The sequence below is a fragment of the Polypterus senegalus genome, chromosome 2 (genome assembly GCF_016835505.1).
Source record: "Polypterus senegalus isolate Bchr_013 chromosome 2, ASM1683550v1, whole genome shotgun sequence".
NCBI lineage: Eukaryota > Metazoa > Chordata > Cladistia > Polypteriformes > Polypteridae > Polypterus > Polypterus senegalus.
In genome coordinates this window covers 12868032-12940120 of record NC_053155.1, presented here as the reverse complement: position 1 = coordinate 12940120, position 72089 = coordinate 12868032, and the positions used below count along the sequence as shown (strand labels likewise).

The following is a 72089-nucleotide window of genomic DNA, read 5'->3' as shown; positions in this document are numbered from 1 at the left end:
TTGGAATAGGGATTTGTTAATCTACTGCATAGGGATACTGTTTCAAAAAGGCACCTCTTTTTACAATATTAATTCTCCCAGCTAAACTGAAGAGATGACCACCTATTATCAACTAGTTTGATAATTTCTACCATTTTGCATTAAACAGATGTCAATAAACCTTTATATTTTCCAGTATGAATGAATCCTAGGTATCTTTGTATTATTTTTGTGATCAGTTTCTAAATGAATAACAAAAACATTAAACTTTTGCCAGGGTTTTGTCCATCTATGTCTTTCCTTCCTATGCCTGTCACTACTTTGTGCTCAACTCTCATCGTTCATCTTGCGGATGGTGAGCCCACAAGACGACTGCTCCACATTGCTGATTTGGGCAGAGCTCGGCCGGGTTATTGTTGTTGCTTGAAAATCAAGAACTTGGCAGAAAACGAGATCCCCAGGCTTGGATCCCGGTAACTCTATCCTGGGCAGGGTAGAGCTGTCACGAAGGTCATTGTGAACCATTCTTTGTCTGATTTTTCAGCCTAAACCTGTTCACCAGTTGAGACCCTACCAGGAGTAGAAAGCTCCAGTTGAGCTGCTTCACCACAAGAGAGCGAACTGGAATCTGTAGCTGAGGCCAGGGAGGTCTGGGCTGAACGTGCTTGGTCTGCTGTTAGCCGCGACTTTCAAAAGGAAAAGCAGTTGCCATGAATATGAAATGGATGAGAGACATCCATCCATCCATTATCCAACCTGTTATATCCTAACTACAGGGTCACATAGGTCTGCTGCAGACAATCCCAGCCAACACAGGGTGCAAAGCAGGAAACAAACATCGGGTAGGGCGCACACACACACACACACATCAAGCACACTCTAGGGACAATTTGTAACCTAACCTGCATGTCTTTGGACTGTGGGAGGAAACCCACGCAGACACGGGGAGAACATGCAAACGGATGAGAGACATTTAACTAAAAATCTAAAAGAAACTAAAACTAAAGAAGTGAACAAAAACAAAAAAACAAATGAAATATTTCAACGATAAAATATTTTATTGGTGACTTAACCCATGTAGTTTATAGTGATGGCCGAGAAAAAATTTTAATCTTATATTTTCACAGAGAACAAACAGACTTTCTGATGGAATGGAAATTAATGGAGACGAAAGCTAAAAAAACAACAAACACAAAATGAAAACATCCATGAAAGAATCTCACATTTCTTGTGTCCCAAAAGTTCAAGTGAAACAGTCGTATACTAACAGCACACAAAACACATGCATTTTGTTTTTGCCCGTTCCTAATCTTAAAAATCAGCGCAGTGCACACAAGGGAAACAACATGAACAAGGGATCAAGCTTTTGAATTGAAGAACCGCTTCACTGCTTCATTCGTTGATCAAGAGTCCTGCCTTCATTTTGAAAAGTGCAATCCCGTCTTGGTGGAAATTAGGGTTAGGGTTAATTCCAGCTGACATTCTTACCGGCCAGTTTCTGAATAACTAAGATTTTCTTCTAATTCTTGCCACCTACACCGACAGACTGTTTAAGCAGGTAATTCCACCAGTTGAAATTGTTCATGATCCATCCTATCTTCAAATTTAAAGAGTGTTAATACTGTAAGGGAACTTACAGCGGGGAAAATAAGTTTTGAATGTGTCAACGTTTTTTCTCAGTAAATATATTTCTAATAGAGCTTTTTAATGGGGCTATTGAGATGACATTTTCACCAGATGATGGTAACCACCAAAGGGATCCACACATACAAAGAAATCAAAACAAATAACTCCATAAACTAAGTTAAGTGGAATGACCCCGCTGTATTTAATCTCTTTTTCTAAAGGAAAAATTACCAACCCAATAATTGTAGGAAAGATAAAAGAACACAATGACATGGCACCATCCCACCCAGATGATCCCGTTAATAGCTGTCTGGAGTTGTTCTCTTCCCCGTCCACAGTCTATAAATGCTCCCCTTGATCTCCTTGTTCCTGAAGCTGTAGATGATAGGATTCATCATGGGGGGCACCATAATGGCTATGATGACCAGCACATTGTAAGCTTCTGCAGAGAGCTGCACTCCAACTCCTGGCAATATATAAGAGATCATGAGTGGCAGATAGAAAAGACAGACCACCAGAAGGTGGGTGAGAAGAGTGCTGAAAACTTTCTTCTTCCCATCTGCCGAGGAGATCTTCAGGGCAGCCACAACAATCCTACTGTAAGAAAACAAAATAATGACTAAACCTCCAACACCAGTGATTACTGTGGTGCTGGACAAAAGAGTGAGGTGCCTGGGGTCTTCGGTACAGGAAATATGAACCATTGTAACAAAATCACAGAAGCAGTACGGCAGGATGTTAGTGTGGCAAAATGAAAGCTCTGTAGCAAAAACCATGTAGGGGGTGAGGATGGCAGCTGCAATAACATTCACTAGGAAGATACTGAAGCAGACCGTCTTATTGGTGACAATAGAAGGATACCTTAGGGGGTACACGACAGCGACATAGCGGTCACATGCCATAACACATAAAAGAAGAGTTTCTGCTACCCCAAAATGATACACCACTGAGAGCTGAAGCAAGCAAGGCCCATAAGGGACAGTGTTGGCATTGAATGCGAGGACAGCCAGCATTCGAGGGATGAGGTTACTGTTGTTCACCACATCAATCGCTGCTAAGGTGCCGATGTAGAAAAACATGGGGCTCTGGAGATGAGGGTTTACTACGATGACCACAATTACCAGCAGATTACCACACAGCGTCACCAGATAGATGAGGGCAAGAGCCACGATGGTAAAAGTCATCTTGTCCTTTTCGATTGCACAATGCAGGACAAACTCAGACACGGTGACGGTGGCGTTGGGCATCTTCACGGGCTCTCCAGTTTAGCTAGAAAACAATAAAAGAAGATGAAGAAGTCAGTTTCTTTATGGTATCCAAGTGCTTTGTTATTTTAATGTTTGCTCATCCACATTCTTAAAATCACTTTTCTGGGGTAAACAGGTGTGCCTGTGCCATTGACTCTGAAGGTGTCATCACAATACATAGGCTACTTATCTGGAGAGCAAAGAGAGAATAGGATTTAATATTAGGGACATCTTTATTATTTCCCAATAGTTTTGCATGTTTGATTCTTTTTAATGTTTTTTTTATTAAGTTTATTAAAATATTTAATTGTATTTCTTGTATTTCACTTTTTCTCGGATGCTTTGGACAATTTCTCTAAACAGTCCTGAGGTTCCCTAATCCCGGGGTCGCCAAGTCCGGTGCTGGAGGACAAACCGTGGCTGCAGGTTTTCAATGTAACCCTTTCATTTTAATTGAGTGCCCTGTTTGTGCTGTTAATTAACTTCTTGTGAATTCATTTTAATCGAATTGCTTTTTTTTAAGATTTGTTCTCCTGAATTGTTTAATTTTTTTCCTTAAATGGCACCCAAACAGAAATGAAATATGAAGTGAGGGAGCCAACAGAAGACCAACTAAGTCAGGGCCTCAAACTCCAGCCAGTTGCTTAATGAGGTGCCGAGTCTTGTCGTTGATTAAACCCCGTTCTTTATTTCCGTGGCTTGTTGCTGCTCTTGTGTTGCAATGGCAGACATTTCTGAAATTGTTGATTTTCTCTTTTCTATAAGCTCTGTTAAAATGTTTTGTGGACCTGAGCAGATCAGCATTCCTGAGACCTTCACCTTTCTTTATTTTCAGATATGGTATGACGGACACCAGTTGTTTGGTGTCATTTTGTGTCTTGTTATTGTTTGGCTTCTAACTACGAATAATGAAACAATTCAGGGGTCTGTGTCTTCAAGAGCAAATCAATTAAAATTAGTTCAAAAGAAGTTAATTAGCAGAAAAATACAGGTCACTCATTAAGGGTTAAAATGAAAACCTGCAGCGACGGTGGTCCTCCAGGACTGGAGTTGGCAACCTCTACTCTAAACTGCACGTGAATTTCTCAAAACACTTCATACAGTGCAGCACAATAATCGGGATAGCCAGTGAAATCATAAGATGGAGAAACAATTGGCAAAAACAGAAGCATGGGTTCAGAAGAGGGAGGTTGTATTTTACCAACCTGCTGGAACCCTAACCCTAACCCTAACCCTAAGCAGCTGGAAGCTGAGCAGAATGGAGCAGATGATATTATTGATATGGAATTTCAGAAAGCATTTGATAAGGGGCCACATGAGAGGGTGGGCATGAAATTAAAAGAAGTGGGAGTTTAGGGTGATGTTTTTAGATGTGTGTAGAATTGGTTCAGACACAGGAAGCAAAGGGTGATGGTGTGAGGAACCAAATCAGAATTGGGTGTCGTTAAGAGTGGTGACCAGCAGGGGGCAGTGCTAGGGCCGCTGCTGTTTTTAATATAAACTGCTCAAATAATGAAGGAAACGCATTGAAAACACATCAGATCTCAATTGGGGGAAAAATAAAATCTCCAGCTGGCCATCTCTACTGCTATGGACTGATATGGTGATATGTTAGGAACGAAAGATGGAAACGAAAATTATCAACCTACAGAGAGAGGGCTGAATACACAGTGTTTATGGTGGATGTTACATTTCCTCATGCACGGACATTCACATCAACATTTCATCTGCATGATTTTTTTTATTGAAGAGTCCAAGAATAAAACTGGGAAAAAAAATCGTTAAAATGACCATGTGCGAGGAAAAGTAACATTCTTTATAAGTACCATAATTTTACACTGGATGTTACAGACTCACATCAAATGCATGTTTTTTTTTATATGATAATAATAATAAGCAGCTCACTACTCAAAGTGCTGAATGCAAAGCAGATGCAGGATTCAAACCTGTTAGCTCGCCATTGCTAAGCAGAAGCTTATCGACTGCAGGAGAAGCGTTGCCACTGTGACAACTGGTTGAAAATGAAACGCGTAAATACACACGTCTGCAAATGTCTTTTATTTTGTACCGAGTAATAGTCAGGCTTCAGCGACATGTTCAATTGAGCAAAATCTTTTTCTTTGGTTTAAGTCTTGAATAAAAGCATACTTGTGTTGTTACGACTTTTCCAAGAGTTTTTCTTGGCTATTTGGGCTTCACACATCCTACACTTCATGTCAAAATCATGCTATTATTACTATTAACATATGAAAACCATTTTCTGTTTTAGCCGCGTGTTCAGCATTTCTTGCCTCACATTTCCTCTGTCATTCTGTATTTACACAGATTGTTGTACTATAGACACGGAAAACACATGAAAGGTATGTATTTCAAATCACGGTATTTCATTACCTAAATAATTTCTTACAAACGCATCAAACACTTCAACACAGACTTCAACGGTAGGGTGATGCCTTCATCTGACTGAATGGGGTCGTGGCAGGCGGTGTTCTGCTGATCCACACATTTGCAAAACAAAAGCAGGCTAACAGCGCAGTGATAAGGAGCTACGAGCTGCTTGGTGTATGTCAGGGAAATTTAAGGAAAACATCAGAAGCTTCAGCGATTCTAGCGTTAATAAACTGTCAATTAGCGAAAGGTTTGATTGATTATTGGTCTGATATGAATAGAATTAATGCTGCAAAGATACAGCCATGTTCTCCTGACAATGGTCTGTTTTTATTTTATTTTATTTATAATGCGCACGCTAATTATATCATGCTTATCCTTTGAGGTTACCAATGCAAAAAGTGACAATGAGCCATAGTCATAATGTTATCTAAAGTATGCAGAACAACTGTGAGCATTGAAATTAAGTCAAGTAAAAACATAACTAATTCATCTTATGAGGCCAAAATTGGACTTTTAGAATGAAAGTAATAAATTGGTGTCAGATTGATGGTCGACACTTCAATTCAGTTATCACTATGGCGATGTGAAACTGTAATGAAGCTCAGTAGAGTGGAGAAAAGTAACATCTGTCTAAACTCCCAACCAGGTACACCACCAGAGTTGTGATTAGTGCTGGAGCGGTACTAAAACATTGACTTGCGTATCTGTATCAGCATTCAGACCAAAATAGCTCTGAAGCAAATAATGGATAACTCCCCCCAGTCCCAACCCATGCCCACTTCTCTCAACTGCTTCTCTCCCCCATGCCAGGAAACACGGGGTTCCTCCTTTCTCTGCCGCACCATCGCCTGTACCCCTGCTCCACCACATTTCATTAACAGGAGCGCAATCACTTGTTGGGCTGTCAACCACATTTACATAAAAATACTGTAAACATTCAAAGAGGCAGACGGTTCATCTAATAACCAATTATCAGCTAAATGTGTCTAATTAAGGATAAGCTAAGGGAGCTGACCATTAGGACACTGAAAGAATTGCTCTTGACACTGCTCTGTTGGTCCCCTAATGCTCAGCAGTGACTTGTGAGCGCTGTCCGCTTGCTCCTCGCTGAGAGAGACCCCCAACAGCTTGCCTCCTCACTATAATCGTATCACCAGGTCAGTCATGACCTGACTTTTGCCTTCTCCTTTCCTCCATTTACCTTCCTGACCCTCTTATCTACCTATTGTATAGTGCCTTTCATGTATGTTTCTATCTATCTCCCATCTATCCTGCTCAGGCTCCTTTTATATGTCACTGGCCACATGTGCTTTAATTATGAACCCCAGCTCACTCATGTGGAAAAACAGCTGCATCTGCAAGTGAATACGGGCTCCGTTAATTCCCTCATCAACACCCACTCATCCTTGCTACCACTTGCACCTACAGCCTCTTTTTTTTTTTTTAACATTTTTATTACCGTTTTGACTCGTGTACCACGCTCCCTCATTTTTACAAAGAAAATCGCGAAAATCATTTTGCCCCGTGTATGACGCACGTTGTGATTGTATAGGAAGCGTTTAGAGAGAGAGAGAGCGCAAGCCCAAGCAGAAGAAGTAAACATTACAGAATTACATTTCCTCGTGTATGACACATACCTGATTTTCTAATGCTAATTGTCGGGAAAAAATGTATGTAAATACGATATCTAAATTGTATCCAGTTTGCTTTGCCATGTATGCTCTTGTGATCGATCTGCCTCTTTTGTTTCTCTCCTGACCAGTTTCAGTTTCACTGGAGAGGAGCAGAATAGACTGTCACCCACATTTATAGAAAAATACATGATCAAAGAGGCGCAGTTTCTCTAATAACCAATTAGCACTTCAATATGACTAACTAAGAATAAGTATATGGGAGCAGGCTATTAAGACGCTGATGAAATGGCTGCTGAAATTGGGGTTTTGCAGTCTTATGTGAATAATAAATTCAAAATATGGCATAGCCATTAGCTACAGTAGTAATGCCTTGGCTGTATTTCTAAATTAAAGTAATGCAATCTTGATTTAAAAACAAAACGTTATCAATTTCTTTTGGAGTTGTGAAAATCTCTGGGTGTGTCAAGATGTTTGACTGGTAGTGATAAATAGATAGATGTGAAAGGCACTATATAATAGATAAATAATGTGTAAAAAGCACTATATAATAATAATAATATAGATAGATAGATAGATAGATAGATAGATAGATAGATAGATAGATAGATAGATAGATAGATAGATATGAAAGGCACTATATAATAGATAAATAGATAGATAGATAGATAGATAGATAGATAGATAGATAGATAGATAGATAGATAGATAGATAGATAGATATGAAAGGCACTATATAATAGATAGATAGATAGATAGATATGAAAGGCACTATATAATAGATAGATAGATAGATAGATAGATAGATGAAAGGCACTATATAATAGATAGATAGATAGATAGATAGATAGATAGATAGATAGATAGATACACACACACACACACTTGTGTCAGTGTGTGCACAAGAATTTTATTTGTAAAGCTAACGGTTATTTCCACTAGCCCTTATAGTTAACTAGTTTTCCGAAGATCCATTTTGGAAAACAAGTACAGTATATCACAGCAACACAAGAGCTCAATGTGACCTTTTTTATTTTAAGATTTCAATCACTATGAAAGTTCTTTTGAAATGATAACTTTAACGGCAGACGCTGTTTGACAGCTGGAACTTTATATTTGACCTTTTTTATAGCTTTTAATAAATTAAAGGCTTTACCTTGTTTAGTGTCGTTAGCTGTGCTCTTCTTTTTTAAAGTTCTTTCTCTAGTAAAAGTCTAATCTCAATCCTGTGACCACTCACGCTGATGTTCTGTGATTAAATGTCACTTATAGTGTTGCAGTTTAAAAACTTTCACCACTGGGCTTAATCTAATGGTCTCAGAAGAACTTGGACCCCTTGTGAGAGAGGAGGCCCAGATGGAGATCACTCAGTTTTCTCTGACATGCCTGCCAGATGCTCTCCTGTGACAAGTTACTCTCAAATCTAGAGAGACAATGACTAGCAAGATCTATTTTTGTTTTGATCATTTGTCACCTTTGTTGTTGCATGATGGGTTTGAGTGACAACCCGGAATGCTGCTGTCCTATTCATATGGATATGACATCCTGAAATGGGGGAGTGTGTTTAATTTATATTTATTTGTCGTTCATTTGAGATCCTGGAGCTCTTTTTTGTGCTGTCTAAAAGGCATTTTACATGAATAATGTGGATAAAGTTTGTTGAAAATACTTTCATCTGTTAATTATCTTCACCTCAGCCATTAGCAGGAGATATTTTTCATCATTTTTTGCAAAGCATGCAGTAATCAATTTTAATATTGTCATCACATCACAATTACACACACTTATCTTGACTAAGTTCATGTAAGCATTTCAGAGACAAATTGTGAAAGATGTCACCAAGCAGCTGCCTCACTCATTAAGTGCTTGGTACTCCTTTTTCAGACAGTGGTGCAAGTTAGATAATGTGTGCTTGTTTAATTTATTATTAACTTACCAAGAGACGGAGCATATATAAATCAAACAAGTGGCGCCGGTACAACTTTTAATTCCTTCATTATAAGTAATAAGCATAACAAGCAAGCACATTTTATTCATAAAGCACTGTGGTGTAGTGCATTAGGGGGACCGTGGTGGTACGTGTTTGTTTTAAATAAAAACAGTGCATCTCAGGCTCCATGAGGGTACTTGTGTTGTGCGTGGCTACAAAGCCATTCGGCCCAGGGTGTTAAATGAGGAAATTGGCTAATTGCGTTTGCACAGATTCATATTTTATGTCTATCTCAGGGGTTTCCAAACTTTTTCTATTCACAGTGAACTTAATGTTTCAAGATATTTCCATGGCACCCCAACTTAAACCATAGAATACTTTATAGTATAATACATTCCTGACAGTTGCATTGAGCAGTTGGCGGCTTGGTGCAATTAGTCATAAAAAGTTAAACGCGAATTATCACAAATGTTTAGAATAGTTTTAATCATTTCACTATGTGAACGCTGGCCCCGGCACAGACAGACGGACAACATTTTTGCACCCACACACTGTTTATTTACAATACACAACTATAAAAGTCTCATGCACTCACGAACCCCAGTGCTGCTGACACTGAATCCCCCAAAGTCCAGGGCCCACAGTTTCTGTGCCTTGCTTCCCCTTTTATGGGGAGCCGGATGGGCTCCAGCTGCTTCCCGGCACTTAACGGTGGCCACACCCCTGTGTGGCGGAAGTGCCGGCCGCGCACCCGGAAGCCGTCCGTGTCTCCGGTCGTCTTCCCCCCGGCACTTCCTGGTGTGGCGGAAGTGCCGGGCTCCCGGAATAATTAGGTCCTGGGGCGCCGCCTGGCGGTGGCCACCGGTCCCTACAGGGCTGGGCTTCCAAGCCCTGTACCCGAGGCCCCCTGCATAACCAGGACGGACGCCCCCACTCGGTCTGGAGGAGGCACTCGCCCTCCTCTGGTCCTCCAAAGCGTCCCAGCCGGGCTCCAGCCCCAGCCGAGGACCGCACGGGATAAACCGCATCGGCGCCGCCTGGCGGTGACCACGGGCCCCTACAGGGTAGGGTTTCCATGCCCTCGACCCGTGGCTTCCAACAGAACCAGGACGGACGCCCCCTCGCGGTCTGGAGGAGGCACAAGCCCTCCTCACGTCCTCCTGGGAGCCCGGCCGGGGACCACAACTATATGGTGCACCATATGGTTGAAAAATTGGGAGTGGTCTCCCCTCGACTTTCTCGTATACTCTGTGGACACTTTTTCTATAGTATCGTTTCTTGTGACTGAAGACAGAGAGATATAATTAAAGTTAGTAAAAAATCTTTTATTAATACACACCAGGCAAAGGTAAGATGACAGAGAAGCACAGTCCTAGGACACCTGCCCTTCATCTGCCCCGAGGGGTCGGTGTCCCAAATCTTTTATAGAGCCTTTGTCTTATGACTTTAGTTTCACAAGAATTTCAAACCGTTACATCTTAAAACATTTTGCTTAGATCAGCATTTACCACATCCTTTAAGTTCAGCAGTTGGTCACTTGTGGTTTTTTTTTGTTCGTTAGGAGAAACAAGAAGTTGCACTTGCACTATAGACAAAACAAGGCCTGCGTGGCTTTTGTTTCATACTCCAGATTGATCAATACTGATCAACTTTTTATTATTTTTCCACAACTCAGATATGGGATTGATATTTGAGGAGTAAACCACAAGACCATGATTATATATTTATATACTAGCCGTCCTCCACGGCTTCGCCAGTGTAGCAGTGAAACAGAACAATGAGGAAGGCCCTGTCCGATTCCCTACTCCTGACGTCACGCTTCCTCCTCCCCTCGGCCTGCAGCGTCTCCCTCGAATTAGCACAAATATATCGCTCCTGCAAGTGAACGATGATTCTTAGCGTGATGAGAGAAGTCGCAATGTTCAAGCAAATTATACAAAAAAACACGATCCAAATCTGTTAAGTAGTTCTCTTGTTCGTTAGCTAAGCGGAGGTAAGGTACACCCTGAGGCAGACACACGAGTGAGGAGATCCCCGCTGCCCTCCCCTCGGCCCGCTGCATGTCTCTCGGATTCGCGCAAATAAATCGCTGCTGCAAGTGAACTGTAAGTCGCAAAATCAACCGGAATGTTCAAGCAAATTATAGAAAAAAACCTGATTGAAATCCGTTAAGTAGTTCTCTCGTGAAAAGCAGACATACAGATATATAGAGAGATTATGCTTATTAAAGAACCATCAACAACAAATCAAATCAAATTAATAATATATTGAACAATTACTATTAATCTAAACTCGCATAAAAATTGGACTCTGCAGTTTGATGAATAAAAAAAGTACCACTTCTGGTTAGTGGAAATAGCTGAAAAATTGATTGAAATCTACGTTTTGCACCTAATACTTGTATGCAAAATTTGGTTGACCTAAGTGAAAGCTTACTCAGATTATCGTGTTTAGATAGACACAGACACACAGACATAATTCCAAAAATGGTATTTTTGGTCATAGGGAGGTCTAAAACGTCAAGATTCATCAAAATCTTGAGGTCACATTTTTGGACGATTACAGTACTCTCCCTATGACAAAGTAAATCGGACTCAGGCAGGTCTGAAACGTCGAGATTCATCAAAATCTCAAAATCAGATTTTTCAACAATTACAATACTTTCCCTATAATTCGTATATGAGAAAGTAAAAAAGGAGAACTTTCTGAATTATTTGACTATAATGACTGAACGATTCAAATTAAATATTTGTTGAGGTTTTGGTATGTTGTAATTTATTCAGTTCAAAGATTGAACTGCTAGATGGACTGTATTGTATTAATCTGCCTTTTAAAGATGAAACACTTAAAGTGCCAAACAATCGTCGTGTTGCAGAAAAACATGCTATTGTACTTAAAAGGAAACTTAAAAGGTATCCAACATTCCATGAGGATTACAAAATTTCATGAAAGACATTTTAGACAAAGGATATGCCATCAAGGTATCCACTGAACAGCGGACCCTTGATAAAAAGAGAGCGTGGTACATCCCTCACCTCCAAAGAAAAATAAGATTAGAGTGGTTTTTGACCAAGGCTTCTCATTGAATGAACAGTTGCTGAAAGGACCCGATTTAACTAATACACTCATTGGTGTTCTCACAAGATTCAGAGAGGAGCCAGTTGCTGTCATGTCAGACATTAAATCAATGTTCTATCAAGTGAAAGTTCCAGAAGAGGACATGGATCCTCTTTGTTTTCTGTGGTGGCCTGCAGGTAATCTAAACAATGAACTTGAGGAACACAAAATGACAGTGCATCTTTTTGGTACATCTTCGTCACCGAGTTGTGCTTCTTATGCCTTAAGAAGAACAGCAGAAGATGCAAGGGACACAGATCCAGAGGAAGCAGTTATAACACTGTGTTAAATCATTTCTATGTTGATGACTGCTTAAAGTCAGTTGCTATGGAAGAACAAGGCATAAAATTGGCCAAAGATCTTCAAGCCCTGTGCTTAAAGGGAGGATTTTATCTTACAAAAATGGATAAGTAATAGAGCACTTTTGTTGTCCATTCCTGAAGAAGACAGGGCAATAGATCAAAAGGACTTAGACTTAAGTCATGATTTGCTACCAGTTGAAAGAGCTTTGGGCGTTGAATGGTGCACACAAACTGACAGTTTCAAGTTTCAGGTAAAGTTGCAAGAAAAGCCTGCTACAAGACGTCGTATTCTGTCAGTGGTCAGTTCAATATACGACCCACTTGGATTTTTAGCACCAGTTAGAATAACAGAACTGAGTAAAGAGAAAAATGCTTGGGATAAAGAAGTGGAAGTTAAGTATGTTCAGCAATGGAAACAAATGGATGGACGATTTACAGCTACTTGTGGATTATAATGTAGACGGGTGCATTAAACCGCCTGGATTTGGTCACATCATCCATCCATCTTCTAACCCGCTGAATCCGAACACAGGGGTCTGCTGGAGCCAATCCCAGCCAACACAGGGCAGGAACCAATCCTGGGCAAGGTGCCAACTCACCACAGGACACACACCCACACACCAAGCACAATTTAGGATTGCCAATCCACCTAACCTGCATGTCTTTGGAAACCCACGCAGACACGGGGAGAACATGCAAACTCCATGCAGGGAGGACACGGGAAGCGAACCCAGACGGGTCTCCTAACTGCGAGACAGCAGTGCTACCACTGCGCCACCGTGCCGCCCGTTGGTCACATAATGACCGCACAAATGCATCATTTTGGAGATGCCTCGGAAAATGGGTATGGCACTGTTTCGTACCTCCTTCTGACTAACAAAGAAAATGAGCAACATTGTTCATTTCTAATGGGGAAACCAAGAGTGGCACCACTAAAATCTGTCACTATACCAAGGTTAGAACTTACAGCAGCAGTAGTAGCTGTCAAAATGGACAAAATGTTAAAACAAGAACTACAGATTTCCCTGCAAGAATTAATCTTTTGGACTGACAGCACCACAGCGCTAAGGTACATTGCAAATGACAGCGCACGCTACAAAACCTTTGTTGCCAACAGAATCGCAGCGATAGGTGAGCACACACAACCCTCGCAATGGAGGTATGTCGCATCTTCACAAAATCCTGCGGATCGGGGATCGGGCATCAAGAGGCTCGACAATAAAGAGCTTCATCAAAAGTAAGACTTGATTACAAAGCCCAAATTTCCAAAGAGACCGGATGAAGTGGACCTGCCTACTAGCGACGAATCGGAAATCAAAAGATGTATAGTAAATTTTGCAAGTGTAACAGAAAAAACTGAACCAGTAAAAAGACTTGTGGAGTATTACTCAAAATGGTTAAATTTAAAGAAAGCAATAGCTTGGTTCCTTAGTTTCAAAGAGGTGTTAATGCGCCTGAAAGAAGAAAGGCAATTCAATATAGTCAGTAAATCTGGACACTGCCCAGAGAAACAAAAAACACTGATTGCAAAACATATGAAGGAATACAAATCATCAATGAGACTAAAGCCACTGTCTCTAGATGACCTGTCTAAAGCAGAAAATTAACTTATTCGCCTTAGTCAACTACAAGCTTACCCAGAGGAGGTTAAAGCCTTACGTAAAAAATTAATGCGTAAAGAAAAGTAGCAAAATCATCAAACTGCACCCAGTGCTGCAAGAAGGAATATTGAGAGTTGGAGGAAGACTCAGTAAATCTGCTATGCCAAAAGAGGCAAAACACCCAACGATTATACATAAAAACTCACATATCGCTACACACATAATCAGTCACCCTCACCAAGAACTTGGGACACTGTGGACGTAACTACCTGTTAGCAGAGCTATGTTAGAAATACTGGGTACCTCAAGCAAATGCAGCTATCAGAAAAATAATTTCAAAGTGCACAACGTGCAGAAGATACAATGCGAAAGCAGGTGAGCAAAAAATGGCAGATTTGCCAGAAGATTGCTTAGCACCCAATCAACCACCTTTCACTAATGTCGGATTGGATTATTTTGGTCCCGTTCTTGTCAAAAGAGGACGAAGCTTAGCCAAAAGGTATGGAGTAATCTTCACCTGTTTAACAACTAGAGCCGCACATAGAGATTGCTCATAATTTAGACACAGATTCCTGTATCCAAGCAATACTCCGATTTATGAGTAGAAGAGGACAAGGTAAAATCATGTGCTGAGACAACGGAACAAATTTCATTGGAGCAGAAAGAGAGTTACAAGAAGCTACTAAAAACTTGGAATACGAAAAAATAACACTATGATACAAAAGGAAATCAAATGGATTTTCAATGCACCAACAGCCTCACATCAAGGCGGAGTGTGGGAAAGGATAGATAGATAGATAGATAGATAGATAGATAGATAGATAGATAGATAGATAGATAGATAGATAGATAGATAGATAGATAGATAGATAGATAGATAGATAGATAGATAGATAGAGTGAAAGGCACTATACAGTTACAATACAATACAGTTTATTTTTGTATAGCCCAAAATCACACAGGAAGTGCCGCAATGGGCTTTAACAGGCCCTGCCTTTTGACAGCCCCCCAGCCTTGACTCTCTGAGAAGACAAGGAAAAACTCCCAATAAAAACCTTGTAGGGAAAAATGGAAGAAACCTCGGGAAAGGCAGTTCAAAGAGAGACCCCTTTCCAGGTAGGTTGGGCGTGCAGTGGGTGTCAAAAGTAGGGGGTCAATATAATACAATATACAGAACAGAACAATTCCTTAAGACAGCATAATAATAAAAATTTTAGAAGTACGGTTTAACAGTAGATGATATGACATAATTAGGTTTGGATATTTTTAGAGTCCTGGAGACCTCATCCATCTAGCTGCCTCCCCATTTGGCCATGCCACGGCTGAAACGTTGCTCCGATGAAAGGACCCCTCTTTCCCATGACTCCTGTGATCCTCCATCAGGGATGACTTTACCATAGGCAGGCAAACAACTTGGCAGGTGGGCCGTGGCACCAATGCCACATTTGGGTACCGAGAAAGAAACAGAATAGGTGAGGGTTAGTATTCAAATATAATTATCATGTTACTTATGTTATAGTGCTAATGACTAACAACAGAGATGCAGTATGTACAGTTAATCAGCAGCTCTAGTCAGGATATGCTAAACTGAAGTAGTGAGTCTTCAGCCGGGATTTAAAGGCTGAGACTGAAGGGGCATCTCTTATGGAAGCAGGAAGACCATTCCACAGTTTAGGGGCCCTGTAACTAAAAGCTCGACCTCCCACTGTTATTTTATTAATCCTTGGAATCCTAAGCAGACCGGCATCTTGAGATCTTAATGTGCGCTCAGGTTTGTAAGTCATGATAAGTTCAGACAAGTAAGCGGACCTTGGCCATTTAATGCTTTATATGTTAAAAGGAGGATTTTGAAATCTGCCCTAAACTTAACTGGGAGCCAGTGTAAAGATTTAAGAACTGGGGTTATGTGTTCATATTTTCTTGTTCTTGTAATAATTCTTGCAGCGCATTTTGGGATTAACTGGAGGCTGTATAGAGAACAGTTTGAACAGCCAGTGAACACCGCATTGCAGTAGTCAATCCTACTAGAGATAAATGCATGAATTAATTTCTCACAATCCTGTTTATTTAGAAAGCGCCTTAATTTCCTAACATTTTTAAGATGGAAAAACATGTTTTGGACGACTTTGTAATATGCGCTTTAAATGACATGCTAGAGTCAAAGATAACTCCTAGATTGCGGGCTGATTCAGTAAAATTAATTGGGATTCCAACTGAGTTAAATGACGACAAAATATTGCTGTGATCAGCGTCATTCCCTCCAACAATTAACATCTCTGTTTTATCTGTATTTAAAGACAAGTAGTTCTCATTCATCCATTCCTTTAATTCACTAACACAACTAATTAAAGACAACATCGAGAAACTTCATTTGATTTAAATGAAAGGTATAACTGGGTGTCATCTGCATACGAGTGAAAATTAACATTATGTTTCCTAATGAGAGATCCCAGTGGAAGCATGTAAAGTGAAAACAGTAAAGGTCCAGTACTGAGCCCTGCGGACACCATATTGAACTTCTGTGTATAATGATGGAGTACTGTCTGCACATTTCTGTACATACTGGAATCGATTTGATAAATAAGAACTGAACCAAGCGAGCACGGGCCTGTAAGCCCAACATCGTTTTCTAGCCTGTGCAGTAAAATAGAATGGTCAATGGTGTCAAATGCTGCACTTAAGTCCAACAACATAATTACAGTGGAATTTCCTTCATCAGAGGATATCAGAATGTCATTTACAACCCGTGTTAGTGCCGTTTCTGTACTATGACCAGTGCGAAAGCCAGACTGGAATTTCTCAAATAAATTGTAATGCGTAAGGTGTGACTGAAGCTGACTGGCGACTACTTTTATAGTATTTTAGAGAGAAATGGTAAATTTGAAATAGGCCTATAGTTATTTAGTATGTGTGGGTCTAGGTCTGACTTTTTAAGTAAAGGTTTAATGACTGACACTTTTAGTGCATCAGGTACGGTGCCATGCAGTAATGAACTATTGATAACGGTTAGAATAGGCGCTGCAAGAACATCCATTGCACTTTTTACTAGTTTTGTTGGCACTGGATCTAGGGAACAAGTAGTGGGCTTCATTTTAGTAATTAAAGTTAAGACTTCCTGGTGAGTTACAGGATTAAAATTACTAAAGTGCTGAATGCAATGTGCGGCAGGGTCTGCTAAGCTAGTATTTGGTTTGTACTGTGATGCTGAGATCTGGGATCTTATATTTTTAATTTTCTCATTGAAGAAGTTCATAAAGTCTGTACTGCTAATATCTGTTGGTATTTTGCACTGTTGATCTGAATTCCATTTGTTAATTTAGCCACTGCTCTAAACAGTACCCGAGGATTTTTATTATTGCTATCTATTAATGTAGAATAGTATTCTGAGCGAGCTTTAAAGAGGGCTTTTTTATATTTATATACACTCTCTGTCTGACTATATAATAGATAGATAGATAGATAGATAGATAGATAGATAGATAGATAGATAGATAGATAGATAGATAGATAGATATGAAAGGCACTATATAATAGATAGATAGATAGATAGATAGATAGATAGATAGATAGATAGATAGATAGATAGCTAATGAAAGGCACTATATAATAGATAGATAGATAGATAGATAGATAGATAGATAGATAGATAGATAGATAGATAGATAGATAGATAGATAGATAGATAGACACACACACACTTGTGTCAGTGTGGGCACAAGAATTTTATTTGATACTCAATACTCAATAACAGACCCCTTACAAAGACATCAGATGATCCAAATGAATTAGAACCACTCACACCCAATCACTTGCTGTTAATGAAGATACAACCTGAAATGCCACCTGAACTCGTTTCAGAAAATAAACCATATCCAAGAAGATGCTGGAAACAAATTCAATACATGGCTGATTAGTTTTGGAAAAGATGGACTAAAGAGTATTTGCCAATACTTCAGGAATGTCAAAAATGGCTTGCACCAAGAAGAAATTTTGAACCAAGGGGACGTTGTTTTAATTATGGATGAAGCTACACCTCGCAATTCCTGGGTAATGGGTCGAGTCATCAAGCCAATGCCAGATGCCAAAGGTGCAGTCAGAAGAGTTTGTGTGCAGACCAAAAACAGCACACTGGACAGACTCGTGAACAAACTATGCCTGATCCAGGAGGGATCAAATAACTGAAGTGATTGATCTTTACTTGTATGCTTAATTTCAATTATGTTTGTGTTTTATAGTAGAATCTAAGTTTTAAGTTTCTTAAATTAAATTTAAGTTCAGTAAAGTAGTGAAGTATTAAGTAATGTTAAAGTAATTGATTTCTGACCTAGCATAAACAATTAGGGGCTGAATGTGTAAGATTCATAAATAACTTACTAGATGACGATGCATAATCTATGGGAGGTATCTTAAACCCCCATTAGTAGAATTGTATTGGTATATTCTTGCCTTTTCTAACAGCTTTGAGTAAACATTATTCTTCAGTTAGTGACAGCCTTGCCACGTGTAAGGCACAGAGGGCATACGGTTTTCATGCCTGCACCTAAGGGATCTTTGAGTGAGTGAAGTAACACATAAAGATAATGCGTTTATAGAAGCATGAAGCCATACGCTTAAAGCATACAGAAGAGGAAATTAAGAACTTTTAAGTATGGAAATAACTAAAGTTCCACAAGAAAAGCTAAGTTTAAAGAAGATAACATTTTTCTTTTTTTTTTTTTGCATTTTATTCTACATGTGTAACTATCTTTTTCTTTATTCTTGCGTGGATTATTTGCTTTTAACTTTCACTAAATATTTTTAAAACAAACTTTTGGACTTTTGGAATGTGTTTTGCCCATGCTCGACTTCGCCTTATACTTCGGCGGCTACAAATGTATAATGACATAATAACCATTCATCACAACATTTCAGAAATTCTATAATTTATTTTCACCTAATACAGTTTACAAAATACAGTGGAACCTCATTTTGCGAGCATAATTCGTTTCCGAAAACGTGCTCGCAATCCAAAGCACTCGTATATCAAAGCGAATTTACCCATAACAAATAATGGAAACTCAGATGATTCGTTCCACAACCCAAAACTATTTATATAAAAATGATTGAAACAAAATATAAAGTAAAAATATGTAAAACAAATTAACCTGCACTTTACCTTTGAAAAGAATCATGGCCGGTGTAAGCGAGTTTCTAAACTCTTGTGGAATTTCACCCAACAGTTGACATGCGGAAGAGTGTCCCGAAGCAACCGTAGGCACTCAGCGCTGTAGCAGTTCACCATAAAAGTGAATCCGAAAAGATCGCAGATATGCTATAAGCACCTGCCATTGACGGGTGATACAAGGAACATCATAAATGCGCAGGGCACAGTATTACCTGGGCATGACCCTGCCTGATTGCCATGTCTGTGTATAGGAGAGTGGCAGATGCCGCTACAATAAATAACTGCGCTGTTCCTGTTTCAAACTGAATAAAGCTGGTGTCGCTAAAAGTACAGGGTGGTCCATATCCATCCATCCAGTTTCTAACCCGCTGAATCCAAATACAGGGTCACGGGGGTCTGCTGGAGCCAATCCCAGCCAACACAGGGCACAAGGCAGGAACCAACCCTGGGCAGGGTGCCAACCCACCGCAGGACACACACAAACACACCCACACACCAAGCACACACTAGGGCCAATTTAGAATCGCCAATCCACCTAGCCGGCATGTCTTTGGATTGTGGGAGGAAACCCACGCAGACACGGGGAGAACATGCAAACTCCACGCAGGGAGGACCCGGGAAACGAACCCGGGTCTCCTAACTGCGAGGCAGCAGCGCTACCTCTGCGCCACCGTGCCGCCCGGTCCATATCTAGCTATGCAACTTTTAATGCAATGCACGAAAACAATACAAGACAAAAGAATTGTTTGAAATATCTTGTAATAAATGAAAATGGACTTACATTAAATTAATTCATTGATTTTCCGTAATGTCCCACTTGTCCTCCATTCAGTTGTGAATTCTCTATGTAATAAACGTATAAAGCAAGTTATAGCGTAATGAAAATTTCATAATTAGATCTGGGCCACCCTATACGGAGACTCAGTTTCGTGTTTTGGGGTGCAAGACGGGAAGTCACACGTTACAATACACACACGTGGTCACAATGCTGTAGTAAACAGTATACGCTCGTACGGATGTTGACTATATGAGTGGCTGACTGACAATTACCCACAATCCTGCAGTGAGAGAGAGAACCGCCATCGGCTCAGTTGTCATCACGTGACGCGTGGCAGACACAGCGTATACAGTTTGTACTACTCGTATTGCGAGACCTCGCTTGTTTATCAAGTCAATATTTATTAAAATATTTAGCTCGTCTTGCAAAACACTCGCAAACCAAGTTACTCGCAATCCAAGGTTCCACTGTATACATTTAACAAGAGTGTTTAGGAACTGAGCAACTATTTAAAAAGCCACACTCTTGTCTGGTTAATGATCCACAGCACCACTGTCTATCTAACCATAGACGTAGAATAACTAGACGCCTCATGACCAGCAGAATTTTACGTTAATATCACCGCCATATTGCGAATGGCACTGCTGTGGAATGAAGTAATGAATAAGATGCCTCACACATGTTCTGTTTGGGATTTTACAAACCGATGTACGCTCCAAACCAGATCCCGGGGGATTACCTTTCATAGGTAAGGCTAAACAATTGTTTTGGTTATATTTGGCCATTTGAAAATCCAGTTTTATAATCTTTATTTTAGCTACGCCTGGTTAAGCTGCCAAAGCTATGCATTTATGTGCTCAAGTGAGCCTCCAAACAACGTTTTGGCTAAACGTATTTAGTCACTAACTATGTAGATTGTTGTTAGCTGTTAACATTTCTCAAACTTGATGATTTTTTTTCTCAAAGAGCACATCGAAGAAACACAGTTTGAAATTGACAGCCATCACTTCATGCTCATGTCTTTAGTTGTGTCTGTCTTCCACAAACTAAGGCTGCACCGTATTACCAGGCTGAATACTCTCAAATTACAGGATCTGAGTGAGCGAGAGGGGTGCCAGTCTGGAGGAGATCAGTTAGGTTGTGAGGTTAAATGTTAAGAGCGGGTATTTAGTATTGGATTCTGTAGTTAACAGGGAGCCAGTGACGTTCAGAGAGAATCGGTGTGATATGTTCAGTGGATTTAGAACAGCAGGTTATTATCCTGGCAGCAGAATTTTGAAGAAGTTGTAAGCGATGGATACGTTTTTGTGGGATGCCAGATAGAACAGCATTACAGTAATCTATACGTGAGGCGACTCGGACATTGACCAATACTTCAGTACTGTGTTGTGTAAGAACAGGAGGAAGCCTAGAAATGTTTTAGAGATTAAGGAGTCAGCCCGAGAAATGTTACTTATATGGGAGGAACTATTTAATATTATTATTATTATTTAATAATTGCCATTATTAGTGTATAAATGGATATAAATAATTGCATTTAAACGATTCACCAAAATCTGTTATAAACGTAATTGTTGTTTCATCAGAAAACCCGGTTTCCACATCAACCTCTATTAGTTTAAATGTCACTTTTGCCACTCGCAATAAGGCTGACGTGCTGACGTATCGTGAAACACAGTGAATGCGGCGTCTACTTATGTATGTCTATGTATCTAATGGCTTGCCTCAGCAGCGGTCTTTGCAAACAAGCAGCTTGTCGTCTGCATTTAGTGAGTTTTAACTTCGCGCCTCCGTAGCAATACATATCAGCATACTACTGTCACGTTCTGAGTATGCTTGACTCTCAGTTAAAAGATAAAATACTCCAATTTATTGTACACTAACCTGTGGAACAGGTAAAGTGGAGCAGCAATGAGAGCACACCGCGTTCAGTTTGTTGTCCAAGTTGCGTCTGAGGGGCGGACAGAAGTTCGTCCCTTTACTGCAACCCTGATGGAACCACTTTGGTGTGAAACCAATTACTGCTCATTCCTCAGTCCGTTTTAAAAACAGGGACCCTTTGTTTACCAAACAGTATTCACTTTTGGCGACTTATTACCTTAATAAGAAAAACTATTGTGGCTTTTTTTTTTTTTTGAGTGTGCCACAGTTGGATATTGTTATTATAAAAGTGGTATATATCTGGAATTATTTTTGGATTTGTTACGATTGCAAAAGTTGTATAATATTGGAATATTTTGCGGTGCCAATGTAGGCACAGTTTGGGAGCCGCTGGTCTATATCGTTTACGTTATTCTGTTTTTTGAGTTTGCCTGTGTTATGTTCCATGCATATATACAGTATATATATTTTTGGAGATCTGCTCAACTAGCAGTGACCCCCTTCGAGAAGTGCCGTCAACCTTTATGTTGGTTGCACCGCAGCCTCCTCCTTCCTCCACAGCTCTGTTGGTCGGTTCAGCTCCTTGTGGGCGACCCTTCCCCATGAGAGCCATCTGCCCGCTCCTCACTGCGACTAACCCCCAACGGCTTGCCTCTTCACTATAGCACCAGCTTGGTCATGACCTGACTCTTTGTCTATTCCTGTCTTCCATCTTACCTCCACATCCTTTAATTCTTTTTATTTTATTCTTCCATTCTTGTTCTTTCTCTCGATCTCCCATCCATCCTGCTCAGGCATCTTTCAGGTTCCTTTGAAGAAAACTAGCCAAATGAATACGGGCTTGGCCAGTTCCCTCATCAGCACCCACTTGCCCTTGCTACCTCATGCACTACGCTTCCCCAGAGCCTTGGCACACTGGTTTTAAACTATGTAACTGTAACCGACTGCAATCCGCCTTTCCCTGCATTGTGTAAATGGTCGTCGCGTAGGCACATAAGGTTAAAACACAAGCTTTTATTTTCCTCTTCCAGAAAATCTTTTTTTAAAAAAAGGCAAAAATAGACAGGGTGTCACATTAACGTCTTCTTCCCTCTTCCCCTACAGTGTCCAGCGCGCTTCTCCCTTTTTATTTATACAAAATCATTACATTTAAAACTATTTACAAAAAATTACTTACATTTTCCAAAGAGAATTATTTACAATACACAGCTTTATACAAAAGAATCCTAATTTTATAATTATATATTCTTAACAAATGAAAAGAAAAATATATATAGCCTACCTTTTCAAAACAAAAGGAAAAAATAGACAGGGCGTCCCATTAACGTCTTGACCCCTCTGCCTATTAAATAATAAGTTAAATTGATTATAAATTATTAACGCAAAGTAATGGTGTATGCAGGTTGTGAGATGTGACGCAAATTAACACCCGTTCTGCAACAGATTATATTGTTGGTATACTATTAACTATTTAAAGGGATGAACTCTTTTTGGGGAAGTTCATAACAACAAAAAAAAAATTATAAATAACATTTTACACATAGTGGCACAGTGGGTAGCGCTGCTGCCTCGCAGTAAGGAGACCCGGGTTCACTTCCCAGGTCCTCCCTGTGTCTGCGTGGGTTTCCTCCGGGTACTCCGGTTTCCTTGCACAGTCCAAAGACGTGGTGGATTGGCGATTCTAAATTGTCCCTAGTGTGTGTGCTTGATGTGTGTGTGTGTGCGCCCTACGGTGGGCTGGCACCCTGCCCAGGGTTTGTTTCCTGCCTTGCGCCCTGTGCTGGCTGGGTTTGACTCCAGCAGACCCCTGTGATCCTGTAGTTAGGATATAGAGGGTTGGACAATGGATGGATGGATGAACTTTGCTACATGCTCCTCCTTGAACTGCACCAAAATAGTCAGGCACTAACAGCTGACTACCTCAGTATATCCACAGCATGTGTGTTACCCACTACACTGGGAAAGCAACTAAAGAAAGTTACACAACCCTTCTCAAGTACACTCGCACTTGGGGTGCCTCACACACCCTCTCATCTATTTGACAATATTCCTTCTCAACTTAGCAATACTCGTAGCATTATCATCTGTCACTAAAGCAGCATTTAATCATTTACTTTTCCCAAAAGGTTCCCGTCAACATGAACATCTTAATTATAACAATAACGATTTCACAAAACAAGTAACGGAATGCTTTTTAAATGGCACAATTTCTTGAGACATATTCTGAATTAACCGATTAACCGCTTTCACTACTCCACCCACTCTAGTGTTAATTCTTGACATTGTATTGTTTCCAATTGAACTTTCCACGACTGAACATCCACGGACATTGTCTAAGCCATTCACTGATTTCTGGTCCGACCCATTCACCTGTCCACCTATCCGATCGTGGTCCACAATCTCGTTCTTCCTCTCATCTGCCTGGATACTGATCTCTTCTTCAACAGGTGGCTCTATAGGATCAGAGGCGCTCAATACCCAATGTTCTGTTCTGTCGACTGAATACACTTCAGTCCTCCCCTCGAAAGTATTGGCCAGCATCTCATCTTCAGACACACACTCAAGTTCTGCTGACTCAGCAAATGATGACTGATGGTCATTGTCTTCATTCTCCAATGGTAGAAAGTTAGCAAGTAATAGAAGATTCTGGTGTACAACCATCTCTAGTCCACTACTAATATTTTTAATCCGTTAAGTATGACACCTTGGACTTTTTGCAGTCACTAGGGAATGGACTCCCATCTAACTGCTAATTTCCCACGCACTCGTTCACTCTTGTTTGCCAGTAGGACGCGATCTCCTTCAACAATCTCATTACCCCTCGCTTTTCTGTCATAATACTGGGCCTGGCACTGTTGACCTATGCTGGCATTGGTCTGGGCAGTAGCCATTGCTTCTTTTCAGATCATCAATACATATTCAATACATATTTGTCATGATCGATGAGATTGCAATCCCATCCGACATTGTGAAACATCACATCAACAGGTAGCCTTGGCACTCCACCAAACATTAAATAGAAGGTGCATAGCCTGTTGTCTCATGTGTGGTGCGGTTGTATACAAAGGTTAACGTCTGCAACATCTGAGGCCAATTCTGCTTCGCCCTTGGAGGCAAGGTTCTAATCATATTCCCCAGCGTTCTGTTAAAACGATCTGAATTTCCGTTTCTCATAAGATGATAGACAGTGGTCCTGGACTTTTTTACACCACACACTAGCAGTAGCCCCCGAATCAACTGACTTTCAAAACTGGCTTCCTGATCGGAATGGATTCTTTCGGGAAAGCCATAAACACAAAAGTACCTGTCCCAGAGCTGACAGGCAACTTGCTTAGCCAACTAATCCCGACACAGGAATGCATGGGCCATCTTCGTAAAGTGATCAGTAACAACCAAAACATCCATTGACTTCCCATGTGAATCTTCTGCGGACCAAAAATCTATGCAAACTAATTCTAAAGGGCTTGTGGTTCTGATGCTTTCAAGAGGGGCTCTACCCTCCGGTTCTGGTGTCTTGCTTACTACGCAGCGCTTGCAGGACCTGACGTACTCCCTGACATTGCGCTCCATATGTGCTCAAAAGAACCTCTGTCTTGTCAGGTACATGGGTTCTATGTTGTCCTTGATGTCCTGCTTCATCGTGCACTCCCTGCAGAGCTTGTTTCACCAGTGAGGCGGGGACAACATACTGATGAAGTCTCCTTCCAGTCAAAGGATGTTTAATCACTCTATACAATATCCAATCTAGCAACTTGAGTTTATCCCACTGTCTTAATACCTTCTGAACCTCAAACATCTCCTTCACTCTCTCTCTTCTGGATGGTCTCCTTTCCTGGGCCACATAATAAAAAACCCTTGATAAAACATTATCTTCCTGCTGTCTATCCTGGAGTTCCTTCAGAGGGAATACAGGCAAGACACACTGTCCCAGGAGGAGCATCTGCTGAACATTTTGGACAAGCCAAGAGGATGCTCTCCCTCTTGTTCCCTCATCCCACTCAATCTGACCATCTAGCACTGCTGTGACTTCCACGTTATTAAGTGAACAGTGTCTCTCTTCTGAAACAAACTCCACTTGTTGTATCTGTTGGCAGTTAGGGCTCAGATGGAAAACATTCTGCATGGCATGATCTTTAATCTATTGTGCTTCATCAAGCAGAGCCCCATAAGGTTCAGTCAGAAGCCTCTGGCCGACTCTGGTTTTTACAAATGGTTGTCTACTCAGTGCATCTGCAACTACATTCTTGGGGCCTGGAATATACTGAACTAGCCATGTGCGCCCAACTACGTTGCACGTGTTAAAGTTGTCTGTGAAGGGCTCCCTGTTTAAACGCGGCTGCCAGTCGTGAGCTGGGCCCTTCGTAGCACAGCATTATGATTTTTTATAAGGGAAACAAAATTACAAAGGAAAACCCTTGGATATTGATTCGATAGGAACGGCCTACTCAGAATCACTGTCCGAACAGTAATTACAGTATGTGGTGGTGTAGGAGCATTTCTGCTTCTGTCCATTCACAGTCTGTCTCGCTTTCACGACGCTGTCGTTTCCTCTCACGATCTCTTCTCAACCTTTCTCCAATCTCGCAGGTTGCTTTGTGGCAATTCAAAGAGTAAGACAATATGCACGGAGCAATGGTTTTAAAAGGGGGACACATAGGTATCCAGGCTCTTTAAAGCAAAAATAGGGATCACTTCACTGACATGTGAGCAAGCCACGGTACAACTGTGAGATGCGCAGCACTCGCCTGCTACAACGTAACAATAATAATTTCCGAGCGTGCTGGTGCGTTGTCATTCATTTTACCCACTGACTTTCTTTCGTTCATATGTTATGTAGGCACATACCTTTTATCTTCGGCAATCTCATTCTCTAACCAGGCCTCAGGAGCTAACCAGCGTAACACTGTCCACCACCCCTTTCATTATTCTGGCACATTGTTGACATCCGTGAGTAACAACAACATACTAAACTGGAAGATGGTCTACGCATGCGTGGAATTCGCGGACAAACAAAGATCAAGATCTAAATGAAGATCTCTTTAGTTAATTTAAAGCACAACAATCTGTTTAGTTTGAATGTCTGTGTTTTGAGGTGTGACTGGCGTACTACAGTCTTCAGTAGTATAAGCCTGGAGGAGATTCTTAATGCAATGCCTATGTTTTAGCTGTCTCTCTACTGCCATCTAGTGCTTCTTCTAATTCATTTGTGGACAAACAAAGATCAAGATCCAAATGAAGATTATATATAGAGATGCCAAAATTATATGGCGCTAACTTGGACACCCAACGTTGTTCACAGGCATCTAAGCTTGGGTTTGATGAGAATATAAGTCAGTGGGTTGTTATCTGTCCAAACAGTAAAAGGATGACCCTTAAGCCAATGACTAAATTTATCACAGACCGTCCATTTCAATGCTAGAAATTCCAGTCGATGGGCATTATATTTCATCTGCACACGTGTCAATGCTTTGCTTGCAAGAGCAATGGGACGCGCCTTACGTCCCCCTCAGAAAACTGAGAAAGTACTGCTTCCAATCCATCGAGTGAAGCATCAGTTGAGAGAATAAAGGGGCGGCCAAAATCAGGGTGAGCCAACACTACTGAATTCAGCAGGGCATCCGTGAGACCACTAAACGCTCTGCTATGCTCTGGAGTCCAATCACTTCAGCTAAGTCTCTTAAAAACAGCTGCACCCTCAGATTTAGATACCCTTTTTAACTGTTAACATTGCTGTCAAGGCAAAAAGTGGCTTAGCCACACCAGAGCAATTTTGAATGAACCTCTGGTAGTACGTTACCATGCCAAGGAAGGATTTTATTTTCTTCACTGAAGGGGTGACCCCGTCTTCTGACATAAGGTCTGATTCAGTCACATCAGCAATAGCTTACACCTTTTCTGGGTCGGTGGCGACTCCATTTTCACTGACAAAGTGGCCTAAAAACCTAATACTCCGCCGAAGGAAATGGCATTTTCTTCAGGCCAATTTTAGGCCGTGCTCACTTATAGCCTACTAAAAACCATGTCAAGTCTTCTGATGGCTTCTACCTCATTGGGAGCAAAAATCAGCACATCATCAAGGTAACATAACAATGTCAAAAGAATTCTGGTCACCAAAAATATTCACCATCAGGTGCATAAAACTGGCTGGACTGTTACACAAACCTTGAAGCATTCTGTTGAATTCGTGGAGACCCACTGGAGTTGTAAAAGCAGTTAGTTTCTTATCCTTTTCGTGCATTGAAATATTATAAAACCCAGATGTCAAATCTATTGTACTGAATATAGCATTACCTCCCAGGGCAGCTAAACAGTCAGCCTGGTGCGGAACGAGATGTTGTGCGTGCATTCAACCACCGGTAGTCAACACGGACACGCAAGTCACCATTCTTTTTCCAAACAAGAACGAGAGGGGAAGCCCACTCACTAGAAGACTTCCGAATGATCCATCCGTAGGCTGTTCAAATCATCCTGCAAACTGGAAGGTAAAGAGGCACTAGCAATACTGGCTGCATTGCTCAAAATGTCTTGCGTTTTGGCCCCTAGGACTTTAACAGTGTCACTCAGCCTCTGGCCAAAATCTTCCAATGCCACGCATGGTGATACATCGCCACTCATTAAAGCTATTACTCTTCCTACTAAGATGGTTTTCCAGTGTGACTGACATTTTGGTGGTTCTACTGGAAATGGGTACTTGCGTAGAGAGCCTCCCCCATACTATATGTTCTTTACTGGGCATTAGTGTAACAGCACTAGTTAATTTTGCAGTTCCTATTACATCCGGAATTTCGTCACCTCTCCATCTGGTTATGCCAGACAGCATGCTCAAAAACTGTGCAATATTAGCTTCATCAGCGGAGTGGATATTGTTTGAACTGACATGACAGATGCTGTATTACATTACACCACCAGGACAGGGACACTCATCATTTGGTCATAAATGTTAAGCTCCAAGTCATAAATGCACTTCGGACGCACCTGTATCCCACCACATCTCACTAAGATAACATCTGTGGGTGTTTGAACAACCTCTGGCAACACACTTTCTTCTGCAAGCTTCTTTTCTGCATCCTCACTCATCGTGCTCGCAATTGAACCAGTATCTAGTAAAGCCAATAACGGAACTCGACTATTTAGTTTCACATCCGTGTAGAACAGACTGTCTGCTCTCTCCAATTTATTGCACATTCTGGCATATGACCCTTTGGAGCCAACCTGCTACTCTCCTCGTAAACGGAAGCCAAATCTTCTTCGAGGTTGAGGGTTAGTTTCCCTGGTCAGACACCTGAGCATCTGGGTGAACAGTATGCGGATGTACATTTGTACAGTCCCTCTTCTGATGACCAGTCTCCAAACAAACAAAGCACCTTTTTTCCCTCAAGCAATGTTCACGCGTATTGTGTGTCTTATCACAACATATTTTACAGGAAACCTGAGCCACCCACTGAGTTGGCTGCTGAGGAGACATGGCTGTCCGTGCCAAAACTTTTTCAAACATGTATAGAACTCGCTCCAATGCTCCCACCTCTTGATTATTGTGCACATCTACCTTCATCTGTCTGACGACTTCCGGCAAGCTTGTTGCTCCATAATCACATTTCTCTACTGCAAAATTATTAATAGCAGTAATAAGCAGCTAGCGAGAAAGTGGCGATACAAGCCTTCGGTGCCTTCTGTGATCCTGGGAAATGTGAACTCACTAACGAATAAGATTGACGAACTGGCTGCACTGGTGAAAAATGTCAGGACCTACAGAGAATGCAGCTTGCTGTGTTTTAGTGAAACGTGGCTAACAACTAACATCTCAGATACTAACATGGAGCTACCTGGGTTTAGCACAGTTAGAGCGGACAGAGACGCAAATACCTGCGGGAAGTGGAAAGGAGGAGGAATCACTCTCTATGTGAATACAAAGTGGTGCAACTCTGGACATATAAACGTCAAAATCTCCACTTGCTGCAGGGACATCGAACTGTTGGCTGTAAGTCTGCGTCCCTATTACTTGCCCAGAGAGTTTGGACACATGATTGTTGTTATTGTTTACATCCCTCCTTGGGCGGATGTGGAGATAGCGGATGACATCATCCATTCCGCAGTTGCTAAGCTAAAAACGCAGCACCCCAAGGCACCTTGTGCTAATCTCTGGACACTTAAACCATGTGATGCTGGGCAAAACATTACCTGCCTTCTCTCAGTATGTGGATTGTAACACCCAGGGAAATAGGACTATCGATCTACAGTATGCAAACATTAAAGACGTATACAATGCCACCCCGCTGCCAGCGCTTGGGAAAGCAGATCATAACCTGGTTCTGCTTCAGCCTCACTACAAACCAAGAGTGAAGGCGCTACCTACAACTACACGCTCATTCAGGAAGTGGTCCTCTGAGTCAGAGCAGGCTCTGAGAGACTGGAACTACAGACTGGGATATCCTGCAGGGGTCACATAGTGAGAACATTGAAGAGGTTGTTGACTGCACAACTGATTACATCAACTTCTGTATGGACATTGTAGTTCCAGTAAGAACAGTATGCTGCTATGCTAACAACAAGCCATGGATTACAAGTGACATCAGGGGCCTTTTGAACCAGAAGAAAAGGGCTTTTAAAGGTGCTGATGAGCATGAGCTCAAGAGCGTACAGAAGGAACTCCGAGTCCAGCTCAGGGCGGCGAAAGGGGCAGTGCAGGAGAAAGCTGGAGCAGAAGTTGCAGAAAAACAGCATGCAGGAAATGTGGGATGGGATGAAGATCATCAATGGCTGCAGTTTGAAGCGGGGTGCCACCATCGAGAGAGACGTGGAGAGAGCAAACCAGATGAACAACTTCTTTAACAGGTTTGACCACCCTAACCCACTCTCACCTCGGAGTACTGCACCCTCCACCCAACCTTCTGCTGATACCAGCATAGGAGAGACATCCCCACCCACAATTACAGCAGACCAGGTGAGCAGAGAGGTGTAGATTTATACCTGGTGGCATGGATCGTGGACTATCTTACAGACAGACCTCAGTATGTGCATCTCAGGGACTGCAGGTCTGACATTGTGGTCAGCAACACAGGAGCGCCACAGGGGACTGGACTTTTTACAGTCCTGTTCAGTCAACACTTCCAGTACAACTCGGAGTCCAGCCACGTGCAAAAGTTCACTGAAGACACTGCTATTGTGGGCTGCATCAGGAGTGGGCAGGAGGAGGAGTATAGGAAGCTAATCAAGAACTTTGTTAAATGGTGCGACTCAAACCACTTACACCTGAACACCAGCAAAACCAAGGAGCTGGTGATAGATTTTAGGAGGCCCAGGACCCTCACGGGCCGCGTGATCATCAGAGGTGACTGTGCAGAGGGTACAGACCTATAAATACCTGGGAGTGCAGCTGGATGATAAACTGGACTGGACTGCCAATACTGATACTCTGTGCAAGAGAGGACAGAGCCGACTATACTTCTTAAAAGGCTGGTATCCTTCAACATCTGCAATAAGATGCTGCAGATGTTCTATCAGACGGTTGTGGCGCGTGCCCTCTTCTACGTGGTGGTGTGCTGGGGAGGCAGCATAGAGAAGAAGGACGTCTCACGCCTGGACAAACTGGTGAGGAAGGCAGGCTCTATTGCAGGAAAGAAACAGGACAGTTTGACATCCGTGGCAGAGTGACGGGCGCTGAGCAGACTCCTGTCAATCATGGAGAATCCACTGCATCCACTGAACAGGATCATCTCCAGACAGAGGAGCAGCTTCAGCGACAGACTGCTGTCACTGTCTTGCTCCACTGACAGACTGAGGAGACCCCACACTATACGACTCTTCAATTCCACCCTGGGATAAACGTTAACATTATACAAAGTTATTGTCTGTTATAACTGCATTGTTATCATTCTTTAATTTAATATTTTTTTTATCAGTATGCTGCTGCTGGGGTATGGGAATTTCCCCTTGGGATTAATAAAGTATCTGTCTATTTATCTATCTAGCTATCTATGCATCCATTATCCAGATCCAATCCAAATCATGGGGGTCTTCTGGAACCAATCCCAGGGCACAAGGCAGGATATAAACCCTGGACAGGGTGCCAGCCCACTGCAGGGTGCAAACACACACCCACACACCAAGCACACACTAGGGACAATTTAGAATCACCAATGCACCTAACCTGCATGTCTTTGGACTGTGGAAGGAAACCGGAGTACCTGGAGGAAACCCACACAGACATGGGAAGAACATGCAAACTCCACATAGAGAGGACCCGGGAAGCGAACCCAGGTCTTTTAACTGCGAGGCAGCAGTGCTACCCACTGTGCCACCGTGCTGCCCCTCTATCTATCTATGAAATCAATTAATACTAAATAAATGGAATAAAAATCAGGAAAAGCTTAGGGAGAACTGAAACCACAACCTACCCCCATAGCATCCACTGCATACCTGGCGGCGGAACCAAGAAACATGGTGCATGCAGGTTGTGAGGTGTAACACTACAACAGATTATATTGTCAGTAGACTATTAACTATTTATAGGGATCAGCTCATTTTGGAGAAGTTCATAACTAAAACAAAGCAAAATTATAAATAACATATGACTCTTTGCTACAGTAACTCTTTGCTAACCCTAATCCTAACCCATTCCAGAACATTGTACTACTCCCTCTTCATGAATGCCTTTGTAGATTTCGAACTGTGTTTTAGGTCATTGTCTTGTTGGAATATCCAACCCCTGCGTAACTTCAACTTTGTGACTGATGCTTGAACATTATCCTGAAGAATTTGTTGATATTGGGTTGAATTCATCTGACCCTCGACTTTAACAAGGGCCCCAGTCCCTGAACTAGCCACACAGCCCCACAGCATGATGGAACTAAACGAATGGGTTTAGTTAATAGCAAGAATCGGCTTCTCATTAAGTAATTGGTGGGAGTTCGAAGCCCCAATTTAGATGGTCATCTGTCGCTTGTTTCACATCTCATTTCTCTTTGGCTTCCATTTAATAAAGAAAAGAATCAACTTAGTGGACAGAATGATTAAAAACAGGGATATTAAAATGAAGGGAAAAGGAGTTAATTAGCAACGAAAACTGATCATTGATTAAGAAAAGAGTTAGAATGAAAACCTGCAACCACCGCGGCCCTCCAGTATAGGAATTGGATACCCAACATCTATGAACCCAATCATTACACAAAAGCTAAAAAAACCCTAAAGATACAGTATGTGCTTCTTTCCACTTTGATGAATCCATTAATGGCTGTCTGGGGTTGTTCTCTTCCCTGTCCACAACTTGCAAATGCTCCCCTTGACTCCTCATGGGAGGCATCATAATGGCTATGATGACCAGCATATTGTAAGCTTATGCGTCCATCACACAATATCAGAAAATAAAGTAAGGTGAAGGCCTCAGTAAGGTTGATCTGCTCAGGTCACCGACACATTTTAATAATATTCTTAGGAAAACAAACAAGAAATTTGACAGTTTTGGAAATGTCTGCTGTGGCAGAATAAGAGCACCATCAAGCAATGGAATGAATTTCTGGGTTTAATTAAGAGAAAGAATCGGCTTCTTCTTAAGTAATTGGTTGGAGTTCAAAGCCCCAATTTAGATGGTCATCTGTCGGCTCCTTTCACATCTCATTTCTGTTTGGCTGACATTTAATGAAGAAACGAATCAATTCGGAGGGCTGAATTCTTATAAATAGGGCTAAGAAAAAGGAATGTAAAAAGGAGTTAATTAGCAGCAAAAACAGGTATCTAATTAAGAAAAGGGTTAAAATGAAAACCTGCAGCCACTGTGGCCCTCCAGGATAGGCGTTGGATCACCAACATCTGCGAACCCAATCATTGTACAAAAGCTAAGAAAAACTCAAAGACATGTGCTTCTTTCCACTTTGATGAATCCATTAATGGCTGTCTGGATCCACTCTCTTCCCTGTCCACAGCCTGTAAATGCTCCCCTTGATCTCCTTGTTCCTGAAGCTGTAGATGATAGGATTCATCATGGGGGGCACCATAATGGCTATGATGACCAGCACATTGTAAGCTTCTGCAGACAACTGCACTCCAATTCCTGGTAATATATAAGAAGTCATCAGTGGAAAATAGAACAGGCAGACCACCAGAAGGTGGGTGAGAAGAGTGCTGAAAGCTTTCTTCTTCCCTTCTGCTGAAGAGATCTTCAGGGCAGCCACGATAATCCTGCCATAGGAAAGGAGGATGACTCCTAAGGTTCCAACACCTGTGATTATTGTGGTGCTGGATAAAAGTGTTAGGTGTCTGGGGTCTTCTGTGCAAGAGACATGAACCATTGTGACAAAATCACAGAAACAGTAAGGTAGGATATTACTGCGGCAAAATGAAAGTTCTGTAGCAAAAACCATGTAGGGGGTGAGGATGGCAGCAGAAAATATATTCACTAGTAAGATGCTGAACCAAACTGTCTTTTTAGTCACAATAGAGGGGTACCTCAGGGGGTACACAACAGCTACATAGCGATCACAGGCCATAAGAGACAAAAGAAAGCTTTCTGCCAACCCGAGATGGTACACCACTGAAAGCTGGAGCAAGCAGGGCCCGTATGGGACAGTGGCGGCCTTAAAAAGCAGGACGGCCAGCATTCGAGGGATGAGGTTGCTGCTGTTGACCACGTCAATCACTGCTAAGGTGCCGATGTAGAAAAACATGGGGCTCTGAAGGTGAGGGTTCATGATTATGACCATAATTACCATCAGGTTTCCAAAGAGTGACACCAGATAGATGAAGGCAAGGGCCACGATGGTAAAGGTCATCTTGTCCGTTTCGATTGCACAATGCAGAACAAACTCCGACACTGTGACAGTGGCGTTAGGCATCTTCACGGGCTCTCCAGTTTAGCTAGAAAATAAAACATAAGAGAAAAGGAGGAACGGTTAGTTTTACGGTAGAGATGCTTGTTTCACTGTTTGTTAACAGTACTTGTCACTTGCTGTTTGCAGGTCCAAGTTGAGGACATTTGGGGCCTGCTTTATTAACTTCATGGTTTCATTACAATGTATACAGTGAAAATCAATAAAATCCCCTTTTTCGGATCTCAAAGCCCTCTCCCTATCATCTATGGAGAAGAGAGACACATCCAGATGAATCTCTAAACATTTATAGTGGGTAATGTGTTTGCTGAAGCTACAGAACATCACATTCTGCCCAAAACAGCATGTCAGACATTAGTCACAATCTCTCCAAAGTGACGGTCGGGGTTGACTGTACAGATGCTAGCAACACTTGGACTCAGAACCATCCACAATCTGAGCATCGTGCAAGTGCGAATGCATTTATTACTCAATGGAGGGGCTAAAATCCAATAAGAACAAACAAAAATATCTTCTATTGAAAATGAGATGTAAAAAGCATGTCAGAATCCATCTTGTAAACCATCCCGGCAATGGTGCTTCCTTCACAAAGTGACGTCTCCTCTTCTTACCCATCTAAGGTCTCCTCAGCCAGAGGAGATGTCCACCTTACAGCCACATTTGGAAACTTTAAAAATAAGCTTGGTGTCCCCACCGTCAGTCCCTTGGCATCTGTGGGGTGCCGTGCCAAACTTTGCTACATCTCTTGTCTGCCACCACCTCTCTGCCTTAAGCCAGGTGGCCACTTGAAGCCCTTGGTTGCTCCTGATCTTTGGTGTTAGTTTCTCCAGCTTAAGAAGTCGTATCTGTCTTGTGGCATGCATTTCTCATGAATTTCATGGTTTTCAACTCTCTTGCTATGCTACCTGACTATAATTTTATGGTATCCAGCAGCTATACAACCCGCAACTCAGAAGAGGTCATCCACCTGGATCCAAGTAGCAGCTTGTTTTATTAAGCCAGTTGCTGCTATGTATGTCCTTCAGAACATTTACTCCATCTGAAGCTAAGCATGTTTGGGCCCAGCCAGTACTTGAAGGGGAGACCATCTAAGAAAATGCTTGGGTTGCTGCTGGTGGAAGTGTTGGTGAGGCCCCAGTGCAGTGATGGGGACAATGTGCTGTAAAAATGGCACAGTCCTTAGTATGAGATGTTAAATTGAGATCCCGACTCTGAGCGGTCATAAAAGAATTCATAAAGAGCAGGGTGTATCCTGATGTCTGCCCTCAATGGCCTAGTCATTCTGACCCCCTAATCATGCCCAGTCTCTAATCTCTCACCTTGTCATCATCTAATAGCTAATGTGAGGTGAGCGTACTGGCACCAAAATGTCTACTGTCTCATCATCTATGTGGGTGCTACACATTAGTGCTGGTTGAAGTGGATCTGCGCTCACTTAAGTGCTTTGATTAGCCCAGCATTTCTCAACCTTTAAGTATTTGCGACCCGAGTTTTCATAACAGTTCTAATTGCGCCCCCCTCCCCCCCACATTTTTTTGAAAGGAGCCCACTAATACCAATTTGTTCTTTTTTAATTAAAGAAACAGTTAGGTCCATAAATATTTGGACAAAGACAACTTTTTTCTCATTTTGGTTCTGTACATTATCACAATGAATTTTAAATGAAACAACTCAGATGCAGTTGAAGTGCAGACTTTCAGCTTTAATTCAGTGAGTTGAACAAAACGATTGCATACAAATGTGAGGCAACTAAAGCATTTTTGAACACAATCCCTTCATTTCAGGGGCTCAAAAGTAATTGGACAAATGACTCAAAGGCTATTTCATGGGCAGGTGTGTTCAAGTCCGTCGTTCTGTCTTATCAATTAAGCAGATAAAAGGCCTGGAGTTGATCTGAGGTGTGGTGCTCGCATGTGGAAGATTTTGCTGTGAACAGACAACATGCGGTCAAAGGAGTTCTCCATGCAGGTGAAAGAAGCCATCCTTATGGTGCAAAAACAGAAAAAACCCATCCAAGAAATTGCTACAATATTACGAGTGGCAAAATCTACAGTTTGGTACATCCTGAGAAAGAAAGCAAGCACTGGTGAACTCAGCAACGCAAAAAGACCTGGACGTCCACGGAAGACAACAGTGGTGGATGATCGCAGAATCATTTCCATGGTGAAGAGAAACCCCTTCACATCAGCCCACCACATGAACAACACTCTCCAGGGCTTGGTCAGCGTATCGATATCCAAGTCTACCATAAAGAGAAGACTACATGAAAGTCAATACAGAGGGTGCACTGCAAGGTGCAAGCCACTCATAAGCTTCAAGAATAGAAAGGCTAGATTGGACTTTGCTAAAGAACATCTCAAAAAGCCAGCGCAGTTCTTGAAAAACATTCTTTGGACAGATGAAACCGAGATCAACCTCTACCAGAATGATGGCAAGAAAAAAGTATGGAGAAGGCGTGGAACAGCTCATTATCCAAAGCATAGCACATCTGTAAAACACGGTGGAGGCAGGCAGTGTGATGGCTGCCAGTGGCACTGGGACACGAGTGTTTATTGATGATGTGACACAGGACAGAAGCAGCCGAATGAATTCTGAGGTGTTCAGAGACGTACTGTCTGCTCAAATCCAGCTAAATGACGTCAAATTGATTGGGCGGAGGGCGTTTCATGATACAGATGGACAATGACCCAAAACATACAGCCAAAGCAACCCAGGAGTTTATTAAAGCAAAGAAGTGGAACATTCTTGAATGGCCAAGTCAGTCACCTGATCTTAACCCAAATGAGCAGGCATTTCACTTGTTGAAGACTAAACTTCAGACAGAAAGGCCCACAAACAAACAGCAACTGAAAGTAAAGCCGCTGCAGTAAAGGCCTGGCAGAGCATTAAAAAGGAGGAAACCCAGCATCTGGTGATGTCCAGGAGTTCAAGACTTCAGGCTGGCATTGGGTTTTCAACCAAGTATTAGAAAGGAACATTTTATTTCCAGTTATTTAATTTGTCCAATTAGTTTTGAGCCCCTGAAATGAAGGGATTGTGTTCAAAAATGCTTTAGTTGCCTCACATTTTTATGCAATCGTTTTGTTCAACCCACTGGATTAAAGCTGAAAGTCTGCACTTCAACTGCATCGGAGTTGTTTCATTTAAAATTCATTGTAGTCATGTACAGAACTAAAATGAGAGAAAAGTTGTCTCTGTCCAAATATTTATGGACCTAACTGTATATCATAGATGTATGTTTTATTATACCTACTTAACTTTTATTGACATTTATCTAACTCTATATTTATTTTTCTAGTATCAGAATATAGTTTAATTTAATTTGTTTTGGTTTCAACAGATGGTTTTTTCATATTTTTGATTCTTGTTTTCTTTTTTTTACATCTTCGCTCCCCCCTTTTTGTTACTTCACACCCCCCTAGGGGGTCCCGGCCCACAGTTTGAGAACCACTGGATTAGACAGAACAGCACGATATAAAATGTAAAGAATTATTATTATTATTAATATTATTTTGGTTTGTGGCTCTGGCTTTGTTTCCTAAATTACCCATCTCCCACTGGTTGAGCCTCACTAGTTTATACTTTTTCATTTCTCCCGGTTCAATTTTCCCTTCAAAACTACTGCAATCCCTGGGCATCCTTGGAAAACAGTGGGGGGTATCCCGATGTCCTGCCCTCCATTGCCTAGTCACTATTGCCCCCTAATCTTGCCCAGTCTCTAATCTCTCATCTCTTCACCATCTAATAGCTAATGTGTGGTGAGCGTACTGGAGCCAAAATGGCTACTGGCACATCATCCAGGTAGATAATACACATTACTGGTGGTTGAAGTGGCTCCACGCTAACTTAAGTGCATTGATTAGACAGAACAGCACAATATAAATAATTATTATTTTTATTATTAATATTATTTTTGTTTTTGGCTCTGACTTTGTTTTCTAAATTCCCCGTCTCCCATTGGTTGACCCTCGCTAGTTTATATTTTTTCATTTCTCCTAATTGCATTCCTGGCGGAGTGGTGGCTCTGAGGCTAAGGGTCTGCGCTGGTATCCAGAAGGTTGCTGGTTTGAGTCCCCGTCACTGCCAAAAGATACCCTACTCTTCTGGGCCCTTGAGGATTTCTTAACCTGTAATTGCTCCAGGGGCGCTGTACAATGGCTGACCCTGTGCTCTGACCCCAAAGGGTATGTGAAAACTAACAAATTCCTAATATGCGAAATAAAGAACAAAAAAAAATTTCCCTTCAAAACTGCTGCCCTACCCGGCGTGATCAGTAGAAAACCCTCTTGGCTTTCCAATAGACATTTAGACCATCTTCAAAAGATTCTCTTGTTATGTCTTCCAGTCAGTTCCAATTCTTGTCATTTCATGGACAATCCTGTGGTCCACCCTTCACTTAAGGCAGAGTTTCTTAAACTTCTTTTCTGTTGCAACCCAGTCTTGCTGTTTTTGGTGACTCTGTGGATGATCACCAGGGTCGCAGTAAGCAAGGATAATTATCAGAGCAATGCCGAGTGCATAATCACACGCTTTGCATATCTTCTGCGGCCCATTATCATTAAATACAACAGTGACTTGCCACCCAACGGTGGTAAGCCACGATAAGAAACCCTGACTTAAGGTACAGTGGGGGAAATAAGTATTTGATCTCCTGATGAATTTGTATGTTTGCTCACTTATAAAGAAATGAGCAGTCCCGAATTTTCATGGCAGTCATTTTAAAGGAGAGAGACAATATTAACCCAAAATCCAGAAAAGACACATTACATAAAAGTTATAAATTGATTTGCATGTCATTGAGAGAAATAAAGAATTGGCCCCCTACAACCCAGCCAGAATTCTGAAAATTATGAAGCTCAGTTGCTTACAATCACTTTGCAGCAGCTCGTACCTATCATCATGTGACATAACCTGTCCAAAGTCACCAAAGGGACAAAGCACATTTGGACCAATGCTCCCTGAAGTCGTATATCGCCAGTCCAGTCCCATCTCTATTTGTAATGCCGCCACAATGCCCTTCATCTCGTCTCTTGCTGTGGGTTTCCACTTTGAAAGACGAGAATGCAGTGCAAAAAAATTCAAAAAATTGCTCTGCCTACCTGTTTGTCTCGTCTAACAGTAGCTGAAAAGCGGCATCAGGAAAGAACATCCTGAAATAGTCCAGCGGCTGGTAATCTGTCGAGTCCAAAAGCAAGCCATGCCGTCTTGTGAAGTCCGGTAGCCAGTTCGGCTCCCACGGATCAATGTCTGGGTATTCCTCCCACGCGAACCCTGCCGTAGGTGCATTGGCTGCACGCAGCCGATCAGCTGGGGTGCCATCGGCTGGTGTCCGATCAGCTGATGCCAGTTCCTCACTCTCTTTCTTGATCTCCTGATCACTCTCAACAAACTCAGATTCTGAAAAATCAGAGTCCGACTCGGCAATAATGCGCAAAACATCGTCTGCCAAGTATTTTATTTTCTGCACTCGCTTTGCTCCCTCGTGTGATGACGATGCCATCTTGCCTTTATTTACATTTTGTTTAGATTTCGTAACTCACACACACGCAAGGAATAAATGGCAAATCAATGAGTCTAACACTCCTCTTACCTGTAACGTAACAGTGAGTTTTGTCGCCATTAACAGCTGATTGTCGCCCTCTACCCTGGGATTGGCGACTTTTCCTTTGTCAGGTAATACACATCACGGTCTGTGACGCAGTATTTGCTCCATAAAACGGACAGACATTTCCATCCTTCTTTTGGGGAAAAAAAGTGTTTCTTATGGAGCGTAAAATATGGTAGTATTACCTAATTTTATTTTATATGTTAGGTAGAATGCCCACAGGAGGCTGGGTGGTCTCGTGGACTGGAACCCCTGTAGATTTAATTTTTTTCTCCAGCCATCTGGGGTTTTTTTTTTGGTATTTCTGTCCTCCCTGATCATCAGACCTTACTCTTATTCTATGTTAATTAGTGTTGCCTTATTTTAATTCTTACTTTGTCTTTTTTTCTCTTTCTTCATCCTGTAAAGCACTTTCAGCTCCATCATTTGAATGAAAATGTGCTATAGAAATAAATATTGTTGTTGTTGATTTGAATTCATGGCACTGCTGATCTTATGTTTAAAAGAGATTAGCAATGATAGACCAGCAAAGACATTGTGAATGAAAAAAAAAGACCAAAAAAACTGACCAAATGAACGCACAGGCAGATGGCAAGCTACACACACTGGACTTCATGCAAAGTAGGGATTCATTACAATCTTTCTCTGATTTAGGTTATATGAATTGGCAATTGGAAACTGTCACTGTTGAATGTGTGTGTGTTTATGTGCACGCTTATATCCCTGTCATGGACTAGAGTCCTCTTCAGTCTAGTTTTCAGTCTTTATTCCAATCCCTGGCTCTCACAACCCACCTACTGCACTCTGTCCATTCAGTTCTACAGTGCCAGCTCATCCCTGAAAAGCACCTGAATGTTGCACGATGTGTACACTTTCAAACTCTCTTCACTCTGCCTCTGCTTTGGAAGAAATGAAAGACATTACCTTCTGCTACGTCTCCTCAGCTGTGCTCTTCTTCTGTGATGCTCTTTCTCATATCTGTAGTCACAACCCCACAATCACCCAAGTCAGTGTCCTGTCACTTCAAACAGTCCTGATGCTTAAATACGTTCTTCACGCCATGGTCTCCAAAGACTCTGCAGCCCTGCACTAGGGGAGGTATGGCCGATTATTTAATTCCAGATGGAAAATGTTATTTTTAGTATTGTTTGTTTTGCCACTCACATTCTCTCGTGTGACATTTTCCTGAGAGCCCCTTATACAGGTTGACTTTCAGGATTAATTAGAGTTTTGGGTGCTTCTCATCTGTAATTCCTCCTGGAAGGTTAATGAATGTCAGGAATACTGTTGTTCAAGCCAAACAGATAGATAAGAAAGGCACTATACAATAGATAGATAGATAGATAGATAGATAGATAGATAGATAGATAGATAGATAGATAGATAGATAGATAGATAGATAGATAGATAGATAGATAGATAGATATGAAAGGCACTATATAATAGATAGATAGATAGATAGATAGATAGATAGATAGATAGATAGATAGATAGAAAAAGCACTAAATAAAATAGATAGATAGATAGATAGATAGATAGATAGATAGATAGATAGATAGAAAAAGCACCCGATAGATAGATAGATAGATAGATAGATAGATAGATAGATAGATATTTTTTTATTTTTTAAAAAGACCTTTATTTTGAACATTAACAATATATACAGTCATAAGACAAACAATCCCAATATTCAAGATAAAACAAAAAGTTATATATCAGCCAACCACCACTACTCCCCCTTTACACTCCTCCTACTCCGCACATTAAAACATATTGTTGATGCCTACCAATACTTTTCATTCCCAGTTTTATTTTTTTTTTTTTACTCCTCCACTACTCCCCAGTCCCCACACATTAAGTTAAGTACACAAGTCTGTATTTAGTATTCAGTACTCTGTCTAATCCTTCTAATGTTTAACATAACAATCGCTCACCCGCTATTCTTCTTTGTTATTCCAAATTAATTTTTAGTTGCCCCTCCTCAATAGAGCACAGCACCCCCTTCACTCCCCACACTTTTTCAAATTCTTCAATATTACACATTGTTTTATAATAAGTAAATTCCAGCCTAATTCTTGAAATTACATAAAATTTGAAAATAAACAGTACATCATCTGGTAACAAACTACTCTGTTTATTATTACGGCTTTTTAAAATGGATAATTTTGCCTGCCCAAATAAATAATTTAAAAGTTGAAGTTTTGATTTTGATTTTTTGTTGTATTTCATGCCCCAAATAAATTTCTGATCATCAAAAGAAACATTAAATTTTTCACATATTTTTTGAAAGTACATAAACAGAGTTTGCAGTCTCGTACAATACAAGAATAAATGATATACAGTCTCTCTCTCCCCACAGAAGGCACATTTATCGCTCACATCACTTTGAATTTTACTTAAAAACACATTAGTAGCGATGACCCCGTGTACGATTCTCCATTGGAAATCGCCTGCTCTCTTATTATTAGGTGGTTTATAAAATTCTCTCCATGCTGGCCTGACCTCCGCCTTTACATTTAATTTTTCAGTCCAGGGCGTCATGATGGTGTTTTTTAGATTTGGAAAATGAAAAACTTTAATGCAGTACACATACATATCTTTTTTAGTTAAAGATCGAAAAAAACATTTTTCTTGTCTATCAAACCTTAAAATCGAGTCCTCCCTCACACCATTCATGTCTAATTTAGGTTCCACCTCCAGATCAGAAAAACAGTCCTCCTCCTCCTCCTCCTCCGTCTTTGGATGTACTGAAGTCGAGTTCCCTGATTTTCTCTAAGCCTAATGAGGTCTTTTGCCATAAAGGACAGTAAATAATTGACCGTTCTTATTGATCGTATGCCCATCCTTGAAGCCAACACAGTTGAATCTTTAAAACTCTTGTTGTCTTCCTCCAATAATTGAGAACAAACCACAATTCCACTTTTAATCAAAGTCTTTACAAAACTAATTTTAAAAAGTAGTGGACATGTGAATAAAGAATTAAAATGAGGGGTTCATTGAAAAGCGAAGGTGATTTGGATGGCACTCTCTGAAGAAAGGAGCTCCAAGTACGTAAAACTCCCTTATAAAATTTGGGTAACGGAGTGAGATCAAACCTGCTCAAGTCCATTAGCAATAACTGCACATCAAAACTCAAATTTTCAATCTTATGGAAAAATGAAAGAGCCAGTTTTTTCCAAATTAATGGTTCCAAAGAAAAAAACAGGCGTTGTAAGACCATCAACCTGAAACTAGCGGCCTTGCAGCAGACATCAATCAGCCCTTGTCCTCCTTCCTCCACCGGTAAACTGATGAGTCCTTTCTTGAGCCAGTGCATGCCATTCCAAAAAAAGTCAACTAATAATTTTGTATGGAGTGTAAAGTCCTGCTGGCGGGTCAACACTCCTCAGTCTGTGCCACAGCATGGAGGCCACGAGATTGTTAATAATGAGAACTCTTCCTCTAAAAGAGAGTTTAGGTGCAATCCACTGCCATTTCTTTAACCTCAAGTCAATCTGTTGTAAAAAGCCCTCCCAGTTGTCCTTTTCAGTGTCCTCACCACCCAGCACAACCCCGAGATAACGGAAAGCTTTCCTACTCCAGCCCAGCCCTGATGGCAAGACTGGTGGAGGACGATGTGCCCAGTCCCCTGATAAATATGCATTCCCCTTCTCCCAGTTAACTTTAGCAGAAGATGCTCCTTCAAAAGTGTTAAACATTTACATACAGCGGAGACGTCTGCATCAGAATCCACAAACACCACGACGTCATCTGCATAGGCCAGAAATTTAAACGTTAAATTTTTAGACAGCGGAATTGTGAATCCTGTAGGTGTTTATCAAGCTGCCTAAGAAAAGGTTCGATGGAGATGGCATATAACATCCCTGACAAAGGACACCCCTGACGAATCCCCCTGGTCACAGCGAATGGTCGGCTTAACACCCCATTGATTTTAAGTACTCCAAACACGTTGGAATACAACAGTTTGATATACCTTATAAAATGTAAACCAAAACCAAACGCTCTTAAAGTTGTAAATAAATATTTGTGATCGACCCGATCAAAAGCCTTTTCTTGATCTAACGACAGAACGCCAACATCGATATTGAGAGCTTTCGATGCAGAAATGATGTCCCTCAGCACAAATATATTGTCGTGGATTTGTCTGTCCGGTACGCAGTAGGACTGGTAGGGGTTGATGATGCTGCCCATCACTTTTCTCAGCCTCGTCGCTAATCCCTTCGAGATGATTTTATAATCTGAGCAGAGTAAGCTCACGGGCCGCCAGTTCTTCAGAAGGCAAGGTTGCCTTTCTTAGGTAGCAACGTGACTACAGCTCGGCGACAGCTGACCGGAAGCTCCCTGCTTGCAAACTGTCCTGTACCACCTCAAGAAGTCCAAACCTAATAACGCCAAAAATGTTTATAAATTCAACCGTAAGCCGTCAATTCCCGGCGTCTTCCCAGTATTTAGACCCTCGAGTGCAATTGTGAGTTCTTGAAAAGTGAGGTCATTGTCCATAAACTCGGCTAAATCATCAGAAATGTGAGGCAGTCCTTGTAGCAAAGTGGCTGAAGAAGAGAAACTGAGCGGCTCCTTTGAAAACAAAGTCTCGTAAAAAGACACAGCAAAGTCCCGGATGTCCTCAGGCTCTCTCAGCTCTTCTCCAGTGTCTTTTTGGAGGACATGAATAACTTTTCCTTGGGCTTCCTTCTTTTCCAAAGCAAAGAAAAATTTTGTAGGTGCATCGAGGTGGTTAAATTTTTGAAATCGAGAACGTATTAAAGCTCCGTGAGCTCGAAGTTCCAATAAATCCCGTAGTGTTGTTTTCTTTGTGCTCAGGTTGTTCAGCAGATCTTCAGAGTAGCCATTTAGCAGAGTCTGATGGATCTCGTGATCTCCTCCTCGAGTTTCTTCATTTTTAAAATACAGGCCTTGGTGACGTGTTCAGTGTACTGTTGACAGAACTGACGAATCTGCACCTTGGACACGTCCCACCACTGTCTCAGGGATTCGAACTGCAGTTTGGTGGAACTCCACTGCTTCCAGAAGAAATTAAAACATTCCACAAAGTGATTGTCCTGAAGGAGAGTTGTGTTGAAGTGCCAGTAAGATTTATATTTTTGTGGAGATGGGAGGAGAAAAGTAACAGAAACCAGAGAGTGATCGGAAAAAGCGACAGGAGTGATGAGAGTGTTAGTTAATAAATTGAGGTGCCGTTTTGAACTGTAAAAGCGATCTAAGCGAGCAAACGAGAGGTGCCCTCTGCTCCCTTTGAGCCACGTGAACTGTCTGTCAGCTGGAAAGTGAGAGCGCCACACATCGACCAAGTCATAGGTCTCGACGATTTCCTTGAGTTTCTTAACTGACCCCAAGTGCGGCTCGGCCCCATTTCTATCCATAAACCAGTCCTCTGTACAATTAAAATCCCCCAGCACGACATCTCATTATTTGTAAATTCATCCAAAACCTTCCTTAATAATTCAAAAATCCACCCTGGCAGTGCCGTTATTGGGGCATAAACATTAATAAAAACCAACGAGTGGGGGCCCTCCTCTGCCTTCACAACTAAAAGTCTGCCAGCCATAACCTCAGTCACCTTTGTGATTTTTAACAAGGAGGTCTTACTAATCAGCACCGCCACCCCTGCGCTCACACTGGTGCCATGACTGCACCCAGGCAGCCTGACTCTGTGGATCTGAGTGGGTCTCTTGTAGAAAACTCACATCCAAGTGCTTTTGTTTTAAAAAATCACAGACCAAGGTCCTCTTTAAATTATCTCGACAGCCATTGACATTTAGGGTACCCACGTGTAACTCAGCCATAGGTACAACACAAAAGAAACACAAAACACACCAGAAACCAAGAGATTCACTTTCATGACTGCAGTATCCATCAGGACTTATTTTGAAGGATCTTGCGCACTCTGCTCATTACGTTTTTTAACCTGGTGGTCTCCTTTTGGTCCAACCCTAAATTAGCTGCATTGCGCTTTATATTTTTTGCTGAGCTCAAAAAGAGTTCAAGGTCTGGAAAATAATCCTGCACTTGAACACCCCTCTTTCCCTCTAAATATTCCAAGAACTTTCTGATGCTCTTAGTGCTGTAACCCCCTTTAGGCTCCAAACCAAACACTGAGAAGGTGTTATCAGAAATGTCGGAGGTATTCTCTTCTTCACCCTCCACACCTTCACCACTATCTGCAATATCCTTCTTTTAACTGATACCATTTGTTTTTTGGACCGATTGTCTGACATTAAAATCTTTTTTGCGCCCGTGGTGGACTCCACTGCTTCCTTTCTTTTCCTAGTGGTGATTTGTGAGGTCTCCTTACACTCACTCGACTCCACACTCACATCCATCTTGTCTGCCTCACTCACTGCTGTTCTCCTTACACCTTTGACTTCCTTCCTACTGCTGCTGCTGCTTGCATTTTGTTCAGTGCCCAGGTCCAACTCAAGATTGCCCTCAGTAGTAACTACATTAGGCATGACTACATTTGTCTCATTATTAGTGGGCAGTGTTGCACCACTTGGAGACGGATCATCTCTTGCTGTATCATTACAGCCCCCTTCATCCTGAAGCAGGGTGACATTCTCATTACTGCAGACTTCTGCAGCCTGACCAGCGAGGGCCTCCTCAGTCTCAGCTGTGCGCCCTTCTATAAGGACGGAGGCTCCTTCACCTGGGACACTGGGCTCATCTACAGGTGTATCACCAGCCTCAGCCAGCACACCTTTGTTATTTTTGTCTTGCTCTTTTTTAGTGTCTATTGCAGCATCACCTTTGTCAGCAGGCTCCAGTTGCTCCTCGGTTTCCTTCTCATCTAATTCACTCACACTATCAGTCAGCTCACCTTCTTCAAACTCCTCCTCCTCCTCCTTCAGACTCTGGCTCACTCTCTCTACTTTCTTCATCACTTAAATAAACATTCTCTCTTTTGCAGTCAATCGCTTTATGGCCTGCTCTACCACAACTGAAACATTTCATTGATTCTGAACTCACAAACACCACGTAATCCACACCCTCCACTCGGAACTTTAAGGCCACGTTAAGTTCATCATTTGCGTTTTTTAAAATCATATAAAGCTGTCGCCGAAAAGACACGACATGCTTTAAATCAGGGGATCTGCAGCCCAGTGGAATCATAGTAATGGCAGACATCACTTCACCATATCTGCGCAGTTCGCTGCAAGATTTCATTACTCAAGAAAGGAGGTACATTGGAAATGATAACCTTACGAGCAGGAGTCGACAGCGGCAACACGGAGATCAACGCGCCATTAAGCACAACACCCTGCTCGACCAGTCGGGGCACCAGCGCTTCATCGTCCACAAAATTACTACAGCTTTATTCATACGGAGGCTGACCGCACATTCTTACACCCCACCACCCTACTGACCTCCATAACGCAGGCCTCCACCGAGACCGCCGGATCAACAAGCAACCTTACGGCGTGCCTTCTGGAAAGACCTGAAAAACTATCTGGAGATAAGCCATCTCGTACCACTTTAGACGCCGCCATAGCGGCAAAGCCGCTATCGCGTCCTCTTTAAAACTGAAAAAGTATTCGTAAAACTAAAACAAACAAACAAAAAGAAAGAGAGAGATACTCACAACACGCACCGCCGTCGACGACGAAAAACACAGACACGCCCACCCCAGACCACACCAATCAAGAGGCAAACGGACAGAGAGATAGATAGATAGATAGATGTGAAAGGCACTATATGATAGATAGATAGATAGATAGATAGATAGATAGATAGATAGATAGATAGATAGATAGATAGATAGAAAAAGCACTATATAATAGATAGATAGATAGATAGATAGATAGATAGATAGATAGATAGATAGATAGATAGATAGATAGAAAAAGCACTATATAATAGATAGATAGATAGATAGATAGATAGATAGATAGATAGATAGATAGATAGATAGAAAAAGCACTATATAATAGATAGATAGATAGATAGATAGATAGATAGATAGATAGATAGATAGATAGATAGATAGATAGATAGATAGATAGATAGATAGATAGATAGATAGATAGATAGATAGATCTATCCCGGTTTGAATCCCGTAAACGGCAAAAGTGACTATGCTCCATTTGGCCCTTAACCTGCAATTGCTCCGTCCTGGGTATGACGTTGGCCTTACAACCTGCAGGGAAAAACCTGGGGGTTGTTGGCAGAATTGGCACTCCAGCCACCATATAAATACCTCACACTGTTCCACTTCATCTGAATTAGTGTGATGCTGAAGTGCCACCCTTTGCATGGCTCCTCGTGACACTGAGTGAGCATGAGCTATAATATGTCATTTATAATTAAACTGCCACATACTTGCGGGGTTAATGCACCCCTGGATGCCAAATCCTTTTTTGCTGCACTTTTTAAGGAAACGCCACCAAGAAAAAGTGAAATTTTAATGGAACACATTTTTTTTTCATGCAAAGAGCATCACAATTACTGCAACACAGATCATTTTACACACTGCCATTGAACTGTAAAAACTATAAAAAATCTATGGCAACAATCTCTTATGATATTTAGAAGGTTCAACTGATGCCATTGATGAAATTCAGTAAATCACCAAGCCAACTGCCCTTAAAGTGTCTGCACACAGAGGCTGACGCTGACACTTTCAGGCCAGTCTAGTGCAGTGGCTCAATCCCAGAGACAGCAGTGCTGATTCGCTAGGGGGCGCCAGTGGTCATAAGCTGGCTGCTCAATGAATGGACGGCATGGACTGATCAGTTACGCTGTGCTGGCAAATTGCACTGGGAACCAACTATGGGTTAAGGGTTAACCTGCACTGTGCTCCAATTGGAGAACCAAAACAAATGTAACCAATAAGTGGCCTTGGATAAAAATAAGCCAAATCAGTAACTGTACTGACATTTAACAATCACCAAATGGGGCTTACAATACAAAAATGAAAAACCCCTGTGTGGCAACGCATGACTTTGAGATGTCATCGAGTAAAGCAAAGCAAGTGTGACAAGAGATCAAATGTTGCCTATTCTACAAAAATGACCTGGACCCCTAAGAGAAAATCCCTAAATAATTGTATTTCAGTGATTTTTCAAACTTGCTATTTCTTGAATTCGTATCATAAATTTGTCTCCGATCGTGCAATCAGTTATTCAGCAGATTTAAATGGCGAGGAGTTGTCACTCTTCCATTTAGTGTTGTGTGTCCCACACTGAACATGGACCACTGAAAGCAAAGCAGAGAGTTGTCTGAGGAGGTCAGAAAGAATATGACAGACAAGCATGTGAAAGGCAAAGGCTACAAGACCATCTCCAGGTAGCTTGATGTTCCTGTGACAAAATTAAGAAGTTTAAAGTCTAGGGGAAGGAAGCCAACCTCCTTGGATGTGGACACAAGAGGAAAATCATCCCCAGAATGGACAGAAGGATAGTGAGAATGGTAGATAAAAACCCAAGGACAACTTCCAAAGGGATACAAACTAAACTCCAAGGTCAAGGCCCATCAGTGTTTGATCACACCATATGTCCCTTTTTGAGGGGCATTGGACTCAATGGAAGAAGACCCAGAAGACTCCACTGTTGAAAGAAAAACACAAAAAAGCCAGACTGGAATTTGCTAAAATGCATTTTGATGAGCCACAATGCTTCTCGGAGAACATCCTTTTGAGAGATGAGTCCAAACTGGAGCTTTTGGCAAGTCACATCAGCTTTATGTTCACACATAAAAAATGAAGCTTTCAAAGAAAAGAACACCAGGCCTGCTGTGAAACATGGAGAAGTCTCGGTGATGTTTTGAGACTGCTTTGCTGCATCTGGCATGGGGTGCCTTGAGTATGTGCAGGGAACAATGACTATGAAGACATTCTGCAGTGAAATGTCCTGCCCAGTGTCAGAAAGCTCTGTCTCAGTCACAGGTCATGAATCTTCCAACACGATAAAACTGAAAACAAACACCTAAAAAGACCCAAGACTGGCAAAGAAGAAAACATTGGACTATTCTCAAGTGGCCTTCTTGGAGACCTGATTTGAATTATATGGAACATCTATGGAAAGAACTGAAACATGCAGTCTAGAGAAGCCCCCTTTAAATCTAAACCAGCTGGAGCAGTTTGCCCAGGAAGAGTGGGCCAAAGAACCTGGGGACAGGTGACAGAGAAGTTAATGAAGAACTCCAGGGAATCACTTGTGTGCAGGGACTGAAACCTCTAAAGATTGTGTAGCAAAATATGGGATTAAGGGTCCCATCATTTTTTTCTCCAAGCCATTTCCATTTGTGTTCTTATCTGCAATATTCTGTTGAATCAAAACTCGAAAGCTAAGGTCTGGTTTCTATTGAATATGGAATAAACAATGATGGGGACCAATTCCTTTTGTCATTTGTGGGTTCTTCTTTTGTTGTGGAAGGGTACAAACAAATTTGTCTATCTCCTTACATTCTAAAATGGTAAACCTAAACCTAAAATGTTAGGTTATGTCGTGAAAACGGTTGAATATAAATCTAGGAAATTTATCCTCATACTATGTAATGCACTAGTAAGAACACATTTGGAATAGTTCTGGACGCCACACTACAAAAAGACACAGCAGCACTTGAAGCTGCGCAGAGGAGAGCAATCACGTACATCCCTAGACTTAAAGGCATGTCCTAATGTGATTGGCTCAGTGAATTAAACCTGCTTAGTCTGCTAAGCCTTTCCTAAATTTTCATTGTGTGTGGTTCATCTGGCTTATCGTATTTTATTTCCACAATCCTGAATATATCCCTTCTCCTTATAAATGGGTATAATCACACTGTTCCCAGGTAAATAGACAGGGTTAATGCCAGGAAGGACAACCGGCTGTAAAACTTCAGCCAAAACCTTATTGATGGAACTGGTCATATGATGCAGTCTCAGTTTATTCTGGAATTAACTACTAAGTCAAGTAAACATTAGAACACTCTAGACGAGAACAGGCCATTCAGCCCAATAAAGCTCACCAGTCCCATCCACTTATTTCTTCCAGAAACACATCAAGTCGAGTTTTGAAAGTTCCTAAATTCCTACTGTCTACTGCACTACTTGGTCTCTTATTCCATGTGTCTTTCGTCCTGTGTGTAAAAAAAAAACGTCCTAATGTTTGTGCGAAATTAACCCTTAGCAAGTTTCCAACTGTGTCACCGTGTTCTTGATGAGCTCATTTTAAAGTCATAGTCCCGAACCACTGTAATAATTCTCATAATTTTAAACACTTCAATCATGTCACCTCTTAATCTTCTTGTGCTTAAACTGTAAAGGCTCATCTCTTTTAATCTTCCCTCATAATTCATCCCCTGTAGCCCCTGAATCAGTCTAGTTGCTCTTCTCTTGACCTTTCTCGGGTGCTGCTATGTCTTTTTTGTAGCCTGGAGACCAAAACTGCACCCAGTACTCCCGATGAGACTTCACCATTGTGTTATAAAGCTTGAGCAGAACCTCCTGTGACTTGTACCCCACACATCAAGGCGCTATATAACCTAACATTCTGTTTGCCTTCTTAATGGCTTCTGAACACTGTGAGGAAGTCGATAGCTTAGAGTCCACTATGACTCCTAAATCCTTCTCTGGCTTTTTACAATGTTCCTACAATCTGCTGTGTGACTGACTTCTGTTTTTGCCTTAAACGTACTAGTTGTCAGTGAGCTTTGTTAACGTTGATGCTCTAGGTTCATCAGACTTTGCTTCTGGGTCATATAACATGTCTTCAGGCCTAACACATAAGATCCAGCACGGTACATTTTTCTGCCCCTTGTATCCATCCTGTGACATCATATGAGGGTAGTGCATTCAATGACAAGCTATAAACTGGTAACCAACCAGTTGAGTATGCTTCACAAAAAGAAATGTTTTTTATTTAATACAATTCCATGTTTGGTAAACAGTAAGCTTCCATGTAAATCGACATCACTTATACAGATAACGCCCAGGAGGCTCAGGTGATTTATTCAGGTTGTCTCATTGATTCAGCAGTGAGGACAAATGATGGAAGAAGAAAAAATTGATTTAGCAATGTCTGTTACTGAGGGTAGCCCATGTAGCTATCTTTCTGTCTTTTACCATTTATCTGGTCTGGATAACAGATGCAGCATTCTATACAAAGGTTTTCAAACATACCCTTTGTCTGCCACCTATTGAAAATCCTCTTTTGGGGTTACCAAGGCACAACCCAGGCCACTTGACTACTATGGTAACCCCCCAAAAGAGGATTTGCAATAGGTGGCAGACAAAGGGTATGTTTGGACTCCATTGCGTAGACTGCAAGGGTTTGACCCAAACCGCTACTGAGTCCTTTAGTTGTAGAAGTCCACTCTACCATGAGATCTTCACCCTGTGAAGGATACTCATTTCTGCCACTTGTATCTGTGACCAAGTTCTTTCAGTTACAATATAAAGTTCATGAGTATAGGTTATGATGGTGGGAACATACTGTAGATCAACCTGTAAATCAAGAGCTTTACCTCTTGGCTCAGCTCTCTCTTCACCGCGATTGACCGGTACAACATCCACAACCAGTTGGCTACCATGGTAACCCCAACATAGGATTTTCAGTAGGTGGCAGACAAAGGGAATGTTTGGACACCTTTGCATAAACTGTAAGGGTTTGACCCAAGAGCTAATCCCGAAACACCTCCACAGGGAAATGACCAGGAGGCCCGAACCTCCTCTACTGACTCCTTTAGTTGTAGATGAGCAGCAGCTCTACCATGAGCTCCTCCCGAATATCTGTGCTCCTTACCCTGTAAAGGATACTCATTTCTGCCACTTGTATCTGTGATTTAGTTCTTTCGGGTTACTATATAAAGTTAATGACTATAGGTTATGATGGTGGGAATGTAGATCAACCAGTAAATCAAAAGCTTCACCTCTTGGCTTGGCTCCATCTTCATTGCGACTGACTGGTACAATGTCCGCAACCAGTTGACTACCATGGTAACCCCAAAAGAGGATTTTCAGGGGGTGGAAGAAAAAGAGAATGTTTGAACACCTTTGCATAGATTGCAAGGGTTTGACCCACAACCTAATCCCAAAACACCTCTACAGGGAGATGACCAGGAGGCCTGAACCTCCTCTACTGACTCCTTTAGTTGTAGAAGACCAGCGGCTCTACCATGAGCTCCTCGCCCTGTGAAGGATACTCATTTCTGCCACTTGTATCTGTAATCTAGTTCTTTCGGTTAGTATATAAAGTTAATGACTATAGGGTATGATGGTGGGAACATAGATTGAATGGTAAATCAAAAAAATCATCTCTTGGCTCAACTCCCTCTTCACTGCGACTGACCGGTACAACATCCATATAACTGCAGACACTGGTTTTGACCCACCTGTCGATCTCTATGCTCCCTTCTTCTCTAACTCGTAAACAAGACCCCGAGCTAAATAACTTAACCCTTACAAAAAGGTTTATCAAGGACCCAGTAACTCTGCCAAGAGAAAGGGAAACAGGGAATGTATTTATGATTTTATTTGTGTATTAATTTATTTATTTGCAAGTAAGACCAAACAATGCAGTTAATATAAATACAAGAACAGAATGGTAGTATTGATTAAAGAGGCAACCCCCATCCATATTGAAATAAGAGAAACAAACTCCCCAACAGTCACAAAACTGATCAAGAATGAAAGTTACTGCAACCCAATAAACTCAATCTATTTCCCCATCCACTACGGTCCTGAATAGTAAACCTGAACAGGTCTATGAATAAACCTTCATGCCCACCAAAAAGGAATCATTGGCCAATTTTCAGTAAAAACATCCCATAGCTGAAGTGAGATGTCTTTTAGATTGGTGAGATCTGAATTTGTGTGAGGTGGGCATGATGACACAGAGGACGCCTAAGACTCATCTTGAGATGAGTTAGTACGTTGTAGGATTCCTATCATTAAGAATTATTAAAATGGCCACTGTGTTCTCTAGATTCAACAAGGTATTCACAGCTTTTGTGAACACACAATTTCCAAGTATCTCAATGGGTCAGTCAATGTTTACTCATCTATGGCGACTTAATTGAAAGATGTGACGCCTGATGACCTTACTGGCCAATTTTCGTTGCCGTATTCAATACTAAAGAGTCTACGAAAGAAACTCTGCTAATTATACCTCTTCATTTGTTCATCCTGTCCTTTATTATGAAACATGTGATTCCATTGTATGTATTTATTCTCTCTTTCTAAAGTAAAGTGTTCTAACCTGGTAAAGAATGAAAAGAAACGTTTGACAAAGTCATTACTGGCTGACTGGGTTTGTTCGTTTTCCCGTGTACAGTCTGTAAATGCTCCCCTTGATCTCCTTGTTCCTGAAGCTGTAGATGATAGGATTCATCATGGGGGGCACCATAATGGCTATGATGACCAGCACATTGTAAGCTTCAGCAGACAGCTGCACTCCAAATCCTGGCAACGTGTACGAAATGATCAGAGGCAAATAGAAAAGAGAGACCACCAGAAGGTGTGTTAAAGATGTGCTGAAAGCTTTCCTCTTCCCATCTGCCGAATTGATCTTCAGGGCAGCCACAATAATTCTGCCGTAAGAAAGGATACAGAGTCCTAATCCTCCGAAACCAGTGACTATTGTTGTGCTGGACAAAAGAGTGAGGTGCCTGGGGTCTTCGGTACAAGAAATATGAATCATTGTAACAAAATCACAGAAACAGTAAGGTAGGATGTTGGTGCGACAAAATGAAAGTTCTCTAGCAAACACCAAGTAGGGGGTGAGGACAGCAGCTGCTAATATATTCACTAGTAAGATGCTGAAGCAGACCATCTTATTCGTAACAATGGAAGGGTATTGTAGGGGGTACACAACAGCTACATAGCGGTCACATGCCATAACGGATAAAAGAAAGCTCTCAGCCAGTGAAAGGTAGTACACCATTGAGAGCTGGAGCAAACAGGGCCCATAAGGGACACTGGTGGCGTTGAACGCCAGAACAGCCAGCATTCGAGGGATGAGGTTGGTGCTGTTCACCACATCGATCACTGCTAAGGTGCCAATGTAGACGAACATGGGGTTGTGAAGATGAGGGTTTATTATCACGACTGTTATTACCATCAGATTTCCAAAGAGCGTTACCAGATAGATAAGAACCAGGGCAACAATGGTAAAGGTCATCTTGTCCTTTTCAATTGCACAATGCAGAACAAACTCAGAGACCAGGACACTGGCGTTGGACATCTTTACAGGCTCCCCAGTTTAGCTAGAAAACAATGAAAAGAAGAGAAAGAATCTGGTAGTGAAGTACTTGGTTTGTTGGTCAACCTTATCAATTAATTTTTTGCATTACTCTCCTGGACTTGGAGGTTCACAAAACATACAGTAAGAATTAAGCAGATCACTTTGTCAGATCAGATAACACTTCCCTTACCCATCCAGAGTGCAGGAAGAGGAAAAATGATTTGGAATTGTTCAGGTATCTGGCAGCATGCTAAAAAATGTTTCCACATCATTATCATGCTAACGCTGGTAATGTTTGTGAAAGTTATAGATTAGTGCAGTCGACCATATCTCTGGCAGGCAGTGTGGTGTAGTGGTTAAGGCTTTGGGTTGTGAGTTCAGATCCTGCTACTGACATGTCTGGGTGACACCAAGCAAGTCACATCACCTGTCACTGCTCCAATTGGTAAGCAAAAGAAATGAAACCCGCTGCATCTCAAATTGTGTTAGTTGCCTTACATAACAGCCATCCATCCGTTATCCAACCCGCTACATCCTAACTACAGGGTCACAGGGGTCTGCTGGAGCCAATCCCAGCCAACACAGGGTGCCAGGCAGCAAACAAACCCCGGGCAGGGCGCCAGCCCACCGCAGCTTAGATAACAGTATATAGTAATTAAAATAAATAGCAGAAGTGATGTGTTAGTCACTGTTTTTCCAATGAAAATACACTTGCCCATCTTTTTTTTGGCTGGTTGTGTATGCATGTGGCATGTCGAAATACAAAGCAAAATGTTTCTTTACCTTCTCACCTTTATTCAGCTGATTTTTGCAATTCCCTTATGACCTTTTTTAATGAAAAAGTCCAGAAGACACACCCGTCTCTCTGTACGGATTCCTCCAGTACTTCATTTGAATTTCACCCACCAACACATCCATTTTCCTCTTTTCAGCTTCCTACTTTCTCAGAAATCTCAAATCTCGTCTGTAAGTCTAAGCCATCCACCTGTCAACTGGAACCCTGGTCAAAGCCTGTTTCTCCTCTCTGGTCCCCCTTATTTCTGTTATAATCCACTCTTCTCTCACTACTGGTACTGTTCCTTCATCTTTCAAAACTGCTGCCATAACCCTAACACTGAAAAAACCTGGTGCCGATCCGACGAACTTCAGTAATCTTTGCCCTATTTCTAATCTGCCCTTCATTTCCAAAATTCTTGAAAAAATAGTAGCTATTCAACTTCAGTCTCAACAAACAAACCCCAAAGAGACGCGGTCGCTCCTCTGAAACCCCCTCTTAAACGGTGATACAATGGGAAACAAATATAGTTTTTTTTTTTACCTCCTCTTTGCTTGATCAGCTGCTGCCGTGCCATGTGATCTGCATCTCACGTGGCGCTTCGAATATTTAAAAGGCTGTACAACAGCTGTCCTACTCTTTGTCTTTTATTTGCGGCCCTGGGTGTGGTTAAGTCTTTTGGCACAAAGTCTCGTCTCGCGGGATACGAGTACTTAATATTTTTCCATTTATAATTTAAAAACGGAAAAAGAATCTGAAAGTCGAACATCAGATTAAAATTCGAAAACATATATATATATATTTATATGTAGGTTTTAAAATAAGCCCGATTTGAAGTGTGAGACACACAAAATCATTGCACTTTAAGGCTTAGGATTTTATATATAGAGAGAGAGAGTAGATTAAAATACATGTTTATTTTTATGTACTGTATTGAAGAGTCTGTATACTAATTCTTGCATATCTCAGTCAAGTAGTTTCTGATATACGGGTGTTATTTTAAAAAATTTTAACCCTCCTTTTCACCCCCTCAGGGGTTGAATTATGAAAAACCGAAATACATGTTTATTTATTTCTTTTGTAGAACATATTTATCAAGTTTGCAGACCAAAGTCCTATTTTCAATTTTTTTTCCATACAAACTTACAAACCCTGTATCACTCCTGCAGGGGTTGAATTTTGAAAACTCTCTGTATTCTAGTGTCTGTTTAACAATTTTTGTGTTTCTCAGTTAAGTAGTTTCTGATATACTGGTGTCACTTTAATAAAGTTTAACCCCCCTTTTCAACCACTCCGAGGTTGAATTTTAAAAAATCCCTTCTTAGTGGGTGTTTACGTCACAAAAGGTATCTAACTGTTCGATTGTCACGTCTGCCACCTCCATTTTTCTGGTCTGCTCCAGTGGTTTAGGCTGTGAATTGACAGTCATCATACAATATAATATATAAAGATATTAGCTGGGTTTAATAATTATTTATATAAGTCAGTGGGTAACTGATGTTCTGTGCCATTTGAAATTGGAAAGAAATTAAATTCTCACTTAGCGGATCTGCTCAAAACTTTTTTTTTAAATATGGAAACATCTAATTAATAACATTTTAGAATAAGCAGTTATATTTGAGAAAAGGACATTTTCCCTGTGTCAATTTTGAATATTGGCTCTCCTCTCTGACTATTCACTTCATGCTGTGTTATAATAAGTGGAAGACATTACCTTTGCTTAGTATCTGTAGCTACGCTCTTCTTCTTTAATGTTCGTTCTTAAGTATCCAGTCCTCACGCTGGCGTTCGTTGATTTGATTTTGTTTACAGTGTTGATGTTTAAAAATGTTCTTCCATCAGGATCCATGTGATGGTCTCAAAAGATCTGGAACCCTTGTGAGGGAGAAAACAGAGCCTCTAATTTATTCCAGATGGAAAATATTTTTTTTATTTTCTCTCACATTTCCCAGCTGAGCCATTTTACCTGTCAGATCCTCTGAGACGTTGACTTTTAGGATAAATTAGTTTAAGGTTGTGTCGTCTGCCTCCATGAGTGGAAGGTTAATGGCGATCAGGAGTGCTGATGTCCCAGTTCAGTGGATGTGACATCCTCATGCAAGGAAACGAGTTCAGCTTGAATTTATTTCTAATTATTTGACATTTTTTTATTTTTGTTAATCCCTGAGAGGAAATTGTCTTTTTGCTTGCCCTATGAGGGTCAGCCACTGTGTGGCACCCCTGGACCAATTGTCAGGTTAAAAGACTTGCTCAAGGGCCTAATGGAGTAGGATCCTATCAGGAAGTAACAGGATTGGAATCAGCAACCTTCCACATACCAGTACAGATCCTTAGCCACAGAGACACCACTTGGTTTGCTTTCCAAGTCTCCTTTTTAAGATGCCACTTTACGCTGGAAAAAAGCTGTTACATTTTGTTGCGTATTTCATACCAGATTTACTGACATTCCTTTTTTATTTACAGTGTCCCGAAAGGAATTTACTCCTTCCCACCCCTTCCTATATCTAATAATAATAATTCTTTATATTTAAATAGCATTTTTCTCACTTCTCAAAGAATAGGGAGCCACCTCAAACACTACCATTGTGTAGCACCCACATGGATGATGTGAGGGCGGCCATTCTTGCACCAGTATGCTCACCATACAATAGCTGTACGGTGGTGAAGGGGTAAAAAGATAGATAGCCAATTAGAGATAGGGGATGATTTGGGGGGCCGGAATGACCAGGTCATGGTGGGCAATTTATGCAGGACTTCTGGGCATATGATACTCTTTCGAAAGATGCTCATGGATTATTTCGGAACACAGAGAGCCAGGACCTCGGTTTTACATCTCATCCTGGAGGCTGACACCATTGGCAGTGTTTCATCTACATCAATGTTCCTCTAGGGGTCGCTAGCTCCCTAGTTATATAATATATAATATTAAATATTAAAAGTATAAAATCACAAAAGAGAAAAAAACTTAACTTTGTTTAATGATGATTTACGCGGCATTACAGATAAAGGAAGCCATAGCAAGACCATTATTGAGGTGGCATCTTGATGTATACAGTCTGCCATTTTTCGGCGCTGCACTGGAAGGGGTTTTCAGGACAAAATGACGATATCCTCATCCGTCCATCGGCTTCGAGATGTTTGGCTGCTGTCCAAGTCTTTTATACTATTTTTTCCATGTGTAGGCCCTTACTTAGATTCCAAACAGGGTAAGGAGAGGATTCAATTTCATCTCTAACATACAGAAAGAGTACAATGCCCATTTTCGTAGTTGTAAATTACTCTCTTCAGATGCCTGCCTAGCATTTCTAAATGCTGAGAGCCCATATGTGCTAACTTTGGCCTGGCCTGTACATGTGAGTGGATTTATAAAATATTTTTTTGTACAGAGCACAGTGACATTAAACTTATTATTCTGATTACAGTCAGGAAGGATAAGATTCCCGTTTGTTGAAAGGACGATCCTCTTTATGTAGGAAAACACTGGAGTTGCATTGTTTCTTCTGAACGTTGATCAGGAATAAGCGGTTACATCTGGGGAAAGGACGTTCTCCCTGTGGCATTGTTAAAGATTTGCTCTGGTTGTTGGTTCTCCTCTCTTTTTCTCAGGTGAGAGTTGAATTCTGGAATTAGGAATCAGAATGGTCAGAATATTCTTGCTTCACAAATAACTTTTTATAGTAAAATTGACAAAACCACACACACGCACACACACTCTCAGACTCACACATTGTCGGTCACACGCACAACTGATTAACACTAGAATTACCAGAGCCTACGAGATAGCTCGTAAATCCGGCCCACCTTAAATCCATTCTCACCTCTCCATCAGCGTCTTTTGTCCTGTAAATGTGTAGATTAACAGCAAGCAGCCTGGTATCCCATCCCCCATCCTAACGCTGCAGTTCATTTCGCAAAGAAGTTTCTCAGTGCTCAGTGTTTACCTTCGAGTGAAGTGTTGGAGCTTTATAGGGTAAAATAGTACATCATCATTTGGAATACATACATTTCATATGTGTTCCATGTCAACAACAATCTATGTAAAATGTAGTTAACACAGAAACGTTTTTCATGTTTTAGTAATAATTGCAGTTTAAGCAAAAGAAGATTTAGAGGTGACATGATGGAAGTGTTTAAAATTATGAAGGGAATTAGTACAGTGGATCAAGACTGTTATTTTAAAATGAGTTCAAGAACATGGGGACACAGTTGGAAACTTGTTAAGAGTAAATTTCGCACAAACATTAGGAAGTTTTTCTTTACACAAAGAACAATAGACACTTGGAATAAGAGACCAAGTAGTGTGGTAGACAGTAAGACGTTAGGGACTTTCAAAACTCGACTTGATGTTTTCTGGGAGGAAACAAGTGGATAGGACTGGCGAGCTTTGTTGGGCTGAATGGCCTGTTCTCTTCTAGAGTGTTCTAATGTTATAATATATATATATATATATATATAAACTGCTCAAAAAATTAAAGGAACACTTTGAAAACACATCAGATCTCAATGGGAAAAAGAAATCCTCCTGGATATCTATACTGATATAGACTGGGTAATGTGTTAGGAACGAAAGGATGCCACATCATTTGATGGAAATGAAAATGATCAACCTACAGAGCCCTGAATTCAAAGACGCCCCAAAAATCAGAGTGAAAACATGATGTGGCAGGCTAGTCCATTTTGCCAAAATTGGATTGCAGCAACTCCAAATTGTACGCAGCACTTTGTATGGCCCCTGTGTTCTTGTATACATGCCTGACAACATCGGTGCATGCTTCTAATGAGATGACAGATGGTGTTTTGGGGGATCTCCTCCCAGATCTGGACCAGGGCATCACTGAGCTCCTGGACAGTCTGAGGTGCAACCTGGTGGCATTGGATGGACCAAAACATAATGTCCCAGAGGTGTTCTATTGGATTTAGGTCAGGAAAGTGTGGTGGCCAGTCAATGGTATCAATTCCTTCATCCTCCAGGAACTGCCTGCATACTCTCACCACATGAGACCAGGAATTGTCGTGCACCAGGAGCCACTGTACCAGCATAGGGTCTGACAATGGGTCCAAGGATTTCATCCTGATACCTAATGGCAGCCAAGGTGCCTTTGTCAAGCCTGTAGCGGTCTGTGTGACCCTCCATGGATATGCCTCCCCAGACAATCATTAACCCACCACCAAACTGCTCATGCTGAATGATGTTACAGGTAGCATAATGTTCTCCATGGCTTCTCCAGACCCTTTCACTTCTGTCACGTGCTCAGGGTGAACCTGCTCTCATCTGTAAAAAGCACAGGGCACCAGTGGTGCATCTGCCAATTCTGGTATTCTATGGCGAATGCCAATCGAGCTGCATGCTGCTGGGCAGTGAGCTCAGGGCCCATTAGAGGATATGGGACCCTTGGGTCACCCTCATGAAGTCTTTCTGGTTGTTTGGTCAGAGACATTCACACCAGTGGCCTGCTGGAGGTCATTTTGTAGGGCTCTGGCAGTGCTCATCCTGTTCCTCCTTGCCCTAAGGAGCAGATACTGGTCCTGCTGATGGGTTATGGACCTTCTATGGCCCTCTCCAGCTCTCCTAGAGTAACTGCTTGTCTCCTAGAATCTCCTCCATGCCCTTGAGACTGTGCAGGAAGACACAGCAAACCTTCTGGCAATGACACATATTGATGTGCCATCCTGGAGAAGTTGGACTACCTGTGCAACCTCTGCAGGGTCCAGGTATCGCCTCATGCTACCAGTAGTGACACTGACTGTAGCCAAATGCAAAACTAGTGAAGAAACAGTCAGAAAAGATGAGGAGGGAAAAATGTCAGTGGCCTCCCTCCACCTGTTAAACCATTCCTGTTTTGGGGGTCATTAACACCACAGCAGCTGAAACTGATTAACAACCCCCTCTGCTACTTAACTGACCAGATTAATGTCCCATAAGTTTCATTGGCTTTATGCTATACTCTGATTAAAAAGTGTTCCTTTCATTCTTTTGAGCAGTATATATATATTCTTTTCTTTTCGGGCCGCCTCCACTCCTCTTCTGCCTCGTCCTACTTCCACCCGACTCTAGCTTCGAATAAAGGGAGACGGCCCCTTTTATCCAGTTCCCGGATGAGCCCCAGGTGTTCCCGGCATTCCTCCCTTGGCCACGCCCCAGCGTGGCGGAAGGGCCGGCTATCCTCCCGGCAGCTCTCTGGGTGTCATCCTAAATCTTCCCCCCAGCACATCCTGGTGTGGCGGAAGTGCTGAGTTAACAGGTCCTCAAGGCATTGGGGTGCCTTCTGGAGGTGACCATGGGCCTCTACAGGGTGGAGCTTCCATGCCCTGTACCCGTGGCCCCCAGAGCAACCAGGAAGGCGGCCCCCACGTGATCCAGGGTGGGCTTTGACCCTCTTCCGGTCCCTCACGGCTTCCCGGCCGGGTCGTTGCCCCTGGCATCCCTGACAATATATATATATAGAGAGAGAGCAAACAAATTTGTGGGAGAAAAAAAAAATCTGTACCTGAATTGGATGGGATAATGGACGGTCTGGGAAATGCCGAGGATCGGGATTGGTTTCATCCCCACCACAGTAGGTGGCCGTGGTCCTCATATGGTAACCCAATTGGGACACCCGCAGGGATGCTTGGGACTTAGAGTCCAAAAGTGCAGTCGTTTTGGAATCTCTGGGAATCAATAGAGGGCGCTGTTGGAGGAGGACCTCCCTAATTTTTCTGTAGCCCATAAGTGCTTCCTGGAAGACATGGAATGGCACCAGAAGCATTCCCGGGGCCAACATAAAAGGAATCCGCTACCTTACTTCAAAGAACTACATATCACACATATCGTCTTCTGTGCCGTCTTTTTTTTCTGGGACTTCTTCCAGACCTGACACCACCGGCAAACAGCAATAGATCACCACACAGAACACATCACACGTATGATATTCCAATTCTCTGCACAATTTGAATTCTAAGATTTATACTTGATATCACTTTCATGATGAAATGCATTAAAGAATGTACTGTATGTTACATTTTACAGATAAATCATTCATTTCATTTAAATAATAAATAATGTTGTGGCAGCACGGTGGTGGAGCAGTGGCACTGCTGTCTCGCAGGGAGTCACGTCACTGGTATTCCCTTCCTGGAGTTTGCATGTTTTCCTGCTGGTTTATTTCTACCGTGTACTCCTGTTTACTTCCAAAGATTTGCAGATTTGGTGACACTAAAATGACGCCAGTGTGCATGTGAGTGCTTGTATTCACCTTGCGATGAGCTGATGCCCATCTAGGGATTGTTTCTGCCTTGTGCCCAATTCTTGCTGTAATGAACAAATTCCTGGATTGATGGATTTAATCATTAAACACCCTTTTCAGAGATATTGTGGTAAGGTGTCATCGTAATTAATGGGTGTTTCAGGTGACACAGCGAAGCCGAACCTGTTCTCACCGTGATGAGATCTCCTACTGCCACCTGCTGGATTCTTCCAGATTTGCACGTAAGTATAAACAGTAAAACACTTGCGTAGCGTAGGTTTATTCTCTCAGCCACGTTTACGTGTCCACCGATCTGACACTGTTATTTTCACATAAAGACATCCCATAACAGAGGTGATCTCAGATTGGAGAAAGAGAACAGAAGCCCTCCCCTTCCTTCAAGAAACGTCCACTCACATATAAGAACAACGCAGCTCGACCAGGTGTAATGGCGAAAGATGGCACTGTTTGGATGCACCAAGAGGACGGGCATCATCCCGCCAGTCAGTCTGCCACACACTATGTCAATGTCAATTTATTTAGATAACACATTTAAAACAACATAGTAATGCTGCGGCCAAAGTGCTTTACAATAATAGAATGAAAGTAAAAGTGTGGCTTACAGAGATCGCAAAGTCCAGTTTGTGATTGTGTTGTGTGATGGTCCTTACATAAAAAACATTTATATATTACTTATATAATTTGGTACCCTTTCTGAAAACATGCCTTCACTTTGTCATTATGGGTCATTGAGTGTCGATACAATAAAACGTGCAGAAAGCGATGGGGTCGGAATACTTACTTAATGCGCTGTAATTCCCTGGTTGATCAATATTAAGCCATAGGATTTCCATGTTTAATGAAGTTATGGTGCCCAAGACTGTCAAGGTCTTTAAGTGATTCAGCAGTAAAGACAGATCTTCCCACCATGTGTATTTTAGTTCAGCTATTTGCCACGAACCAATAGAAAATTATCCAAAATATTCAGAGTACTATAATGTAAATAAGAGTAACATGCAGAATGATGGCAATCTTAGTTATGAGGAAAGTGGAAAAGCAACTTCCAGGGCCCTCCATAATGTTTGGGACAAACACACATTTGTTCTTGATTTACCCCTCTGCTCCACAATTTAAAATTACAAATCAAACAATTCAGACATTGAGATTAAAGTGCACACTGCAGACTTTCATTTTAGGGGATCTGCACACATTTCCGGTCACACAACACTTCTTCTACACCGGTCCCCCCATTTCTGGGCACCATAATGTTTGGACACAGCATTAAAGCCATCGTATTTAGGATTTTGTCACATATCTCTTGCATTCAGTGACTGCTTGAAGTCTGCAATTCATAGACATCAGCAGGTTCTGAGGGTCTTCTGTGGTAACGCTCTGCCAAGCCTCTAATGCAGCCATCTTCATGGGGGGCTTTTTCTCTTAAATTTTTTCTTCAGCATGTGGAAGGACTACTCAGCTGGATTTAAATCAGGTGACTGGTTTGGCCAATGAAAAATTTTCCATTTTTTGGGTTTGATAAACTCCCCTGTTGCCTCACCAGTATGTTTGGCTCATTATCTTGTTGGAGGATGAAGCACCGGCCAGTGAGTTTGGAGTCACTTACTAGAATCTGAGAAGATCAGATGGTTCTGTACACCTCAGAATTTATTGTGCCACCACTGCTGTCAGCAGTTCCATCATTAAGTGTGCCAGGACCTGTGGCAGTCAAACATAAACATTACTGTACCCCAATAAAGCCCGTCTAGATCAACCAACAAGGGGTCATCGTTCATTAAAGCCCCCATAACCCCAGAGCTGAAGTAAGACGTCCTTTTACTTGGTTTGATTTTATTGCAAATTTCCGAGGGATGTGCATAGTGACACGACAGACATTTGAGGCTCATCCTAACAGAATATTATTTGCTATTTGCATATCATTAAAATGTTCACTGCGGTAGGCTAGCGCCCTGCCCGGGATTTGTTTCCTGCCTTGCACCTTGTGTTGGCTGGGATTGGCCCCAGAAGACCCCCGTGACCCAGTAGTTATGATATAGCGTTGGATAATGGATGGATGGATTGATTAGAATGTTCAGTACTGCAAAAATACATCAATTACTCACTTATAATTACGTAACAAGACCTTAACAAAGGCTTCTTTGGGTCTTCATAACACTTATAAAGCATCAGTAAAGTGTTTATTCTTCTCTGCAGTGTGACTTACTAACAAAATGTCACATGTGATTGGTCTGACGTGGCTAAGCTGAGGCCCGTTTCTCTTGATATTTCATATTCAGCATTAGACCTGTGAATTCTTCAAATTAACAAGTAATTTTACCACATGTCAATATGCCGCACAGCACAGTGATGAATAGATAGATAGATAGATGCGAGAGGCACTATATAATAGATAGATAGCTAGATAGATAGATAGATAGATAGATAGATAGATAGATAGATAGATAGATAGATAGATAGATAGCAGCAGCATACTGATAATAACAATATTAAATTAAAGAGTGATAACAATGCAGGTATAACAGACAATAACTTTGTATAATGTTAACGTTTACTCCCGCAGGTGGAATTGAAGAATTGAAGAATGATCAATCTTCTGATCTTTCATAAGCGTTATGAGGACCAAAAGAAGCATTTGTTAAGGTCTTGGTACATAAGAGTAATAATAATAATTATTCTTTGCATTTATATAGCACTTTTCTCACTACTCAAAGCACTCAGCAATTGCATGTTAATGGCCCAGCAGAGTCCCTTTTGGCGATTACGGGATTCGAAAAAGCAACCTTCCGATTGATTGCCAGTGCAGATCCCTAGCCTCAGAGCCAGCACTCCGCTGGTGTATACGAGTAAAGGAGTAATAGAGTAGATGCATTTCTGGAGTGTTACCAAATGTTTAAACAATTCTTAACATGAAGATTCAACAGAATGGCCTCCTCATTCTCCACATTCTCCAGACTGACTGTTCAGTTGTTAACAGCGGATACGTTTGGTTGCTTTTGTTTTGTGGATGGATGATTTCTAACTATCTCACTAGAGTGTGGTGTGACTTAACAACCATCTGAATGGACAGACTATGGGACAAATGAAGGTCTGTGCATAACTTGATGCCCTCACAATCTCCTGGATTGTGGACTGCCTGACCAACAGATAGCAATTTACGAGGACTGTGCGTCAGAGATGATGGTGGGTAACACCAGGGAACTGTCCTGTCTCTCTTCCTGCCTACCCTCAACACAATGGACTACCTGTATAATACCAGTGCTTGCCAACTACAGAAGTCCTTAGATGACTACTGCATTATTGGGTGCATTGATAAAGTGATGAGTCAAAGTACAAGAATCTGGTGGAGTACTTTGTCTTGTAGTGCAGGGAGAGCCACCTTCAGCTCAGCATCAACAAGACAAAAGAGTTGGTGGTGGTCATATCTCATCAACAACGAAAAAAAACACGTATGTCACATCTTTCAAGTTTTCGGAAAATTGTGAAAATGATGTCCAGATTTCATTTATCCTGAGCTTGACATACACAATATTGTTTTTTTCATGAATCAACAACACCTGCCATTTAGATCATGCAGTTGCAGCATTTAAATCACGTGATCATAGTCTGACGTTTTCATTGGTAGGCGGTCTTTTCTCATTGATCAGTAGAGTTGCTTGGTTTTTGTCCTGCAGAATGTAAAATACTGTGTGCATATGAGCTTCTTCCATCATACTAAAACCGGAATGAAGACAGAATTGGCCATCACTTCTACCTTATAACATCAGGAGAGACCAAATAACTCCAAAAACGAAAATAAACTCAATTTTGAAAAAAATGACAGTTACTAGATTTTTCCATCGCACGTGAGATCTAAAGTGATGAAGACTCCTGAGAGAAGCAATCATCCAGGGTGAGGAAGTGAAGCTGCTGCCGAGCTATAAGTACCTGGGGATGGGGGGGTCCATATGAACAGCAAACTGGACTGGTCTGACAACACAACGTTGCTGGTTGTACAAGAAGGTCCAGAGCAGACTCTCCTTACTAAAGGAGGTTCAGGTTTTTTGACATATGCAGTAACACAATGTGTTCTTCTAGGCGGTGGTCTCCTGGAGAGGCAACTTGAGTTCAGCTGATGCAAAACGCCCTGAACAGACTTATCAGTCAGGCCAACTCCACCACAGGGCTGAATAACTATGGACACGCTGGAGGCTTTGGTGAAAAAGAGGATGTTTGCACAATTGGATGCCATCATGAACATTTCGGTCCATACCCTTCTAGGGGTTACCTTCTTGGAGTTCTTTTTGCCACTGGCTCATTCCTCTATGGCAGGGGGTCTCCAACCTTTGTTTCCCAGAGAGCTACTTTGACAAAATGAAAATGGCCGAGAGCTACTCAGGTTTTCTAACAGTTATTCTCATAGCTTATTTCAACCCAAACAAAGTGAATACGCTTGTTTTGCCAGAACATTTACAAAATGTTGGTCTCCACAACTCACATTTTGCATTAAAACATCACAAAAAATATTTAGTTTGCCTGCAAGTACATTTTGTATGTCTGTGTGCATTTTCTAGTGTATCTCACACGATTGAATTTAAACATGAATGCTGTCAAAACAGAACAATGCAATTCCAAACACACAGATATGACTTCTTCATTTGTCATTTTGTCACGTGTCACTGTGTCACTTCATTCACAGGTCCAGGTATGATATGTTTTTAGTTAGTCAGATGACTGGCACTGAGGTGTCTGGTGGAGTGGAGCCATTTGAATGTCCGTCTGTCAGTCTTGTTTTTAACTTTGATTTCATGACATCCATGTCAGACTCACAGAGGTATGGAGACACAAACAAAGCATTTTCAGAGCTGCTTGGTGAAGATTCTTATAGTTATCTGGCTTTACTAAGCTCCAGAAATGCTGAGAATGCTGTTGAGACTTTAACTGCACATTATTTTGAAGGTTTACTAATATATAATATACAGTCATGGCCGAAATTATTGACACATCCAAACAAATTTCTCCCAGAAAATTGTTGCAATTACAAATGTTTTGGTATACGCGTTTATTTCCTTTATGTGCATTGGAACAACTAAAAAAAACAGAGAAATAAAGCCAAACCTGACATCATGTCACACAGAACTCCAAAAATGGTCCGGACAAAATTATTGGCACCTTTTCAAAATTGTGGGTAATTCCTTTTATTTCAAGCATATGATGCTCATTTGAACTCGCCTGTGGCAAGAATCAGGTGCTGGCAATATAGCTATCACACCTGAAGCCAGTTAAAATGGTGAAAAGTTGACTCAACTTTTCTGTTGTGTGTCTCAGTGGGCCACACTAAGCACGGAGAACAGGAAGAAGAGCAGAGAATTGTCTGAGGACTTGAGAACAAAAATTGTGGAAAAACCGCAACAATCTGAAAGCTACAAGTCCATCTCCAGATATCTTCATGTTCCTTTGTCCACTGTGCGCAACATAATCAAGAAGTTCACAACACATGGCACTCTAGCTAATCTCCCAGGACGTGGACGAAAGAGAAAAATTGATAAAAGACTGCAACGAAGGATAGTCCGAATGGTGGATAAACAGCCCCAATCAACTTCAAAACATATTCAAGCTGTTCTGCAGACTCAGGGTGCAACAGTGTCAGCTCGAACTATCTGAACGAAATGAAACGCTATGGCAGGAGAGCCAGGAGGACCCCACTGCTGATACAGAAACACCAAAAAGCAAGACAGGAGTTTGCCAAAATGTACTTGAGGAAGCCAAAATCCTTCTGGTTGAACGTCTTGTGGACAGATGAGACCAAGGTAGAGCTTTTTGGTAAAGCTCATCATTCTACTGTTTACAGAAAATGGAATGAGGCCTACAAAGAAAAGAACAACACAGTACCTACAGTCAAACATGGTGGAGGTTCTAAGATGTTTTGGGGATGTTTTGCTGACTCTGGCACTGGATGTCTTGACTGTGTACAAGGCATCATGAAATCTGAAGACTACCAAAAGATATTGGGGCGCAATGTAGGGCCCAGTGTCAGAAAGCTGGGTCTGCATCAGAGGTCATGGGTGTTCCAGCAGGACAATGACCCCAAACATGCGTCTAAAAGCACCCAGAAATGGTTGAAGACAAAGCACTGGAGAATTCTGATGTGGCCAGCAATGAGTGTGGATCTAAAACCGATTGAACACTTAATGGAGAGATCTCAAAATTGTTGTTGGGAGAAGGCACTCTTCAAATCTGAGAGACCTTGAGCAGTTTGCAAAAAGAAGAGTGGTCGGAAATTCTATTTGAGCGGTGTCACAAGGTTGTTGATGGTTATAGGAAGCGCTTGATTTCAGTTATTTTTTCCAAAGGGCATGCGACCAAATATTAAGTTGAGGGTGCCAATAATTTTGTCCAGCCCGGTTTTTGAGTTTTGTGTGAAATAATGTCAGATTTGGCTTTTTTTCTCTGTTGTTTTGTATTGTTCCAATGCACATAAAGGAAATAAATGTGTGTATACCAAAACATTTGTAATTGCAACAATTTTCTGGGAGAAATGGTGCATTTTCTGGGAAAATTCCAGGGGTGCCGATAATTTTGGCCATGACTGTATAAAATCCAATGTGTGTCTGTCTGTATGTCTGTCCACTTTTCACAAGAGAACTACTTAACGGATTTAGATTGTTATTTTTCTCTAATTTGCTTGAACATTCTGGCTGATTTTGCAACTTCTCTCATTTCGCTGTGTATCATAGTTTGGCTGCGGTAACGATTTATTTACACGAAACTGAGATCCACGCAGTGGGCCGAGGGGAGAGGGTTTCCTTCCTCACTCCCTCACCAGCTTAGGGGCGTGTTCCTTAACTCCGCTAAGCTAGCGAACGAGAGAACAATTGAAATCAACTTTCTTTGATATTTAAAATAAAGTGTTACTTAGGTCTTGATGAGTTTGAGTCCGGATATTCTTTTAAGTGTATGTCACATTGTGGACAGATTGTGGATTTTGATTTTGTGATAAAAGGATTGTGATATGATTTTGTGGAAAGATCACCCACCCCTAATTCATTAACCCTTTGGCAAGCTACTTGGAAAGGTGTTGCGAGCTACTGGTCGCTTGCGAGCAACGTTATGGAGACCCCTACTCTACGGTGTAATAATAATAAGTTTCTTGGAGTCTTTTAGGCAGTCCAATGCTTCCTCCCAACATGTCATCCTCCACTCCAATGAGAAGAAGAAGGAAACTAGTGCATACTTTAATGTACTAGTTATTTTTTAGAATTAAATTTATTGTACTATATCAGCGGTTCTCAAACTTTCGTATTTTGCATCCCCCCTTTTCTACCTGGAATAACTCTGTGCCCCCTGCATAATATAAGATAGATGAGAATTACCCATGATACAACAAACAAAGGTATGATACTCGTGTAGTGTCGTGGTATCCTGTCATTTCTACTTCCATAAGATCTGCATGTGTTTGGCTAACTTCGATGAAATATTTGCAATTTATTTTTTTTAAAGTGCTTTAGTAACTGTTAAAATGCCTTGTGTGGTTTTTGGTAGTAACTCTAATACCAAAAACAAGGAATAAATTATTCATTCTTATTTATTTTTTTATGTAAACTAATGATTAAATATGTTTTAATTTTTTTAAAATCTCGTTAACGAGGACACCGATGACGTCAATCTGCGCACAAACGTATTTTCATCCACAAAAAATATTATACTGCTGTTAGTTGTATCATGAAAATAACCCAATACACAGTAAATTATCGAACTCAATTTGGCAATATTGAATACGCTGCCAATGTGGTGCAGTCGCACCGCATTATCACCTGATCTACTGTTACCCGAATGTTCGTGACAGATACCGATACATCTCGAACTTTCTGCTTTCAAAATATGCGACTATAAAAGCAGCAGCAGTGGAGCCACTCATCACAGAAACAAACTTCAAATAGATAAGGAGCTCAGAGTGTCTCGATATCTCGATTATCAAACCAGACCTTATGACCTTATTAGTCATTAGATCTGTGCCTTAGAAATGTTTTATTTTAATTTTAGTTTAATGCATTATATGCTTGCAAATTTAAATTTAAAATAAAAATGTAAAAAATAAATTTTGATGTCTTTGTGCATTTATTTGACGCACCCCCCTTGTACAGCTTCAGTTTGAGAACCGCTGTACTATATGATGTTTTTAATTCAATCATTTTATATCATAATTTGAGTCAATGTCTGTGTATTTTATGCTTTTATGGTTCTTGTTTTGCTCAAGATTGAAAAGGAAGATCTACAGGATGGTAGGGACACCAGCTAAGATACTAAGATTTCCATTGGTTGTGACGAGGATGGACAGGATTAGAAATGAGGACATTAAAAGGTCAGCTCAGGTTAGGCAGTTTGGAGACAAAGAGAGGCGAGATTGTGTTGGTATGGACATGTGCAGAGGAGAGATGCTGAGTATATTGAGAGAAGGGTACTAAGGATAGAGATGCCAGAACAGAGGAGAAGAGGAAGGGCTAAGAGATGGTTTATGGATGTGGTGAGAGAGGACATGCAGATAATGGATGTAAGAAAGCAAGATGCAGAAGACAGAAAGATATGAAAGAAGATGATGGCATCCCCTAAAGGGAGCAGCTGAAAGAAGAAGAAGATGTTTTTTGTTTTGCTGTGGCATGAAATTGAATTTCCCATTGGGGATCAATAAGGTAAACCTAATCTAATCAAATCAAATCTAATCACTCAGCTATGGTGTCTCGATGGAATCGTGTGTTGGCTAACGCCATTGCTGGCCAGTTCACTAAACAGAGTAATTTTGTTAACTCGGCTAATTTGCACTGTTCATAGCTCATCGTTCTTAATTTTC

The 72089-nt window shown here is 41.4% G+C and overlaps 3 protein-coding genes across 3 annotated transcripts; all 3 read right to left on the bottom strand.

Moving 5' to 3' along the window:
- Window positions 1–1904: 1904 nt before the first annotated feature.
- Window positions 1905–2852, bottom strand: LOC120524160 (olfactory receptor 1M1-like). The gene has a single exon (XM_039746040.1). It carries the CDS (start codon window positions 2850–2852, stop codon window positions 1905–1907), a length of 948 nt encoding a protein of 315 aa, XP_039601974.1.
- Window positions 2853–33526: 30674 nt separating this feature from the next.
- Window positions 33527–34474, bottom strand: LOC120524159 (olfactory receptor 1052-like). Its single transcript, XM_039746039.1, has one exon. The coding sequence runs from the start codon at window positions 34472–34474 to the stop codon at window positions 33527–33529; it is 948 nt and encodes a 315-aa protein (XP_039601973.1).
- Window positions 34475–54301: 19827 nt separating this feature from the next.
- LOC120524158 (olfactory receptor 13G1-like) lies at window positions 54302–55249 on the bottom strand. The gene has a single exon (XM_039746038.1). The coding sequence runs from the start codon at window positions 55247–55249 to the stop codon at window positions 54302–54304; it is 948 nt and encodes a 315-aa protein (XP_039601972.1).
- Window positions 55250–72089: the final 16840 nt, after the last annotated feature.

What these genes read in the sequence shown, in the direction of transcription:
- LOC120524159 (XM_039746039.1), bottom strand. Translation starts at nt 34,474, where the DNA reads ATGCCTAACGCCACTGTCACAGTGTCGGAGTTTGTTCTGCATTGTGCA.
- LOC120524160 (XM_039746040.1), bottom strand. Translation starts at nt 2,852, where the DNA reads ATGCCCAACGCCACCGTCACCGTGTCTGAGTTTGTCCTGCATTGTGCA.
- LOC120524158 (XM_039746038.1), bottom strand. Translation starts at nt 55,249, where the DNA reads ATGTCCAACGCCAGTGTCCTGGTCTCTGAGTTTGTTCTGCATTGTGCA.